A 72,089-nucleotide genomic window follows, 5' to 3' on the forward strand; every position below is an offset into this window, starting at 1 on the left:
GTGCACAAATAAAATTGACATGAGTGATTATCACACTAGTTAGGTTACCTCCACCTTCACAATTCATGAACAATGCATATCAATTCATTGTCTCAGAATCAGGATTGGCACTGAAAATTTGAAAGCCGACATCAACTCTGTTTCTTTTCCTCCATCTTCTGATGGTACTGTTTGAGAGTGAACCAGGGAGCAATCTTTAATAACTCGTAATTGTAGTTCATTCCTAAGTAACAATACAGCTCTAGACGATCATTTAATCTTTTGAGGATTAATGCATGAAATTTCTTTACCCAGAAAACATCTTTCTCAAATAAAATTGATAACAAATTTGTGGCGGGCTCATTGAACATTATTTATTTAAGTACCAGAAAATCTAACTGATTGATATTGTGATTTTCTTCCTTGAACTGTGTAGTAACTGGTTATTTGAGTTTGGCATTGTGTGTGTACCTTTTATGTTCATTTAACCCAGTGAGGTCTGGCAATAGCAGAGATATGTTGATTTTACTAGAATTTATGGATAATATACTTACTTGTAGGTGCTTTCTGCCAGCCTTCTTGATCCCTTGGTCTGTTATTGTGTTGCTCACATTTTTCTTCCACCCAATACAGCATGCAGCATGGGGCAATACATCAGCTCACATCAGCCATATGGCCCAGAATTGCCTAAGTCTCCCTCCTGGACCACAAATCCACCTACCCCAACACATCCCATTACTCCCCACACTGGCAGGCAAAAAGTCACACATCTTTGTGTTAGCAGTTGTAAACTCTGGGCTGTATTTCTTTTAAAACATACAACATTTTGCAATAAAGACCACACATCATTCCCAATATTTATACGCAGTAACCCTTAATATTTACGGCTTTATTTACATATGTTGATGACTAGCCTTAACAGAGACGGTAGTACATCCCATTTCCTAAAACTAAATATGTCTTGCGTTTCACAATTTATGCCTGCGAGTGACATCATGACTGGACCCCATGGTGTCTCCTGGTCCAGAATCTCCCTTTCCCATCTATTAGACCTGTGGTGAGTCCCTCCCTAGGGGAGGACTCCATCCACATGCATCCCCTCCTGGGATACACCTGTGTAGGGGGCCCACCTGCCCACCAGGATACCTACCTCATGCACCCCCTACACCCATGATTACTCCCCTCAAGGGCCAGTGCTATCTTTGCGCCAATTGCACATACACTGGTGGTTGGCCGGAAGGACCAGATGTCAGCGATCGCTCGCAACGCCCTTGACCCCTTGATCCTCATTCTACTCCCTGCCAGCACCCCTTGGAGGGCCCTCTGATATTGCTGGCATGCTTATGTAAGGAAAGGTATGCTGAATTGTCCCACCAATCATGTCCTCACCCTGCAAAACCACATACAATAGAAATATGCCATAGCAGTCTAGGTAGAAGGGAAATTGGTTGGCAAGACAATTATCAAGGACAAAGACAATCACCCCTAGAAACATCAACAGCATAGATCTCTAAGTGCTATGGTATGGTGGGGGAACAAAGAAAATCAGTTGTTGTCCGCGGGTTAGGGTGCAGGTGGCATCTTCGCAAGTGGAGTAAAAGACCTGCTCACTGCCTCTGGGTGGGGCCTGATGCGCCTGATGCACGTGCTAAGGATGCATGACCCAGAAACACTCTAACTGCCACCAATCACTGACTACTTTACTAGGGTGCTGCGGCAACATGGGGAACATCATTCTTGTCTTTCAAGAAGTAACACATCCACACATAAAGAGAATCCCTTGTGTGCCAGGAACTACTATAGCAATATGTGCTTTCTGTTACAAAAAATTTATATCTTTGCTCCTAGCCATTTTATTTTTAAAATTGATGACATCCTGGTAGCTTTTTCAACCAATAAAGGTTAGTAAAAACCATTACAAAACAAAAACAAAAACATTGGCAAAGCCAAACGGCTGGCAGCCACCTCCAGTCCTACAGGCTTTGCCAATTATTCTTTTTATCTTCCCTTCAGTTTTTCCCGCATCCACCTTGCTGCATGAACATTTCAACATGTATAGGAAATTAGTGAGAATACATACGGTCCTCCGTTTTATTTTTATTTTGTTTACCGTCTATGGATGGTTTCCTCTTGAATACACAGTTGCAGAGACTCCGTCCCAGCATGGAAATTTGTCTTTTTTCATTTCACTTAACATACTTTGTATGATTTTGAAATAATAACATTATTGTTTTTGCGTCAATGAAATAAAAAGATGGGCCATTAAGCACAACTCCCTCCAAAGTTAGATTATTTTTAATAATGTCCAGTGATATAAAATGCTTTTATTTACTTGGAAACTTATGACATTTTCAGGTAAAATTGGTCTTGTGTTTATGATTGTTTTTTTAATTTCCTTTAGATTTTCCCTAGGTAGCTGTCATTTAGACCTAATTGGAACCTCTTTGTTTCAGTTTCCTGCACATTTGATCCTACTGCTTATTTATAGTTTTTTGTAATATTTAAAGTTGATCTCTTTTTTCTAATACGTTGAGAATATGGTGTCTATCAAAGAAACTCTTATATGCTCATGGCACATCTATCCCTGAATGTTTGAGTTGATAAACTGAAACTTTATACATTTGGCTGCATGAAGAACATGCATTATGTCTGAGCGTTTACATGCTTCCTTTGAGAAGAGTGCCTATTTCATTTTTTGCTGTTGGCCGCAATTATGTACTTGTTATACCTTCACAACTATTCTACAATTCCACCACAATATTAAACATATCCCAACACCTTTCAGTTTTTTATTCATCTTACAAATATTAGACAAAGTTATTCCTCCCTCTCTACATTTTTTTATGGTAAAACCTGTCGCCCTCGGAAGTTTAACAGCAATACCTCATAAAACCTCAAATACAAAAAGATATCAGTAAGTGAATAAGTAAGCCAGGAACGTCAATTCACCAAAATGCCAGGGGTAGCGGAAGTGACATCACACGTTCTTTGACCTTCAATTTCATTCACACACACATGCTTACACATCCACACTTACACACACACACACTCTCTCTCACGCACACACTCACCTTCATACACACACACAACATGCATTTAAAAGCATTTTCTACTTACCTCAGCTGCCAGGTATGGCCATAGTCCAGATAATTGTATTTTCTATTACACTAATAGAGAATAATTAAACATTATTTACTATTAGTGTAATAAAAAAAAAACATGAGAGAAAACAACAAGAAAGAAGCCTCAACCGATGTCCGTAAGGACGCACTGCCATTGTGCTCCTGGCACTGTTTTTGCCACCTCTGAAGCCAGGGGGTCGCAAAGACAGTGCCAGGAGTTGCAAATGGCAAGCTGCGATCCCTGGCAAACCCTAAATGACGTCCATGAAGTAAGCAAACACATAAATAAACATAATGGGCTCAAATACCTGAGTTGCCAGAGGGTAAGCAACCAGCTTGAAATAGTAAGTAACACGATTGATCGGTCAATGAGTACAATATTTGAGATTTCTCTGGCTAAATCACACCAAAATGTGGATTGGTAACACACTTAGAAGTGGTAGAACATCTAATCTGGCAATGGATGAAACACCTGATTTGGCAAGGGTATAAATGATTGAGCTAGTGTGTTGTCAATCACTTGAGTAGAAACCTAAACACTTAGCACTGGAATAACAAATGATGTGGCACTGGGCACCTAAGCTGAATGTTAGTGAAACAAGCTTGCTGACACCATGTAAAACAGGTAGACTTCACAAGGTAGTATTTGGCTGGTAGTAATTAAATCACTTGAGCTCTCATTAGTTAGAACATCTGAGCTGGCAACAAGTAAAACAAATAAACAGGCATTGGCTAGAAAGCTTCACATAACAATGGGCAAAGTGACAGAGCTGGGGCAAGTTTTTTCCCAGTGAAACGCCTGGACCGATGCAGGATAAATCGCCTAAAACACCTGAGCGATTAATGTGCAAAATACGTGATCTGGCACTGCATAAAACACCCATTCTGGCTGTAAATGTAATATGCCTAGCCTGGTAGTGGTGATAAAACACTTGAGCTGGCTGTGCTTAAACAATCAAACAGCATGAAGCAGGCTCTTAGTTGAAGCACATCGCAGGCTTTCAGTTGAGTCAAATCCCATTTCCTTAGACAAGGCGAGCATCAGGCACTCAGTTCAAACACACTTTAGAGATTGCAATATTTGTCAAATACATAGTTAGGAGGATTCAATCCGTGCCAGATTTTCAAGACCTACAGGTACAATAAATCTGCACAAAATGTATTTAAATGAAACAAACCTACACAGCCAGTAGGTGTGCTGGAAATATGGTGTGGGTCCTGTCGTCGGAACAGCTCTTAGACAACAAGCCGAGGCATGTGTGTGACTCTCAGCTAAATCATACATGTGGCCCTCAGCCAAGGCATATGTCATCTCCCAAGTGAGGTATATGTGACGCCGTTGGTAGCTCATACACAAGGCTTTCAAATGTGAAACTGCTAGGGTATCTAAAAGAAGCATGTGAGGACCTCCACCAAGGCACATTAAATTCCTTCAGCTAAGGCATATTTCACACCTTTAGCTAAGACATGTCTCAGAATCTGAGCAAGGAAGATAGAAAAGACATACAGGTGACACCAAAGCCACAGGAAAAATGAGAGGAGAAATCCCTTTCCCGAGGTTTTCCCCCTCTCCCTTGAGGAGAACGCCAGACAAAGGGAGCCAACAACACAATTCCAGACAGCCTCAGCGTGCAGAGGACCCTGCTGGTTTTAGTCCGCTGCCCTCCACGCTCCAGGAGGAGTGTGGCTTTCGCCTGTATGTGCAACAGAAAGATTATCAAATATCTCAAAAACCTTGCTGGTGATGATGTGAAAGAAGTTGTAAAAAAAATGCCTAGAACTGAGAAGAAGTCACATACTGCCAGATTAAGAATGCGTTGAATCTCAAATTCAATCCAGCACCAAACGTTGATTATGAATGATATGTTTTCAGTCAAGAACATCAAAGAGTTGGTGAAACAATCAATGAATTTGTGGAAAGGCTCAACACAATCATCAAACACTGTGAGTTCAATGAATGTAATGATGAAGAAGACATGAGGCTTAGAGTGATCAATGGATGGTTGCCTGATTAATTCAGACAATGAATGCTGAGAGAAACTCTTGGTCTGGAGCTAGTGTTGATGGCTGCCAGAGCTGAGGAATATGCTGAGAGACAAACTGCTGACATGGAGGCCCGAGATGTCCAGAGTGAGTCAGTCATGAGTGTGAAAAGTAATTCAAAACAAAAGAATGAAGGACACAAAGTGATGTCTACACACAAAAAGAAGTTATGTTTCAGATGTGGATTTGTGTTTCCAAATGAAGGACAGTGACCCACAATTTGTCAGATATGCAAAGGCTGTTGTAAAGAGAATCATTTTGTGATGATGTGTAGAGTGAAGGACGAAGTAAGTACGTCATGACTCGAAGACAAAATAGCCACCAGAACGTTCCAGAAGCAACTTTCAACGCACCTCCACAAAGCCAAGCGGCGACATCAGTTGAGGCAAATAGATACTAAACTAAGTTGATCACCTAAATCATCTTCAAACAGTTCTTCAGCCTCAAAATAGGGGAAGGTGAAGAAAGCAATTGTGACATGTCAGTGCTTACCTCAGAAAAGGGTTCACATGTCAGACTAGTTGCCTGTGAGGAGAAAAGTCAGTCAAAGAAAAGTCGGCATGTCAAAATAATGAAATCATACAAACACTGTCAAAAATTACATTGAAAATAAATGGATGAATCATACCTTTCATCATCCACAGTTGTGCTTCAATAAATATAATGCCTGAAGAAAAGTACAATTAACTGTCTTTGTTATTGCGGCTCATGCCGTCAAAGTCCAAAGTATACAATTGGACTGTATCAACACCAATTAAAAGTAAAAGTTCACATAGCGACAATGCAACATAAAAAAACAAAAGTCCAAGCACTGATTAATGTAGTTCAATGTACGTTAGCACGTGCCTGTTTGCTCAGTTTCAACATGGTTGCTGACATGGGACTGTGTTCAATGATTTATACTATGAATGCTCTTCACAAGGTAGTAAGTCAATTCCCTTAATTGTTTCATAGTTTGGGAAAATTAAAGACTATGAAATTAAAACTGCATATTAATGAGGATCTCCGTCCTGTTGCTCAGAGACACAGACAAGTTGCTTTTCATTTACATGAAGTTGTTGAAAAAGAACTTGATTAATGCTAATGCATGACATTACAGAATGTTCAACTGGTCCAGCCCCATGGGTTTCTCCCATAGTAGTAGTGCTTAAAAAGAACCATGAAGGAGCTGTGCGCATATAAGTTGACATGCGCCACGTGAACAAAGCAATTGAACAAGAGCAACATTCAGGGCCGCACATTGCAGATATGATTGCACAATTAAATGGCGGAAAAATCTTTTCTCAACTTGATTTTAAAAAAGGTTATCATCAGTTAGAATTAGAAGAAAATTGCCACTATATTACAACTTTTGCTACCCATGTTAGCTTGTTTAGATACAAGAAACATAGTTTTGGTGTGCCATGGGCTGTAGCACTTTTCCAAGATTTAATTCTATGCATCAAATAGCCTATTGTGAATGCATTTACCAACAGGGATGACATATTGGTTTTTGGAACTACACAGAAGGAGCACGATAGAGCCCTCACACAAGTATGTCAATTACTCAGTGATGCAGGTTTGACTTTAAATGCTGACAAGTGTGAGTTCAATAAAACAAAATTTAAATTTTGTGGCCATATATTTTCTGATGGGGACATGATGCCTGATCCTGCAAAAGTACAAGCTTTAACAAATGCTGTACCCCCGCAAGATGTTTTAATGATACATTAGTTTCTTGGAAAGATCAGCTTCTTTTCACGCTACATTAAGGACTTTGACACTGTCAGTGCTCCATTACGAGAGTTAACAAAGAAAAATGTTTCTTTTAAATGGTCAAGAGAAAGTGAAAATAGCTTAAAGAGAATCAAATATGTAATAGAAAATGCCACAGAAATGGCATACTTCAATCCAAAGCTCCACACCGAGATTGTAGTTGACTATAGTCAATCAATCAATCAATACTTGTAGAGTGCGGCTTATCACCCGTAGGACCTCAAGTCGCTGAGGTGGGCATGCTGATCATTCGAACAGCCAGATCTTGAGATTCTTCCTGAATTGCTTCAGTGATGCGGCCAGTCTTAATTTGAGAGGGAGTGTGTTCCATGTCTGGGCTGCGAGGTAGGAGAAGGATCTGCCTCCAGCTGTGCTTTTCTTGATTCTGGAGATGGCGGCGAGGGTGAAATGAGAGGATCAAAGTTGCCTGGCCAGAGTGTAGAAGGTCAGGCGGTGGTTAAGGTAGTCTGTCCGATGTTGTGAAGCGCCTTATAGGTATGAGTCAGTAGCTTGAAGGTAATGCATTTGTTGACCGGGAGCCAGTGGAGGTCTCTGAGGTGGGCAGAGATATGATTGTGGCGGGGGATGTACAGGATGAGTTTGGCTGCTGCGTTCCGGCTTCTCTGTAGTCATGATTGTAGCTTCTTTGTGATGCCCGTGTAGAGTGTGTTGCCGTAGTCCAATTTTCTGCTGACCAGGGCGTGGGTGACCGTCATTCAAGGCTCTGTGGGGATTCACTTGCAGATCGTTCGAAGGAGCCTCAAGGTGTGGAAGCAGGCTGAAAAGATGGTGTTGACCTGATGGGTCATGGAAAACGTTGGGTCCAGGATGATGCCCAGGTTGCATGCGTGGTCTGTGGGGGCGTTTCCCCTGGCGGCTGGCCACCAGGAGTCGTCCCAGGCAGAGCGGGTGGAGCCAAGTACGAGGATCTCTATCTTGTCCGAGTAGAGCCTAAGGCAACTGGCTTCCATCCAGGCGGCTGCTGCTCTCATGCCTTTGTGAACTGTCTCTTGGCTATTAATGGGTCATTGGTCAGGGAGAGTATGAGCTGGGTGTCATCGGCATAGGAGACTGTCAGGAATAAGGCTGTGTGCGGTCCAGGTCCCGCCCGAAACTCCGCTGCGTGTATTTGCGGCGCTTCATGTGCACCACTTGTAATTAATCCCCTCCTGTTCTAGAAGTGGTTATCAGCGTCGCTGGCCCTGTGGTAAAGCTCATGTAGCTGCAGGGTCAGGACATTGGTGGAAAAGATGCTCTTATCAGTGCTATTCTATGAATGGACCACAATTCCCAGGTTTCTAGAGGCAGTGGCCAACTTGGGGTGTGGCAGGCCTCTAAAACCCAGCCACACCCAAGCACATTGCTCACTATTTTGAAGACTTCGATGCAGTCAGACCTCGTGGGGGTTTCTCTGAAGAAAAGCAGATTTCCTGCATGGCAGATTGACAGCAAATCGGAGTATCCTTGTTTCCATGATGAATTCAGATATGAGTAGGTTGTGCTCGTAGCGGTAAGGTTTTGATGAGCCCAATCTTGAAGGGAGTCGTTACTTCCAAAAGCAAAGCGCCCTTTAGCACAACGAGCAAAGCGCTTTCAGTCCAAAGAATAAAGCGCTCCTGGCACGACGATAAAAGCGCTTCAGGCCAAACAAGTAAATCTGCCTTGGTGCGACGATCAAAGCACTTTGGACCACATGAGTAAGGCGCCCCTTAGCACAATGAGCAAAGCGCTTCAGGCCATACATGTAAAGCGCCCTTGGCACGACAATCAAAAGCGTTTCATGCCACAAGTGTAAAGCAACCTTGGCATGACGGTCAAAGCGTTTCATGCCACATGAGTAAAGCGCCCCCTTAGCACAACGAGCAAAGCGCTTCAGGTCACAAGAGTAAAGCACCCGTGGCACAACAATCAAAGCGGTTCAGACCACATGAGTAGAGCAATCTTGGCACGAGGATCAAAACGCTTCAGGCCACTTGAGTAAAGTGCCACCTTAGCACAACGAGCGTAGCGCTTCAGATAAAACAAGTAAAAGCGCTCTTTGGCATAATGAACAACGCGCTTCATGTATGATGATCAAGGCGCTTCATGAACAACAAACAAGGCGCTTCTGCCCAACGAACAAAGCGCTTCAAGTTCAATGAGTAAAACTTTCAGGCTTTAGTAGTAAACGTGAAAACATTTTGGAGATAAGCAAATTATAGTTTCATTGTTTTTTGGGAAGCATAATATGTGAGATACATATTTAAGTCTTTGAGAATTTCTAGGCTGAGATCAAACGTTTATGTTATGAATGCATAATTGTTACATGATTGATATTCAGAGTATGACCATAGTCCAAAGCTCTTGCCATCTCTAGGTTCAGAGGTTGCAGTTTGTTCTTGTTCCATGATTCAAAGAAGGGGCTACACCCCATTCACAAAGGGCCTCAATCTGATACCACAGAGGCGCCTTTATTCAAGAGTCTATTGGTGAGTTTATACTGTTATGAATGAGCATATGCATATTTGTTCTAACCGTTTCTTTTCAGATCTCTCTCCCTGCAGTTCCCTACCCTAATTCCCTTCCCCCGCCTGGCTTCATCATAACTCTGTGCTCAGATAGCTTTCTGAGTTCGTGACGCTGGGAGGTGGGCTTTTTGTTCAGCAGCATGCAGATCTCGAGGAAAGGGCACTGTGACAGAGACGATGTTTAGTCCATGCTGTCTGATGATCATAGTGAGCGGGATCATGTAGATGTAGAAGAGGGTCAGACTTAGTGAGGATACCTGGAGTACTCTGCAGCAGGTTTCTTTGGGCACTGAAATGTACGGTGGAAGTCTAGCACTCTGAGTTCTTTAGTTTAGGAATGATCATATCCATCCCAGTGCTTTGCCATGGATGCCAGCGTTGTGGAGTCTGGTGCATTCTCTGTGTCGAATGCGGCGGAGAGGTCGAGGAGGATGAGGGCGGCCTTGTCTCCGTGGTCCAGTATGGCGTGGATGTCGTTAGTGGCTGTGAGGATGGCTGTCTCGGTGCTGTGTTTGCTCCTGAATCCAGACTGTGAGGGGACCAGAATGTGATTTGATTCAAGAAACTCTGTCAGTTGCATGTTGATGGCCTTTTCTGTTACTTGGCTGGGAAGGGGAGCATTGAGATGGGTTTGTAGTTTTTTTTCTCCCCTGAGTCAGCAGAGGGTTTCTTCTGGAACGGGTTGATCTCTGCGTGTTTCCAGTCGGATGGGAAGGTGGCGGTGGCGGTGGCGGTGGCGCTAGTCCTTTTGGGCTAAGCTCATTACTTGCAAAGCATACTGAACCCCCAAATGTGAGACAACATATTGTGGCCTATGCTAGTTGAAGTTTCTCAAACAGAATGTGCTTACTCACAGCCTGAAAAGGAAAGTTTGGCTGTAGTATGGGCTTGTGAACATTTCCATCTATTACTTTACTGAAAGCTTTTTATGCTGGTGACTGATTATCAAGCCCTGATGACCAACTTTGGCAATGTAAAGGCCAAGATGTCACCAAGAATTGAACGAGGGCGACTATGATTGTAAGAGTACAATTATACAATTGTGCATCGACCAGGAAAGGATCAGAATCCTGCAGACTATTTTTCCGAAGTGCCCATTCAAGGTCATGGCACTCCTTCCTAAACAGCTGAGGCCCACATCAACTCCATTGTCAACTCAAGTACACCGGCTGCTGTATCATTCGCCCAGATTGTCACTACTAAGAGTCATGATAGTGACATGTTAAAGTTAAAAGGCATAATTAGACATCAGTCGTGGAAGAAACATAATCAACCTCTAAGCAATGATGGTGAATATCAAAAGTACAAGAATGTCAATGATGAATTGTCCATAACTCAGAAAGGAGTTATTCTGTGAGGATTGAGGATCTTGGTTAAAGAGAGTCTGTGACAAAATGTGATAGAAGTGGCTCTCGAAGGACATTGTGGTGTTGTTACTACAAAGAAAGCTCTTTGAGATCGAGTTTGGTTTCCATACCTGGATGAACGAGTTGAAAAGGAGCTCAAAACCAGCCAGATATGCACTTGCCTGTCAACTATAGTCAATCAACATAGGTCAGAACTCCCCAAACATGCCTAAGAGAAAGTAGCCATCAATTTCTTTGGTCTGCTTGACAATGGACATTATTTAATGGTGGTAATAGATGAATATTCATGTTCTTTATTGTTCAAAGATCTCTCATTTATGACACAAGTGCGTAATTGCTTGCAAAACTTGATGACATATTTTCAACATGGGACTTGCCAGCAATTGTGAAGTCTGACAATGGTCCACCCTTCAACAGCAAAGTTAGGGAATTTTTTGAAGTATCTGAATGTAAAGCATGAAAAGATCACACCCTTGTTGTCAGAGGCCAATCGACTTGTTGAGCATTTTATGAGTAGGCTAAAAAAAGGAGTACAGTGTACAACTTTTTAGAAGGTCAGTTTAAAAATAGTACTGAATTCTAGTTTACGAGCTTATTGTTTGAAGCCTCACTCGACCACAAGTAAAAGTTCTGTGACTTTGCTGTTCAGGATAGCAATGGCAACTAACGTGCCCCAATGGACCACATAGAGAAATATGAATGAAAATTTGATTTGTACGTGGTACTTGGTTCAAAAACAGAAAATGAAAATGTATGCAGCCAAAAGACAAAATGCAAAATACCTCTCATTCCAAAAAGGAGATTTGGTGATCGCTCAACAGTTACGAAAAACAAAATCTGATGCTCCCTATGATGCTGAACCTTTTCAAGTAGTGTCTACGAAAGGACACATGGTGACTGCCCACCGACCCGGGAAGTCCCTTACCATAGACTCTTCTCTCTTCAGGTCTGCGTTTCATCGGTCTTCAACTTGAGATGTTGAAAGAAAGACTAATTTTGAAAACTCAGTGTCTGTTACTGATTCCTTACCATCATTGGTAACTTTCGACATTGAAGACACCTGTTTACAACTTCCCGTAATCAGATTAGGTCGACAGATCAAAGTGCCAAGAAGATTAATTGAAGAGACTTAATTGTTCATGTTTCTATATATGGAGACATTTGTGTCTGTCTCATGTTTTTCAAGAAATTAGCAATTTTTCATTTAACAGGGGTAGAGATGTAGTGTCTTGCATGAATCAGAACAGAAGTTTTCTGACTTTCAGAAGACTCTGTATCACTGTATGTCATAGAATAGAATACTTGAAACATTGCTTCAGAACGTTGGCTTTTACAGGTACATACAGAGGAATAAAGATGTGTTATTTACAGTGCCGTGTGTAGTCTAGTCATTCAGTGGGTACCGGGCTGGGAAAGTCAGGTCAAGCGAGGAACCCACAAACAGAGAAAGTCTGCGAGGAAGACAGTAGAGATTGAAAAAGAAGGAAAGACAGGACAAGACTTTAACAGACAATATAGAAAACACAGGAAAAGGAACTAAGTACACAGATCTATAGAAGTATTAATATTGCAAAAAAGAAACTTAGTTGTGTTTTTTTTTCTCTCCAAGGGTACCGGCAGGGAAAATCCGAGAGCACACCTAGAAGAAGGAGAAACGAAACGTGCATGTGGTAATACATTATGTGCATTTGGGTTCACCATTTTCAAACAATCTTTCTTGGGTTATAGATAAAAACTTTTAGTAAGATAAAGAAAGACTTCAAATAACATGAAGATGTTTCACTAATTTTAGGAATAACAGCTTGTCAATCTGTACAAAACAAAAATAGAGGCTATGATTCTATCAGGAGTGCTACTCGGACCCTTGGCTCAGCTCCAGCTCTGCAAATCTTGTTAAATTGTTCGCTTGTGCCCCTCTAGTTTAAAGCATTTCTTTAAAGGTAAACTTTTCTCACCTTCGTTCCTGAGCAGTTGGTTCTTTGGCATTCCTCATCTTTTATCTGAAAGCACCATTCTGACCGCTATCTGCTTCATGTACCTGGCTGTAAAACAGTGCAAAAGTTTCCACTGCGCTTGCGTAAATTTCATAATTTTCACAACTTTGTGGCACGCACCTGAAGCAAAATATCAGGGATTACGCAAGTGAAAAATATCATGCACTATTTTTACTGAAATGGACTGGGTTCTGCAGAAAATGTATTGTTGGAAACAGGATGGAACAGAAAATGTGATGCATGAGACATTTTCTCCTTGAACCAATCTCTAACAGTTTCTTGAATTACTTTTGAATGTGATTAATTTAATTTTACCTTGTTACCCGAAGATGAACTGCATTGCATCTTGTATAATGTTTGATTAATTTTGCATAATTTTCCAATCTTTCCCATCATTTCAGGAAATAAATTACAGTTTTGTGCATTCCTACTTGTGTCTCGTCGCATCATCAGAGAATGGGTCCAAGTCATTTTCACTTAAATTGAAGGTGCGGCACAGCTGTACCTTGCCTACACAGACTCCTATTGCTGTTCTGATTCTCTTTTTGTGAATTTTAGGCTTGTCCACGAAGATGACCTGCTCAAATTCCTCCTTAATTTTGAGAGCTGCTTGGTGATCGAACAATAAGTGGCACCAGGGGTCGGTGGTTGGGCTAGGGGGACTCCATGTTGGTTTGTTGCCAGACTGCCACTTTGTCTCATCTGACATCTTTTGTTTTACTCTGTACACTTCAGGTGGAGAATAACATGGAGCCCACGTTTAGTTCTGACCCTGACCTGCCTTTAGTTCCGACTTAAATGACCCTACAAATGTGCACGGTGCAGCTGCATGAAAAACTCTTTGTGGTTAATGACCAAAGTCTTCTTTAGTGCTTACTGCATCCTCATGAAAAAAAAAGAGAGTAACGAGGAAATGGAACCAGTGGTAATGCCCTGATTACTTATCAGTAATCCTCATTACACCGGCCCTATTCTTCTCTGTCAGTTATACTTCCCTTCCACCTTCCCAGTGGTTCCATGGTGGTTTGATGATTTGTGGTGGTGCTTGGCAGTATGCACATAATTAGCTGTTATAGGGTTCCACGTTCATGCACTCGCCTGGATGCAAAGCAGCTAGAAAAGGCTTGGAAGGAATTTTAGATAAATGGATATTTAAGGAACAATAAGGTGACTGCTTCTGGGTTGAGTCACCCTCCTAAAATGAGGATTTTGACAGAAAAAAAAGGTGGCCAAGTATTTAGGAGATTAAAGTGCTCCATTTCTATAATTCTGTTAGAGGCAAACAAAACATAGAAACATACGAAATACTTGCGGACTACTTGGATAAAGAATAAATAATTCACGGAGACTCAATTATTTACCATGAATGTGGCCAAGTTGAGCACAAGAGGCATTTCACCCAGTAGGACTTAATGTATGCCAACCACAGGGCCTTTTGGAATCTGCACTGGGTACAGCCACCTTCAGGGACCCCTCTTCTACACACCTTTTTTTAAATTTTTTATCACATGGTATAAAACAACACAGACAGGGCGACCTCCAGGCCCATCGAAAGTGAGTGTTTAGAAGCCCCCAGCCCAACTCTGCCTGTCGCCCTCCACCCGCCCTCGCGCAGAACACGCTGAGGGTTTTCGACAGCCTTTGTTGCCGCCTTCTGAAGTGCTGTTCTGACAGTGTCGCTGGGTGAGAGGGGTTAATTTGCGCTACAGAGGTGGGGTGTGCGGATGGCAGGCCTCACAATGGCGCGTGGCGGGCCTTTGTGGCGGGCTCATTGTGTCGCGTGTGAGAACTGAAACCTGCTTCGATTCTTTGGCAGATGCGAACGGCAAGCTCTCTGTCTCTGATAAAAGCTAAAAACACCACGAACACACACGCGTCCACAATCGGAGCGGCGACCTTATTGCAAGAGGTTATTTTAATTATATTCTTTTGGATGACATTTATTTTCTTTAACCCATTCTGAGCTTTCTGCACCAAGGTTATGGGGCGTTTGAATGAAACAAGAAGGCAACTCAACATCTTCACCAGCAGGCAAAATTGTCAGCATCTCCCCTCCACAATTGACTGAGCACGCAGATGGGTGTTGCCTGATTGACGAAACAGGGGCCACAGAATGGGGTCTAAAGGCTGTAGCCCCATTTAATAAATACAAAGATATTCAAAAACGCTTTAAACAAATGATTAATTGGAATTTTAGGCAGGACACACATAAGGTAACATTGTCACAACCACAAGCTTAAAAATAAGCACATTTTCGATGTTAATTCATAAACATTAAGGGGGCGACACTGGTGATAGTGTCCAACCACATCCCCAAAGAGATGAGCAACCCTGGATATTGAATTGTAGTAGCTTATATATTGCGCCCTCAACCCCTAACAAGGTGCAGAAGTGCTTTGAAGAAGGGTATAACACTACATTGTGGAGGCGTGCTTCGTTGGAAAGTTTATGTACCTGCAGGGTAGAGCCTGCCATGAAGCACCCCATGGGCATCCTTTCCTCAAACCACTTTTAAACCCACATCGTTATGGGTAACATATTATTGTTAATTTCCATCTAAAATAAGGCAAATTAAATATGGCATGATTGAGTGGGATTTTTTCACAAGCTTCAAAATCAATGGCCACAGATTTATAAATTGTTTTCCCAGATGATCATACCCACCCACCACAACTACCTGTGCGGCAGTGGTCAAAGCCCATGAAGGGATCCTCTTTCAGCAGGAGGAAAAGTAGACTAAAGATGGTTGTCAGAAAGAACAGGTGATCCTTTTCATGGGCTGGAAATCCTAGCCGCCCCAGAGGCAGGGGCTTGCCCTATTTCTTCCACCATTCTTGACTGCTTTCAATATACACTGTTTCCTTCCTTAGAGCTTGCTCACTAGTGGCGAGTGCTATCAGGCCAGAATGGTGAATCAAAAGCAGCCCTTGTAAAAATACTCAAATCAGCCTCTTCAGGGTACAAGTGCTAAAAAAACAAGTGGGTGGACTAACCAAGTTAGGCAATATGCAAGTGACATCACACATGGTACCACAGAAAGTGACATCACAAGCAATGACTTTACAGAATGTGACATTACAAAAAGTGACAACACACATATGTTTAGATGGGCTATCATGATAACATTTGAATGCACTACGAGTATACACTCCTGAATTAGGCAGAAGACACACACTTTTGTAAACTACACATAAAACAATGTTGCCTTTTGTTAGCATAAAGCTTCCTTTACACAAGTGTAAAGAAATGGCTCCCTGTTGCAGTTACCCCCCACTTTTTGCCTGATACTGATGCTGACTTGACTGAGAAGTGTGCTGGGACCCTGCTAACCAGGCCCCAGCACCAGTGTTCCTTCTCCTAAAATGTACCATTGTATCCACAATTGGCACACCCTGGCATTCAGATAAGTCCCTTGTAACTGGTACTTCTAGTACCAAGGGCCCTGATGCCAAGGAAGGTCTCTAAGGGCTGCAGCATGTCTTATGCCACCCTAGAGACCCCTCACTCAGCACAGACACACTGCTTACAAGCCTGTGTGTGCTAGTGAGAACAAGATGAGTAAGTCGACATGGCACTCCCCTCAGGGTGCCATGCCAGCCTCTCACTGCCTATGCAGTATAGGTAAGACACCCCTCTAGCAGGCCTTACAGCCCTAAGGCAGGGTGCACTATACCATAGGTGAGGGTACCAGTGCATGAGCACTGTGCCCCTACAGTGTCTAAACAAAACCTTAGACATTGTAAGTGCAGGGTAGCCATAAGAGTATATGGTCTGGGAGTCTGTTTTACACGAACTCCACAGCACCATAATGGCTACACTGAAAACTGGGAAGTTTGGTATCAAACTTCTCAGCACAATAAATGCACACTGATGCCAGTGTACATTTTATTGTAAAATACACCACAGAGGGCACCTTAGAGGTGCCCCCTGAAACTTAACCAACTATCTGTGTAGGCTGACTGGTTCCAGCAGCCTGCCACACTAGAGACATGTTGCTGGCCCCATGGGGAGAGTGCCTTTGTCACTCTGAGGCCAGTAACAAAGCCTGCACTGGGTGGAGATGCTAACACCTCCCCCAGGCAGGAGCTGTAACACCTGGCGGTGAGCCTCAAAGGCTCACCCCTTTGTCACAGCCCAGCAGGGCACTCCAGCTTAGTGGAGTTGCCCGCCCCCTCCGGCCACGGCCCCCACTTTTGGCGGCAAGGCTGGAGGGAACAAAGAAAGCAACAAGGAGGAGTCACTGACCAGTCAGGACAGCCCCTAAGGTGTCCTGAGCTGAGGTGACTCTGACTTTTAGAAATCCTCCATCTTGCAGATGGAGGATTCCCCCAATAGGGTTAGGATTGTGACCCCCTCCCCTTGGGAGGAGGCACAAAGAGGGTGTACCCACCCTCAGGGCTAGTAGCCATTGGCTACTAACCCCCCAGACCTAAACACGCCCTTAAATTTAGTATTTAAGGGCTACCCTGAACCCTAGAAAATCAGATTCCTGCAACTACAAGAAGAAGGACTGCCTAGCTGAAAACCCCTGCAGCGGAAGACCAGAAGACGACAACTGCCTTGGCTCCAGAAACTCACCGGCCTGTCTCCTGCCTTCCAAAGATCCTGCTCCAGCGACGCCTTCCAAAGGGACCAGCGACCTCGACATCCTCTGAGGACTGCCCCTGCTTCGAAAAGACAAGAAACTCCCGAGGACAGCGGACCTGCTCCAAGAAAGGCTGCAACTTTGTTTCCAGCAGCCTTGAAAGAACCCTGCAAGCTCCCCGCAAGAAGCGTGAGACTTGCAACACTGCACCCGGCGACCCCGACTCGGCTGGTGGAGATCCGACACCTCAGGAGGGACCCCAGGACTACTCTGATACTGTGAGTACCAAAACCTGTCCCCCCTGAGCCCCCACAGCGCCGCCTGCAGAGGGAATCCCGAGGCTTCCCCTGACCGCGACTCTTTGAACCTAAAGTCCCGACGCCTGGGAGAGACCCTGCACCCGCAGCCCCCAGGACCTGAAGGACCGGACTTTCACTGGAGAAGTGACCCCCAGGAGTCCCTCTCCCTTGCCCAAGTGGAGGTTTCCCCGAGGAACCCCCCCCTTGCCTGCCTGCAGCGCTGAAGAGATCCCGAGATCTCTCATAGACTAACATTGCGAACCCGACGCTTGTTTCTACACTGCACCCGGCCGCCCCCACGCCGCTGAGGGTGAAATTTCTGTGTGGGCTTGTGTCCCCCCCCGGTGCCCTACAAAACCCCCCTGGTCTGCCCTCCGAAGACGCGGGTACTTACCTGCAAGCAGCCCGGAACCGGGGCACCCCCTTCTCTCCATTCTAGCCTATGTGTTTTGGGCACCACTTTGAACTCTGCACCTGACCGGCCCTGAGCTGCTGGTGTGGTGACTTTGGGGTTGCTCTGAACCCCCAACGGTGGGCTACCTTGGACCAAGAACTGAGCCCTGTAAGTGTCTTACTTACCTGGTTAACCTAACAAATACTTACCTCCCCTAGGAACTGTGAAAATTGCACTGTGTCCACTTTTAAAACAGCTATTTGTGAATAACTTGAAAAGTATACATGCAATTTTGATGATTTGAAGTTCCTAAAGTACTTACCTGCAATACCTTTCGAATGAGATATTACATGTAGAATTTGAACCTGTGGTTCTTAAAATAAACTAAGAAAAGATATTTTTCTATATAAAAACCTATTGGCTGGATTTGTCTCTGAGTGTGTGTACCTCATTTATTGTCTATGTGTATGTACAACAAATGCTTAACACTACTCCTTGGATAAGCCTACTGCTCGACCACACTACCACAAAATAGAGCATTAATATTATCTCTTTTTGCCACTATCTTACCTCTAAGGGGAACCCTTGGACTCTGTGCATGCTATTCCTTACTTTGAAATAGCACATACAGAGCCAACTTCCTACAACAAGGATTGAACAAACTAACTGCGCCACCAGCCTAATCCACCAAGCATAATTTTCCATATGCCACATATTTCCATGTAGATGTGATTGCTTTAGCTGCCTGAGTTCTTCAAAGGTGAGACCGATCTTGTATGCGAAGTCTGCTTACTAAGCTCTACCCATCACTTAATGTGTTTGTAGTGGACACCTGCACTCATTTTAGGAGATTGGGGCTCATTTGTCACCAACAGACCATGACCCAAAGTAAGATAGGAAGACAGAAAGGAAAGAAAGGAAAAAGAGAGATAGGAAAACAGCGATGAAGGCTGAAAGGGGTTGAACCTGCAAGAGTAAACAAGTGTAGAGTAGTGAAAGAAAAATGTTATGGCAACCATAACATTCAGCAGTAGAACCCTAAGAAAAAGTTTGGCACTCTGCCTTTATGTTTTTACAAATTACATGCTGCCCCCAAAAAGGTCTTCTCCACATTTAGCAGCAAACATCTCTCATGTTCTTATATTTGGCATAACTATAGCTAAGCCACCCTCGCAATTACCAATGCAACCTGACAGCTCACCCTCAGATTAGTACAACCAGAGTACCCACGCAAAGGACCATACATTTCAAAGTAAGAGGTATCAGCTTCACATTAAAATAAGTGTAAACCACCCAGTATCCAAAGATGTGAAGGAAATGGTGACAAAGGTAACTCACCAGAAAAAGACACATACAGTTCCAGTCCCAACTAGCACTTTCAAGAAAATATTGGCCTTCAGGAGAAAATATCGCTAGTTTGCATAGAAAAACTACCCAAGTGGGGAGATGTAGGAACAGCGGGAGACACCCGAAACTATGGCCAGTAATCAGAATTTACCCTAGATGAAGCTCACTTATAAGAAATTTGCATATCCTAGACATGTTACACTGTCAAATTCGTGCACTGGAGATAGTCTGCTTGGCCTACTTGTTTACAGACTTGTGGGCTTGTCTATTTACTGTAACAGAAGGAGCCAGCCCTACGTAAGAACACAATCTTTCATTTCACTCGTAGCATAACTGAAATAGATCAGTCTCTCAGACCTAAGAGCATCATAACAACAAAACCACCTTTGGTTATTGTGTTATAGTGCAGTACATCACAAACTTTGCCACATCGCTGCAGGAGGCAGGTGTGAGAAGGGCAAAAAACAATACCACCTGTACCCCAGGAGGGAAACAACTTGGCAAAATGTAATGAAAATCTTTAAGGCTGAGAACTGTTATGGAATATCTTGCAGCACTCCAAGTCTTCATTAACATGGGTGCTCCCCTCCCTGGGTTTACCGTTCAGAAAAACCCAAATATCACAGGACTAATATACAAAAATATGGGATAGGCACTCCATAAATGTGCGCAACTCTCAAGTTTTCCAAGAAGAAGATAAATGTTTCATATGTGAAGCCCAAGGCAATTTATCAATACTTCAAACAGACAGATTCTCATTTGCCGTCAAAGTGATATTCTTTATTTTCTTCTGGTAATTAAGATGCCAATAATGTGAATGACAAACACAGCCAACCTGTTTCATCCCAAAGACAAATGGGACTTCTTCAGGGCTGATGAAAAACATAAAGTACAATAAAAAAAAAGCAAAATCCCATTCACTGCAATTGTATTGAAACACATAACAGATTTTTTTAATGTATTTCTAAAAACAATTGTACCTATACAGTATATCAATTAAAATTAAGAAACACATAACAGATTTTTTTAATGTATTTCTAAAAACAATTGTACCTATACAGTATATCAATTAAAAATAATCAAAGTATCTTAGGGCACATAACCACACATGGGGTGGACCCTAATTAGAAGTAAGACATGCGCTGTATGTATGTACATGTAAAAAAATGATCACCCAATCTAAAGTTGGCACTTAAGTAACATCTGCACCCTTTTCACCAACATCATAATTAACATGTTAGTTAAATGTCAATACTAATTAGGGTGATAAATTCATTACAATTATTATTTAAGATGATTATTATAAGAAAGAATGTCACTTTGACTATGAATGAGTACCTGTCTATTTGAAGTACTGATTAATTTGCTTGAACTTCACATATGAAATATTTAGCTTCTTCTTGGACAATTTGAGAGCTGTGCTATTCTTTACAGAATGCCTCTCCCATATTTTTCACAAAACTGAACACAGCCATATCCAGTGCTCTCGCATTTACAGAGCTACAAAAAAGCAACTTTTATTCCTTTCATGAAAAACAGCTCTTCAACGTTTGGTGATTGGAATTGGTGAATAAAGCACATAATTTCAAATGTCTGAAATCGTTTTTTGTTGAGGTGTGAAGGATTTAGATGCTTATGGACAAAAGTGAAATATATGAGTCACGGAGGAGCAATCACAAGTATGCAAGGCAGTCCTTAGTTGAAGTGAAAAATGTACAGTTGCGGCATCTGCCTGCCACCTACGCTCCAACCTCACGTACCACAAATTAAAGACACCTTTGATATAAAACAGGAGAAATAAGAGAAATAAAGAGGTGTCCATCTAATGGCTGAAAATAACAATGTGAAACCAGAAAACCTGGGATCAATCGGGCTTCCCAGCTTGACCAAATTGTGTGATTCTAGGCAAATCTCTCTCTTGTGTTTCATTTAATAGGCTGTAATGCTGCACCATGTGTATTAGGAATCTAGGCCACTTACAGGATGCACATGACACTTAAGTTTCAAGTGGCAACTGCCTGTCAGACTCACTCTACCCTCATGCACCAAGAATTAAAGACAATTCATTAACCTTTGATGTGAACAAGGAGAAATAAAGAGATGTCCATTTAGTGGATGAATTGCATGGAGTGAATGCAGAAATCATGTGTGCAGCCCATGATCTATGTATGCCAGTTAGAGGCCGCAGTGATTGAGGGCTGTTGCCCTGGTGCATTGCTCCAAACAGAAAAGGGCTGGCGCCCTGTGCAGTGCTGGACCTGAAGCGGCCAAATGTCTGTTTGCTCTGTTATGAACTCCATATGCCAGGAGGGGGCAGTGGTGGAGTGAGATTGTTGTCGCCCTGAAGCAGCATGCAGCTGTGAAGGAGAAGCATGCCATTACCCCCAGAAGAGCAATGATTCAACTACCCAACAATGCAGGAGGACCCAAGACTTGCCACTGGATTCACTGAGACTTACTGCATAGGTGGCAGAGTGCCTCTACTGTGGCATCCAGACTTCTGCTCACTGCTGGGCCCCAGACACATCCAGGGCACTCTGAACCTCTACTCTAGCGAGAGAAGGTGAGACTGAATACTGGGCTGCCAGGCCTGGGGGCAACTTGATCTGACTGACACGCTACAGCACGGAGGCACTTTAACTTTCCCAATTCCATCATGGAACTTCTGAGACTTGAACTCAAATAGAGGGGCCCAGCTGGAATGTCGCCTCACATAAATGGGGAGTAACCAAGATCCTTTGACAGGGAAGCTGACCCAGGGAAAGGTATTGTGCCTGCCTTAGGAAGACTGTAAATATTATTTGTAGACAAAATACATGGAAGGTTGTACAGGAACACCCAAGAACTACCCATGTAGTTGTTACCTTATGCACTGTAACATAAGGCAGCACAATGTGTTAGGTTTCTTTTTATATAAAGACACACAAAAACTATCCTAGAGGCTATTTCCTCTTTGTGTGTGTGCTGCTGAATGCAGCATACATGCAAAGAGGAAATAAGGAAAAATAAACATATTTCTTCTTGTTACATCAGCCTCAGTAGACTCACCAGTTCAGTGCAAACTTATGCTTCCAAGTCTTTGTAAATATGAGTTTGCATCAAAATACATGGGTGGTTTGAATGGAATGCCCATGCACCAGCCATGCACTGCTTACCTGACACAAGGTAATTCAAGGCAGGTCAATGTAATGCATGTGTTAGTCTTTTTTTTTCTTTACAAATCCACACAAACAGTTTTTCATGTGGTACTGTAAATCCCAAAATAGATTTTTTTTTTATCAGAGTTGTACCAGAAAAGTGACACAGCCTAAACAAAATCTGGGCCACAACTTATACATTTATTTTTTTAAAACTCTTCCACAAAAAATAGGCATCAAGGAGAAACGTGACAGTAAACCTTTTCTGCTTAGTTGATTGCAAAGTTTGAATTTTAAAATATCTTATGGGGTTAAGGCACCTGCTTCAGAGGTCTTAGTGCTCCCAGTAGATCTGAGGGAATAATAATAATGGTAATATAACTCTAATAGTTAATGCATTTGCTGGAAAGATCTGTGCTTTGTCTAGTCCCAGTTTTGACTCAAAGTAGCATAGAGGGTTAATGCCTCTCCTGCAAAGCATCATGTTAAATGCTGATGAAAGATGTTGGTAGGTGAGTGAGTAGGTAGGTAAAATTAGGTAAGTGGGTATGGTAGGTAAAATGCAGATGAAAGATGTAGGTAAGTGTGTTACTGTCTCTAGCATGGAGATCCTTTTGTTACTTGCAGTTGCATTGCAATCCTTCAAATACAGCACAGCGAGCTATGAACAACCCTCACACCTTATGTAACATATCCTGTACATTGATTTACAAAGTTGTATGATTTGTTGTTAATGTAGTGTGTATGTGTGATATAAAGTGCTCTGACTCCCTGCATTGGGATGAATAGCGCTATAAAAGAAATAAAAAATAGTGTTATTTAAATTGTTCTTTTGTGTATATACTGGGACAGAACAACATACCTGGCATTCTTACAGTGCATGCATATCTCTTACATACAGGGACTGAACAAAGTGAGTCATGCCGCTCTTAAGTAAGTGTGAAGTGCTGACAAGCTGTATGCTTTGTTTTCCTTCCACTGCATATACATACAGGTGTTATGATCCAGTTAGCTCCCAGACCAGGATACTTTAGCAAAAGGAGGCCTGATGAACCCTTAAATTCAGCCTTTTTTATAGGCCCAGCTAGAGTTTATAATAGGACAGGATCGTCCTTGCCTACACGTTGTTGCTCCGATCGAAAGCAGAGAGCATGCAGGAGCTGCTGAATGTGTCCTGGTGTTTGAAAACTACACTGGGATAAGTTCAGCATATTTTAAAGTGCGGCTGAACTTCTTGGCAGGGTGGACAGTGTCCACCCTGTGAAAATAGTGGGTGGATGCAGCTCACCCGTGTGTGTCCCTGACTTGTGCCCTGAGCACTTCTTCCTTCATCTTTTCACATTGTTAGTCTCTTTCCATCCATTAACTTTCTCTCTCCTCTATCCTCTCCCTCTCTGAACACTTTGGGCCACATGTATGAACCTGTGGAAGTGCGATTTCATAATTGCAATTCCATGCAAATTTCAATTAGGAAATTGCAATTCCAAATGTACGAAACTCCACTGAGTTTCTTTTGCGATTCCCAGTGGGTCATCAATAGACCTACCTCATTAATATTAATGAAGTAGGCCGCTATTTTATGACCCACTGTGAATCGTAAAAATCACAGGAATGGTGGCCTGCTGAAGTCAGCAGACCACCATGTCTGTGTTTGCTTTTAAATAAAGCAATCTTTTTTTTTAAACACAGCCTGTGTTCCTTAAAGGAAAATGGGATACTTTTAAAAAGCAAAAAATGAAATGTTTCAGTTAAATTTTTTCAGATTAGGCAGTGGCCAGTGGGACCACTGCCTGCTCTTAAAAAAATGTTTTTGCTATCATTCACAAAGGTGAAGGGGTCCCCTAGGGAACCCTTCCTGTTTGCGCATGGGTTAATACCAATTTTAAATTGTGTTAACTGTGATTGTTTTGCAGATTGTTTTTCAATCGCATTCACGGTCAGAAAACAATCACACATAGCACTGCGACTCGCAATTAGGGGGGGACACCCTTGGCATGCTACTTTCTAATTGTGACTCTCAAACCTATTTTGCGATTCGGTAAATAAATTGCCAAGTCGCAAAATAGCATGTGTGAATACAAAAATGCTTTTTTCTGTGCGCAAACGGACTGATTCTGCGAATTGGGCCGTTTGCACACAGAAAAAAGCTTTGTACATATGTTCTTTCTCTCTATCTTCACTCTCTCATTACTCTCTCTCTTGAAGCCTACCTGTTCTTGCTAAAATTAACCTCAGGAGCCTAGTGAAAGTGACGGAGGCAGCAGTAGCGGAACTGGGCTTTCAAAAGTGACCTTCAAGGGCTCCATGCCACTGGGGCCTTTTTGGTCCTGAGCACTTTTAAGAGCAGGACAGCCACCGAAAGCTTAATCCACGCCTGAACCAAAGGCCTGGCCCTAGCTCTGCTGGAGGTTCTCTTGGATCCATGAACCGAAAGAGGCCTGAACTTTCAAGTGGTTCCTGCCTGCTACCCACGCACCAACTACATGTGCCAAGAATGAAAACCTAGTATAAAAGTTTGTTGCAAAACAGGAGAGAGAAAGAAGTACTAATCTAATAGCTGAATTGCATGTTATGAAACCAGAAAACCTGGGATCAATCCCATTTTCCCTGCTTGAATACATTTTTTGATCCTAGGCAAATATTTTATTTCATTGTGCCACCTTTTTTCTTCGCTTTCACACATATGAGACCTTAAAATCCTTCAGCCTCTCCTATGTTTCATTTAAAAGACAATGATGTTGCTCTATGTATAACAAGGACATGACAACTGACTTGCACATTATTTCACTAATGGCATTGTGGTCAGCATTGGTGCAGGGCAAGAATGTTTTGAAGTTCATGTTTGAAAACTTCTAATAAATGCTTCCCAATGCAGTGATATAATCTGATGTTGTAGGTGAAATGATTTCTCATGTCAAAGAAATACACTTTTTTGAGTTCTGAGAAAACGTTATAATATTATTAACATAATGTTTGTTGCACGATTCACACGTCAAATATTTTCATGGCTCAGGTCATGCACTGGCTCTTAGAGCCAAGCCAGACCATTGGCTCAGCCCCCTGTTAATTTGTTGGCTCTTCCCACATCTACAGTCTTACTCCAAATTATACCGCTCCCTCTCCACAGGTAGCACTCCTGCATCTTCTGCAACAGAGGCCAAAAGATTCAACTTTTGTATTGCCCATCACTACGACCCACTTGCCAGTAACTGCTGCTCCTGCTCCACTTCTTACAGAACCCAAAAGGCCTGTGCTCGTAATCCACTCTCCACAGTCAGCACAGAGGGACTTAAAGGTAAATCCGCTTGGTCCACTTGGAGGGGGAGGTCACAAAGGCTTGGGGACCATGACAGCACAGCTAGTAGGTTGGTATGGGGGCCAGGAAGACTGGGTGCAGTGCAGATTGGTCAGCCGGGCATTGTGCCTCTTGGATTCCTCGCCATCAGGGGCAGGCAGACTTGAGGGTGGACTGCAGGCCAGCAGGACAACTCAGGGGGTGGATCTCAAGTATCCTGAAGTCCCTTGACTGGTGCTTTCTCCTGTGATTTTGGGAGTTTAGAGTGGACTCTGCTTCTGGGTGACCAATGTTGGGGGTCTGGTACCCTGGGTACTGGTAGGCCACAGCCCCAGAAAGCCTTAGTGCCACCAAACTTGGCATGGTGGCAGGTCCAGTGCTCTGGAGCTGTTGTACAGTTTTTGGCTGGGCTGCTGGGTCCGAGTTGTTGGTCAGCAGCAGGTAAGTAAACTGGACTTCATGGGTTCATTACGTGCAGAGTGCAGGAGGTAATTTTTAAAGGCTGGAGGTGCGACACCCAGCGACGATTGTCGAGTCCTTGGAGCAGCAGGCAGGTTTGGGCGCTTTTTCTTCTGCGTCAGGGCTTCAGTTCTCGTACCTTGGTCTTCTTTGTCCCTGGTCTTCTTGTGTCCATTGAATCTGTGATCTCGGTCAGGGGATGGCCTATAAATACTACATTTAGGGAGCATTAGGGGGAATACCTGGTAAAGGCCAGTACGCCACCTACCTTATGGTGGCTACACCCACTAAGTGACCACTTGCTGTGGGAAGGAGACAGATCCCTGACACTGATTGGCTATGTTTCTTACCATCTAAGATGGAGGAAAATGAAATGGAGTGGTCACCTTGCCTGCCACACCTGAGGGGTGATGCAGGCTGAGGGTGGCCACTCCCCCTGTTCTTGCTACTTTTTCCACTGGTTTTCCTGCCTAAAGTGGGGTTAGAACCATTGGGCTCCCTTCTGCTGCTAGCGGTAGAGGTGGGGGTCAGATTTCATAGGCCCCAAGGCATTTGAAGCTGACCGCTGGAGCAGGATGCCTGCCTGGGGGAGGAGGTGTGACACCTCCAGCCAGGAAAGGCTTTGTCTTCTGGCTCCTGAGAGCAAAAGGTCTCACCCCAGGAGTCTAGTATCATGTCTGGTGGTGGGAGGCTGGTTGAGACCGGTCAGCAGCCATGCCAAGGCTGTTAGGTTTTGCAGAGGGCACCTCTAATGTGCCCTTTGGGTACATTTTATAATAAATCCCACGCTGGCATCAGTGGGTTTTTATTGTTCTGAGTTGTTTGATAACAAACAACCCAGGGTACAGAGAGGCCATCATGTAGCTGGGGAACTCATATTGACCAGTGTCCAGCACATGCATTTGCTATGGCTTCCCTATACACTTACTATGTCTAAGAATTGACAAAGGCACAGTAGGGGCATATCTGCTCATGCACATATGTCCAAACATGCATTAAAGTGCACCCTGCCTTAGGGCTATAAGGCCTTCCAGAAGTGTGACTTACCTATATTGCATGCAGTGTTAGTGGACATGGTACCCATGGGGAGTGCCATGTCGAGTTTGCAACTTTGGATACACCTTGTCGTGCACTTGCAATGGCAGTTTGCATGAGGCTGGTGTGGGACCCCTCAGAATGGTACAGTTGGTGCTGCAGCTTTGGGGGCCCTTCTTCAGTACCCATGCTCTAGGTACAGGGGGTACCATTTACTAGCAACTTACAAGTGACCCCTGACCCGATTTTAGGTCGGGTTTCACTCTTCACGCCGCACAGCTCCTCCTGTCTGCCTCCGTGCCCCCAACCCCGCCCTCGCTGTGAGTTCAAAGCCCTCCACCAGCCGCAGGCACCCACCTGCGCCTCATCCCTGGTGTCTAGTGGTTGCCGTAAGTATTGTGTGTCTATCCTGTAATCTTTCTTTTGTCTTTTTCGTGCCGTTTTTCCTCTATTGTGCCTTTATTTGCTCTCTGCCTCTTCTCCCCTGTTTCTGTGCCTTTTTCTTCGTTTATTGCCTTCTTTGCCTATTTCTCTCGTATTCTGCTTTTTTGCGCTTCCCCTTTCCTGCCGCTGTGTCCCCTGTGGCCCTGCCCCCTTGCCCCCCCCATTTGCCCACCGCTCCTGCCTCTTGCCTCCCAGCTGCTCCTCCCCCCTACCTCCCCTTCTTAATGGAAGCTGCTGCGCAGGCGCACCAGAGGCAAGCCTGTCCGCGCCTGGACCGTGCCCAGCGCCAGACCCCCTGGCCCACATGCTCCCCACACCTCCACACTCCATTACAACACCGAAGATCTCCACGCTCTCAACCCTGGTCGCCCCACCGCCTGCATCCAGGACTCCCTGAGGCACACCCTTGGACCCTTCTCCTGCCAGATGTGCAACTTCACCTGCACCTAAGCTACCAAGCACCACAACAGCTCCACCCACAACCACCTCAGCTGCATCCTCCTCAACACCTGCTCTGTCCACAAGCACGCCGTCGAAACCTGGGACCGTCTCACCTCGACCTCCCCAGACATCGTCTTCCTCACCAAAACCTGGATGAACCCCTCCTCGGAACCCGACATCGCCATAGCCATCCCTGAAAGCTACAAGATCACCCACAGAGACCGCACCAACAAACCAGGGGGAGGAATCGCCATAGTCCACAGAAGCACCATCAGGATCTCAACCAACACCCATGACACCATTGATGCCGCTGAACACTTGCACTTCCAGATTCACGTCAACGCCAACACCACCCTCAGAGGTACCCCTGTCTAGAGACTCCCAGGCCCCCGACCACAGTTCTGCCACACCATCGCTGACACAATCAGTGCCCACGCCCTCGCCTCTTCGGACTACATGCTCCTCGGCGACCTGAAATTTCACCTAGAGAACACCAATGACAGCAACTCCTCAGCCTTGATCGACAACCTCGCCAATCTCGGTTTCAAACAACTCATCACAATGCCCACCCACTCAGCCGGCCACACACTCGGTCCCATCTTTTCGCCAGCAGCCACATCACCTTCACCCATACCACCGAACTCCACTGGACCGACCACCGCTGTGTCCACTTCACCTTCCTGAAACCCACCGCTCACCACCACCCGCAGCAGACCCCTCGCCGTTGCAGGAACAAGATCTCGAAGGACCAGCTGATCTCCACCCTAGCCCATGCCCCGCCACCCAACACCAGTGACCCCAACGCTGCCACCTTCAACCTCAAACAATGGTTAGACAACTGCGCTAACACCCTCGCTCCTCTTAGGAAACCACCCAATACCAGCACCATCTCGAAAGCACCCTGGATCATCACCGACCTTCAGGCCTCCAAGCGGGAGTGCCGGAAAATCAAGAAGATTTGGTGGCACTAACAAACAGAGAGCAACCACGCCGCCCTCAAGACAGCCATCCGCAAGCATCACCAGGTCATCTGGACTACCAAAAGATCATTCTACAAAGACCGAATCAACAACAACGCGCACGACAGCAAAGACCTCTTCAGCATCATCAAAGAACTCGCCAACCCCAAGTCCTGCTCCATCAACCCCCCTCGCAAGACCTCTGCGACTCCCTTGCCACCTATTTTTACCGCAAGATCATGGATATCCACGGCAGCTTCACCTCCCCGATCCCCACGACACCGCGGCCAACACCAACCCCAACGCACCCAACCACACCAATCTCCTGAGCGCCTGGACCCACACCAACGACGAGGACACCACCAAGACCATGAGCACCATCCACTCCGGATCACCCGCCGACCCCTGCCCTCACCATGTCTTCATCAAAGCCAGCCAAATCATCGCCCCCCCAACTCCGTTCTATCATCAACAGTTCCTTCGATACCGCTGACCTTCCCGGAGAGCTGAAAACATGCCGAAGTCAACGTCCTGCTCAAAAAACCCAAGGCAGACCCCGAAGAGCTCAAGAAGTACCAGCCCATCTCCCTCCTTCCCTTCCCAGCGAAGATCATCGAGAAGATAGTCAACAGCCAACTATCACACTTCCTGGAGGACAACAGCTTGCTCGACATCTCCCAATCCGTCCTCCGCAAGAACCACAGCACCGAGACCGCTCTCATCGCTGCAACCGACGACATCAGGATCATGCTCGACAAAGGTGAAACCGTGGCCCTCATCCTCCTTGACCTCTCCGCAACCTTCGATACCGTCTGTCATCACACACTCCGCAAATGCCTCCACAACGTCGGAATCCGCCACAAGGCCCTGGACTGGATCACATCCTTCCTCTCCGGTAGAACTCAGAGAGTCCTCCCTCCGTTCCTGTCGAAAGCCACCAAGACCATCTGCGGAGTCCCCCAAGGATCCTCTCTCAGCCCAACCCTTTTTAACATCTACATGGCGCCACTCACCAACATCATCCGATCCCACGGCCTCAACATCGTCTCCTACGCAGACGACACCCAACTGATCCTCTCACTCACTAAGGACACCGCCAAGACCAATCTCCACAACAGACTTCATGCCTTCGCCAACTGGATAGAGATAAGCTGCCTCAAGCTGAACTCAGATAAGATGAAGGTCCTCATCCTCGGCTCCAACCGATCAGCACGGGACGACTCCTGGTGGCCTGCCACACTAGGAGCTGCACAAACTCCCACCACCCATGCACGCAACCTCGGCTTCATACTGGACTCAGCGCTCATCATGACCCAGCAAGTCAACGCCATCTCATCGTCATGTTTCAACACCCCCTGCATGCTTCGTAAGACCTTCAGATGGATCTCCATCGAAACCAGAAGAACGGTCACCCATGCCCTTGTCAGCAGCAGACTGGACTACGGCAATGCACTCTACGCGGGAACAACGGCCAAGCTCCAGAGGAAACTTCAGCGAATTCAGAACGCCTCCGCACACCTCATCCTCAACCTCCCACGCTACGAACACATCTCAGCCCACCTCAAAGACCTTCACTGGCTCCCCGTCAACAAAAGGATTATCTTCAAACTCCTGATCCACGCACACAAGGCTCTCCACGATGCAGGCCCTGCCTACCTCAATGAGCACCTCAGCTTCCACGTTCCCACCCACCAGCTCTGCTCTGCAAACCTCGCCCTCGCAATCATCCCCCGTATCCACCGTACAACAACCTGCGGCAGATCCTTCTCACACCTCACCGCCAAAACCTGGAACTCCCTCCTCATCAACCTACGTCTGAACCAGGACCTCCTGACCTTCAGGAAACATCTCAAGACCTGGATATTCGAGCAGTAGCAACCCCCCTCCTCCTAGCACCATTAGACCATAACGGGTGAGTAGCGCGCTTAACAAATGATTGATTGATTGATCGATTGAAGGCTGGCTGAAGTATCAATCGCAGCACAGTTTTTGGGGAAAGAGATCTGGCCCAGGGAACCTGCTTAGTGGGAATCCAGGGCACTTACAGTTCAAAATCACATTGTTACAGGCAAAAAGTGGGAGGTTAGCCATGACTAAAGAGGCACTTTCTCACAGTGGAGCCTCACTATAGAAATATATTAACGGGTTCGTTGGCATACCTGCATCATTCCAGACAGCACTTTCACCTCATACAAATTCTACAGCACCCTCCCTGACAGCACTCCTGCTACACATGATATAGCTCGCAACAGCTGGAAGACTGGACCATTCTTTTAAGGTCCCCAACAGCTGGGGCTCCTGAATTGTTCTCCACAGCCTTCCACCTGCCTAGAAAGTACACTTCTGCACTTCTGTCTGCAGCCTCCCGCCTGCCTAGAAATTACACTCCTGAACTATAATCCACAGCCTCATGGCTGCGTAGGCCGTACACTACTGCAATGTTGTCTACAGCATCGTTCCTGCCTAGAACCTACAGTTTCTGGATTACCCAGAGCATACACTCTTGCACTTTTCGCTAAATCTTTCCAACTAACCAGAACTTGCTTTTCTGTCTGTTCTGTACATTCCCTTTTGACCCAGAGCCTACACTCTTGCATTATTCTTTAGTGTCCATTTAGACAGTGGCCGGCCCTCATACACCCTTCTCTGCAGCCTCTCTGATCTCCTTCGACCTTGCACTCTTGCAATATTCATTACAGTCCTCAGTCTACCCAGAGCCTACGTTCTTTCACTATTCTCACAGATACTGCACTCCTCAACTATTCTCCTAGCACTCACACTCTTGCACTATTCTCTGCAGCCTCCTGTCTCTATAGACCTTGCGTTTGCACTATTTTTTACAGTCTTTGGTCTGTTCAGCGTATGCGTTCCTACACTATTTCCACAGATCCTGCAATTTTGAGCTATTCTCCCAAAATTTGCAGTCTTGAAGTATTCACTATAACCTGTGGTCTTCCTAGAACCTGCCCCTTAAACTATTCTCTACAGTCACTGGTCTACCCAGAGCCCGCCTGCATTCTTGCACTAGTCTCACAGACACTGCATTCTTGGACCATTTCCCCAGAACTTGCCCACCTACACTGTTCTCTACAGTGTCCGGTCTAGCCAGAACCTACACTCGTACACTATTCTTTACATCTGTCCAGCACTTGTACTTTTGTTCTTTCCTCCACAGCAGTTCTACAATTCTGTGCAACGCCCGACAGCAAGTGCTGATGATTGTTTCGTACAAGTACCCACAGCTAGACCCACTGCACTGTCTTGTCTGGGTCAGAAAGGACGTGATATAAAAGATTAGCAACCTCTTATGTAGAGTCACATTATTGGTATTTCTATTCCAGCTCAGCGCCTTATTCTGTGGTAGAAACATATGAAAAAGGGAAACATGCTATTTCTTTCCCTTTTCCGTCGCTGTTACCCATACAGACCCTCACATTCCTAGAACTGTCATTTTAATGTTGGAGGGTCTCGGTGTGCACACTTACCATGGGTGCCTTGAAAAATGTGTCAAACTTTGCAGTTCTCACAATGTTTCTACTTCTAGATCCAACACAATAGACATTCCTGGGTCCAATAAAAAGTGTGCCACTTTATGCCCAAGAGAAGAGTCCTTTAGTCGAAAATCTCGGATTCTTTGCAGACTAGGAAAGGTTGGAGTTGGAAAAGGCTCTCACCACTGTGTCCCAGCTATCTGTTCAGGGTGGTGTGCCATAATAATAGGCAACTGTGTGCTATATAAGTGACAAATAACAATACTTTCACATGGAAAGAATAGTCTGGAATCCTAGTGCCGACACAGTGGTCCTCCTCTCTTGTGAGTTATCAATGGCTCACCAGCAGATTACAATGAAATTTACTAAACTCAGAGCGGCTGTACCCCTAGTGGCTGGGACTATGCATCCAAGTACTGTTTTTCTTCCATTAGACTCGGTCCACTCATAACCAGTGACAAAATTGTAGGAAACTACATTTGTCTTGCAGCATCCAGTGGAGATCGCAATGTTGTACTTCATAAAGCACAACAAACGCTGGGCTGTAACCTCTTCCTGGGCTCAAGACTACTGGACAGTAAAGGTGGCAATTACGTTGAGTGTATAAAATGGCTGACCATATACTCCAGTTACCTCAAGTCCCAAAGCCACCACCAATACAATCTGAATCCCCTATTTTTAAAAGTAAGACTAGAACTAAATAGATGTATGATTCAACTCTGTTAGACTGCTGAATCACCGCACAAATAGCTACATTTGTTGCTTGGGCAGGTCTGTCAGCAGCTCCATTACAGCATAGCGAAGGGGCAGACCAAATGTCTGGATAAGTATATTGTACAGATTTGGCCTGCCTTATTTCATCCCACTACCTCCAGACTATCTGTTCATTGCCACCGAAATGGAACATGAGAAACAGTTGTTGCACAGTTGTCACTTCTGACCCCTAAACCTGTCCTTTGCAAAATGTTATGTAACAAAAGTAAAGTCCTTTTGTTTTGTAACAGTTCTTGTGTAAAGTATTCCAACACCCATAGGATCTACTGAGTGTTGCATAAAACTATAAATGAATACATACGTTCAGGGAGCCACCCTTTTGCCAATCATCCCCTAATTCTGGGACAGGTCAATTCATGCCACAATTTCCACATTCCTCCTGAAGGCCACTGTCTATGAGTAGACACATTCTTGTTGAAGGCTGTCTTGGTTTCTTCCAGTGCCACTTAGGTTTTTTTCTTTTTAGACTATTAGGTGAGACCTTGTCATCCTGATTTCAAATTCACTTTGTTATAAAGATCGTGCCTGTCAAGAAGCGTTGGTTGCCAGAAGGGGAGGTTGATGCTTTATTAAGAATCTTTTTACATGAAAAACAACCCAGCCATCCTCCTCAGGGGCAGCCATGGGTCACTCTGTTCAAACCTAATCATTCCATCAGAATCTCAGTATGATAATTCTGGAACGGGTACTGGCCCATGTGCCACCCGTGCCGGCCCTAGTTACCACACACCTCCCTCACATATTATAACAAATAATAAAACAACCCTAAAATATAGCAATGCCCCCAAACAGACAACTTAACAAGAGATACTGCTTCTATTTATAAAGATTAAAACATATTACAATAAAACATAAATACATGTACAGATCCATGCAAAAATATTCAGTCAAACCACATAGATTTTCAAATATGCAGCCCTTTGTACCATTCTAGTGAAGTTCCTTGATATGGTTACTTTCTGTGAGTTAACTTTATCATTGTGCATAGTTATCCGATAATGCAGGCCTTTGTACCTTTCTTATGGACTTCCTTGATGTGGTTACTTTCTCTGAATTAACCTTATCATTGCTTTTAACTCCCCCCTCACATTTATCATTGTCATCCCTTTCCTTCTGAGATTACTCCTCTAAATCCTCCAAATGTTTTCCTTTATATGCCACCACTCTGTTGAGATTCCACACCAGGTGGTCCTCAGTCCTAATGTCATTGGTGAACACTGTTATGACCTTTATAGGCTTTAACAACTTGGCTCCAGCAACATTCTGTCCTGTTTTTTTTATCATGTCCAAGTCACCTACAACAAATGTTGTTGGTTTACCTGAGTGTTTTTCATCAAACTGTGTTTTGCTGTTTTCAATTTTCATGTCTTTCTTCATCTTCCCCTCTTCTGACACACTATTCCTCCTCTTTGCACACAGAAATGTGTTCATCCAGGATGGTTCTAGAATGGTATTAGGGCGCCTTCCACGAAACAAAATAAAAGGCAATTCTCCAGTGGCAGTGTGGGGCGTGAATCTGTATACTCAAACCCTCTTAGATACCTTATCTTTCCAATTACAGTGATTGCTCTTTGGTAGAGCGATAGCAATATATGATTGAACTTCTATACCATCCCGTTGGATTCGGGATGATAGAGAGCACATTTCTTATGTACAATGCCACACTCTTGAAGAAAACTCTTAATCTCCCTGGATACCAATTGCACCCTATTGTCTGTTAGCAAGTATGGGGAAGACCCTCCCTTGCAATAAGGTATTTCAAGAAACTGTTGACCTAATGTGTCTCAATACCCCTAGAGAAACATACCGCTGGCCATCAGGAAAACAAATCCATTACAACAATAACATAGCTGTCATGACCCTCCCTATGGATTGGCCCCAAAACATCCAGTACAATGTCTTTCCATGGACCACCAGGGTGATTCCTAATCGCTATCTCTTGAAAACTGGGCTTCATACTTTATTTTCTTAAAGCACACTGCATGCATTCCCTCATCAGACATTCAACATGAAGATCCATTTCAAGCCACCAGTATGTTGAGTGTAGCCTTTTGTTGGTTTTTGAGATACCTATGTGACTTTTTTGTTCTTGATTCAGCAATTCTTCTCGTAATTTGACAGGAGGAACCAACCTGATCCCTCTCAACAACAGATCATTGCTAGAAGACAATTGTTTTTTACACACCAGAAGTCTTTACAATCCACTGCACCCTGTTCTTCATGTTTCAATCCCATACAAATTAAATTTATCACCTTTTGTAATTCATCCTTCTTCACTACCTCACACCATCTTTCCTCAGAAATAATTTCATGATCAGCTTCACAATAAACTTCTGTGGTATTATTTGTGGTTAAATCAGCATCATGTTCCATCCTTGTCTCAAGCACTAACCTGGACAAAGTATCCGCCATCACATTTTCTGCCCCTCATTTTCTATCTCACATTAAAATCACATTCTGGTAAACTCTCCACCCACTTTGAGATTCTATCAGAAATTGTGTCATTTCCTTTAGATCTGAAGACTTCACATAAAGGCTTGTGATTGGTCCATTGTGAATACTAAATACCTCTGCATCATGTCTGTCTTCCAGTGTCAAGAAAATTGCACTGTGCTACTTTGTAGCAAGACCAGCAACTGTTTCTATCACATATTCATGCATTTGGTACTATGCATGTGCATTAAATACAGATACATTTTACTCCCCAGTATTTGTGTACACACTGGTCACTTTCCTTTTCCCCCATGGGTGGGGATCGTAAACAGCTTTTGTGGTGATCATCAAAATCCTACCATAGACGCAGCTGTTGTTTTTTCCACAATCTTTTGTTGTGTTTTTTTCATGCACTGTTCTCCCAGCATTCCCTCTAGATTGGTTTAGCATCCATGCAGATGGACAGTAAACTGATTTCACACAACATACTGGATTTCATCACCAAGGAAAAGGGTTCAAGAAGTGAGCATATTGATTCAGATAAACACTTCTACTTAATGAGGGAGTCAGACACAATGTAAACTTACAACCAAGATCCTCACATGGCCCACACAACTACTGCAAGTAATCCTGAGGAGGTATTTTACCTTGACCATCTTCTCCCAGGACCAAGTAACGCCCTGATGCATTCTGTCACAGTCCCAGTTTGATAAGGACCATCTGTCGACTCATTCTTGAGTCCTGAGGTTTGGACTAGTTTCCGCTTTGTGCAGAAGTTTTTGAGAAAGTGAAGGCTGACATGTCTGCTAGTAAAGGGTTTTGTTTCAAGAGACAGAGAAAGAGATGTGGTTCTCCCAGTGCTGAGGTGTGATCCCAGAGTCTCCACAACACAACAGCCACACAAAAAAAGAAATACAAGCAATGAGATTCGGCCCCGTTTGAGCCTATCTCGTCATTTGACAACCCGGAAAATCTTTAATAAATTTCACCTTCAACTCCTGAGCAAGTGTGCCTAGGCCGTATGGTATCACCCACCTCACTTTCGCACAAGCTTTTGGATGAACAGGAATTCACAATGGAGTGCTAATAGAGTCAATAGTTTTGGACTTTTTGAGGTCACATTTGGTACCAGAGGTCTATCTCTTCAGACTCCATAGCTTAAGAGCACCCATTGGTTGTCCCCTTCCTCTATTTTGTAAGATGTATTTCATGGGATGCAGATCAGATACCCTTGATGTGATGGATCAGAATAGTATTGGCTACAAACATCCCTCCTGAGTTCAGACATATTTTCAATCACCTGACTGCCAATTTGAGTCCACAAAAGTTGCTCTGGCTCTTTCAGTACAGCTGCACCACAGACCGTGTTGATACTGCTGCATCGTCCAATACCAGGAGCCCTGTTCCTACCAGTGTTCCTAGACCCACTGCTAGACTTAGTGATTGGCTCAACCCTCACACCACTGAAGGCAAGGATCATCAAGCACCATGACCTCAAGCATGGTTGAGAGGCCTAGAAGGTCTATGGATAAGCAATATTGGATACTCAAAGACAGGTTTGTTTATGCCTCAGAAGCCCACTGCTCTGTCTGATTTTGTGTTGACAAAAGAATAAGGCAATTTCCATGAAAAATGGCAACTCTTTCAACATTCTTCTAGTCAACCACTAGTAGTACACATTTTCTGTCTTAAAATAATAACCTACCTTTTTACCTTCAAGCTCTTTATTCCACATCATTTCCCTACCACCACACTGGCATGTCACCAGATAAATGCAGACCACTCATTAAACTGCTCAGACTAGTTTTCAAGGCAGGACATGGTGTCTCGCCTATTTATCTATCCGTGAATTTCTCGTACTGATCCTCAGCATGAGCACTGTGCTTTCCGTTACTCATACCCCTTTCCATCTCTTAGCCATCCTAGGTCATATCTAAGTTTATATCCCTTGAATTACTGGGGAACTTCACTGAGACATCTTACCTGACAAGCTTTTATCTGATGTATCATAAACCACATTCAAGGCCACCTTCAAAACGTACCCCGCTGAGACATTTTAATTATCTCCATTGGTAACAACACCCACCTCAGGATGTTGGGCCCACATTTCAGCCACTTGTACACTATACTGTATCCAACATACCAGTAATTGATTATGTGTATGTACTGCATGTTTACTGTTCTTTTCCTCGCAATTTAGCTCCACTACTGACCTATGTGACTGCTCTTCCTATTAGCTTATGCACAGCATTGCTACCATGTTTAGAGTTTTCGGTGAAAAGGCATAATTTGCAAATACATAACTAGTTGTCAGAGAACCCCAGATTGTAATTCTCCCCTACACCACAAGTCATCAGTTTTTATTTTTGGTGGTTAATTAGGTTATGTTGTTGATCCTCTCTTATGCCTCATTTGGCTGAGAATCCAACTCTTTAGCTTCAGCTTTACGGGCTCTCTCTCTAGTAATTCTTTCAGCAGAGCTGTTTGGGTGTTTGTGCAAACTTGTCCCCGAGATTAGCTATATATTTGATTTTTATTCGTTTAAATCTCTTACCATTCTTTGCCTGGTTGAGCATCCACATGAACTGTCTTTTTCTTGCAATGTATTGGTTCAATTCCTGTTGTGTTTTTCAAACATACAAACATAGATTCCAGAACTTAAGTCATGGAAATATTGTCCTAAATATCCATCCTAAGTCTGTCAACACTAAATATGTGTAGGCTTTGATAGGGTTCATAGTTTTCCCAGACACTAGCTTAATATAGCACAATAAACTATGTTAGACCTAATGGTTTTGGTGCACTGGCCAACTGATGTTAGATTTCAACCATAAATTCAAATAAAAATGTTTTAGGAATACAACGTATTTGTTGATTGCATATATCCTAAAGAGTCTCTTCTTGAGTGGTAGTTTGGCAGGTGGTTAAACTTGATATACTGCAGTTTCTCATGACATTGTGAAAAGAAAGATAGAATTCCTTTTATAGTTTCCAGACTCTGAAACATGCCAATAGGATAAGAAGACTTATATAGTTACTCGAGTAGGTCTCTTGAGTGCTGGAAAACCAAGCAGGCACAGGTTTCCACTGTGTTTAGTGTGCAGTCACGGATTAGACGTAAAGAAGGTCTCTTTAGTTTCCTTCTTGATTGCCCGGCGAAAGAGAGACTCTCCAAGTAGACACAGTACCACCTTGCATTTTAAAAAACAAGTGAAAGGAGCTAAATGGCCCTTAAGTGGGTCCTTGTTAGGAGGAAATAGCCACAAGAACAAAGCAAAAAAACAACCTTGACAATCTTGATGGTTTTTGGCTGTAGTGAGAAACAAGACGAAGTTTCATAAGCAAGGCACCAAAATCACCCTGAGCTGGGTTGAAGAACAGCCCAGCATAAGTGTTCCTTAAGACCAAATCAATGAGAAAGCAAAAATCAGTGACAGAAAGAATTGAAATAGGTGATGAAAAATATAGAACACCAGGGACCAAAATCACTGCAATGCATCCTTATCAATCTTGAGATTGCTTATACGTGCTTATAAGAGGAAATTATATCACAGCAAAAGAGGTAAAGGCCTTCTTTGTTTGGAATCCTCAAACAGCTAACACTGGAGAGCCTACAAAGGTGGCCATTTTGGATAGGCTAGAGGTTAGATTGATCTGTTCTGCCAGGAAAATTGTACTTCCGAATATTGGCTTGCAAAACTGAAGAAGCCAATGATTACCATCTATCATGTCTCTGCAGCTTATATCCATTTCCTGCATTCAGTGCTCCGTTTAGCCTGCAAAACTGCCCCCACTGTAGAGAAAGTGATGAAGGCATCAGGGAGTGAAACCAAGCCCTGTAGCCAAGAGCCTATGAAGAAAACTGCCTTTTTCAAATTTTTGCAATATTCATGAACTGTGACATTTATCTTCAACCTCCTTTATGCAAAAATATGTCTGTGGGGAAGACTGAGGCCATCATTATGAGTTTGGCGGTCCGAGGACCATCACGGTGGCCATGGCATGAAGGCTGCCATATTATGACCATGGCAGTATTCCAAACGGCAGACGGCGGTAGGCATCTCCAGGCCGGCAGGGAGCATGTTTCCACCGACCATATTACAAGGTTGCACACCGCCAGGATTTCTGCCGCAGTTGCACCACCACGAAAAGCCTGGCAGAAACAAACTACATAAAAGGGGACACTCACCTTCAGGAACACAGGCACATCCACAGCCACCATGGAACCAGAACTGGAAGTCTTCCCACTGCTCCTGCTGGCCATACAACTCCAGTACCAGTGACGCTGGCCAAGACAACAAGTGTAAGTACACCCACCTAGCACACACTGGAGGGAAGGACATAAGTACACACCCACACACAACACACAACCCTGCCACGGCTAGCCACGCGCACACACACACACAAACAAACACCCGTACCAATACACACACATACACACACTCACACACAAACCACACACACACAATCACACAAATACAACACATACATGTTGAAGGAAAGTCAGGAAAAGTTTGGTACCCTTGACACCAACAGGTCACTGGTCCAGATATATTAAATAGAAAATAAATAGAAATTCTGAACTATGTACAATATAGGCCTTCTAGCCAGTTCAAATGAACATGGTGCCTCAGTCACACAGGGCAATATCCATGGCCCTAAATTGACTCCTGACTACAAAGTGGCCTCCGCATAGCAGGAGCATCAATGGGGCATGCAGGCATCTCACTCAGGGGTGATGGGGGGCTGAGGTGGTGGTTTGGGATGAGGTTCATTAGGTTTGGGTTTGGAGGGGGGATCCTTTGGTTTGGGTTGGGGGGGTTAGGTTTGGACTTTACTTTTGGGGAAGGGGGCTTGGGTTTTGAAGGGGTAACCATGTGCTTTGTGGGGGTAGAAGTCTTAGGTGTGGGAGGGGCATGGCTTGTACCAGGGGGACCATTGGAGGGCTGGGAGGTGGAAGGCAGGGGTATGGAGAGGGTGAAAGGGTGCTTGGGGGAACAGGGACAGGGACAGTGGGAGGGAACAGGCAACATTCCTGCAGTAAACATTTTTTAAGGACACAAGGTTGGTCATGGGAAAAACGTTTGGGAGTGAAGTGAGAGGGAGTGTTCAAGAGGTGTGTACGTGTAAGTGCTTTGGGTGCAGGTGCGAGCGTGGATGCCTGTGTGTGCTGTGTGACTGTTGGGTGGGTGAGTGTGGGTGTTTAGCTGTAGTGGGAAGAGGGGGGAGGAGATGCAGGGAGATGGCAGGGTAGATGTGTATGTAGTGGTGGTGTCTGCAGGTAGGGTGGATGTGCTACATGTGGGGGTATTGATGGTTGTGCTGAGAGTGCATGTGGTATGTGCGGTGCATATATGAGGGTCAGCTATTGTGGTGACGGTGTGAATGAGGACACTTGTGGCAGGATCTGGGAGTGATGATGTGACCACAGGTTTGAGTGGTGTAGTGTCTGTGAGGGGAGAGGTGGTGGGGGAGTCTGTATAGGGAGTGGATGTTGTGTCTGCATGTGTCTGTTATGTGTGTGCATGGCGGTGGTGGCTTTTGTGGTGCTTGTGTTTGTCCTTGTGGACCATGTCTGTTGATGTGGATGCATTTGTGACTGAATGTGTGCCTTGGATGGGTGTGGGGAGAGGGGTGTGGGATTGAGAAAAGGTAGCTGGAGGGGGGACGGAAGAAGAAGGGACACTGGCTGCCATCAATGAGGAGGCCAGAGCCTGATAGGGTCTCTGCAGGGCATCTAGGGCACCGTGAATGCCTTCCAAGTGTCATTGGACTACTGCATCTGTGATGCCAGTCCGTGGATGTCATTCACAATGATTGACACAGAGATAGAACTCAGGAGGTCAATAGCCTCCTCATTGAGGGTAGCAGGGCTGACTGGGGCAGGGGCAGAGGTGCCTGCGACGAAGGAGATCCCCACCCTCCTTGCTGAGCGGGCAAGGGCAACTGGGTGGGGAGCTACAGAGAGGGCAGTGCTAGTAAGAGGGGTGGCAGACAAGGATGGGGCTGGGATGGTCCCAGATGGGTCCGCCACTGCCAGGGAGCATCCATCTGAGGAGGAATCTGAAGACGTCACCGATCCTGTCTCCCCCGTGGCACTCCCCTCACCCACTGTCCCACTGAACCCCTCGGCTCTGCTGGTATCAGCCTCCTGGATCCTGTGGGCTGTAGCTTCCCCACTCGCCGGTGCCCCTTCTCCTTTGCCTGATGATGCTGATGCACATAAAGGTAGAGGAGGGGAGGGAGGGTGGCAGAGAAAGACAGGGTGCAATGGGTCAATACCAACAGAACATTTACACAGAGTAACAGCATCTGCTGCTATGCGAGGGCAGGCCATGCCTTCACATATACATGCAACAACATTAGAAAACCATGGGGAAAACTACAGCAATACTGATGTAAACTGTTGATGTGGGAAAATTTGCACTCATGTACTTGTTGAGGGTCATACTAATCACACTTGCCCAGGGCTTGGCACATTCTCATGGTCATTTATATATACATATCCTGTACTCCTTACTCAACAGTATCCTGCATGGGTAGGTAGCATGGCCACTGATCCATTAACAAATTGCAAAGTAACATCTGGGCCCAATGTGCATATCTACACATACAGTACAAGGCAGCTAGTTGAGGGCTCACTAATTACCTCCGTCACAGCGGTAAAGTGATACGGATGGCAATGCCCTGACACCTCAGGTATACTGATGCTGCCACAGGAGCTGGGCTCTCAAACTTTGTTAAGGGTGACCACACAAATCCCAAATTAGAAGTAAATGCCCTCATAAGTGACTCTCTGCATGGTATAGGCACACAGCTTTGATACCAATCCTTCCAGGGTGGCTGATACCCATTGTCGACGTGCATCTAACAATGATTTACGCTACATCTCCCCACTAGCAGGTAACCCAAAGCCATACACACATTACATTATTGAGATGTGAGTGTGGACTTAACCCCTTGTGGTTGCTGTGCTGCCCTCAAGAGCCCATCCACCGCAGGGTAGGCCACTGCCAAAATGCAGGCCATTGGGGGGGGGGTCAGGGTTTGACAGTCACCCCTCCCTCATTGGGAGGAGGTCCCCAGCTGGGCCTCTGCAGTCTTACGTGCCCAGCGTTCCAGGTCCTCCCACCACTTTCTGTAGTGGGTGGTCTGCCGGCTATGGACCCCCAGGGTCTGTACTTGCTTGGCGATGGCATGCCAAATCTCCTTCTTCTGATGGGCGCTGACCTGCATGGGTGACACAGACAGAAGAACAAATCATGTAGGGTGGATTCACAGGGATAGCAGTGAACATCACACATCAGACACATCTCATGGCCACACCAACTTGTCTTCATGCGACTAACGCTCCGACTCCCCACCCATCTCCACGAATCCACTCCATCTGCCCCATCCCACACCTTTCAACCTTACAAACATCACTATCAAACAGGACAGTGACATAAGACTCACCTGCTGCTCTGGTGCCCCATACAACTGTCCATATCCCTGGTAGCACCCCGTCCACAAGCTTCTCAAGCTCCTCCTGGGTGAAGGCTGGGGCCCTGTCTCCTGCAGAACGTGGCAATATGGCTCTTGTAAAGAGTACACAGCAGCTCACTCAGTGGAGGTCTTGCTTGCACGAGTGTCAGGAGTCAAGTGAGCCATGTTACAGAAAATTGCGGTTACGGCAGCTGCTTACATGACCATCACCGCCGGCGGTGATCACCATTGGCCCCAGTCTCCCATAGGCAACAATCTTATCCAATGAGGAGTTTTACGGCAGTTGAGACCGCCTACCGCTATGACGACTAATGCAGGTGGTATGATGTCACTTCCATCTGTCCTGTGCATGCAGGACAGGTGGCTGCCATTTTACATGTAGTCAATGAATTGTAGGTGAATTTTAGGTGCAGCATAGATGAAATATGGTGACTACTTAATTGATTGACTATGTACACACATTCAAGACATTGGCGGTCATTCTGACCGCGGCGGGCGGCGGTCGCCGCCCGCCATGCGGTTACCGCCGACTGACCGCTCTGCGGTCAGGAGACCGCGGCGGCCATTCTGGCTTTCCTGCTGGGCCGGCGGGCGACCGCCAAAAGGCCGCCCGCCGGCCCAGCGGGAAAGCCCCTGCAACGAGGAAGCCGGCTCCGAATGGAGCCGGCGGAGTTGCAGGGGTGCGACGGGTGCAGTGGCACCCGTCGCGATTTTCACTGTCTGCAGAGCAGACAGTGAAAATCTGTATGGGGCCCTGTTAGGGGGCCCCTGCACTGCCCATGCCAGTGGCATGGGCAGTGCAGGGGCCCCCAGGGGCCCCACGACACCCGCTCCCGCCATCCTGGTTCTGGCGGTGAAAACCGCCAGAAACAGGCTGGCGGGAAGGGGGTCGGAATCCCCATGGCGGCGCTGCAAGCAGCGCCGCCATGGAGGATTCCCTGGGCCAGGGGAAAACCGGCGGGAAACCGCCGGTTCCCCTTTTCTGACCGCGGCTTTACCGCCGCGGTCAGAATAGCCCTGGAAGCACCGCCAGCCTGTTGGCGGTGCTTCCGCTGCCCTCCGCCCTGGCGGTCAGAGACCGCCAGGGTTGGAATGAGGGCCATTAACTTTAGGCTTATCCTCTCTCTTATTCCCAGATAACGTGCAATGATGAGAATGAGACATGCCTGCTGCTCTGGTGCCCCATACAACTGTCCATATCCCTGGTAGCACCCCGTCCACAAGCTTCTCAAGCTCCTCCTGGGTGAAGGCTGGGGCCCTGTCTCCTGCAGAACGTGGCAATATGGCTCTTGTAAAGAGTACACAGCAGCTCACTCAGTGGAGGTCTTGCTTGCACGAGTGTCAGGAGTCAAGTGAGCCATGTTACAGAAAATTGCGGTTACGGCAGCTGCTTACATGACCATCACCGCCGGCGGTGATCACCATTGGCCCCAGTCTCCCATAGGCAACAATCTTATCCAATGAGGAGTTTTACGGCAGTTGAGACCGCCTACCGCTATGACGACTAATGCAGGTGGTATGATGTCACTTCCATCTGTCCTGTGCATGCAGGACAGGTGGCTGCCATTTTACATGTAGTCAATGAATTGTAGGTGAATTTTAGGTGCAGCATAGATGAAATATGGTGACTACTTAATTGATTGACTATGTACACACATTCAAGACATTGGCGGTCATTCTGACCGCGGCGGGCGGCGGTCGCCGCCCGCCATGCGGTTACCGCCGACTGACCGCTCTGCGGTCAGGAGACCGCGGCGGCCATTCTGGCTTTCCCGCTGGGCCGGCGGGCGACCGCCAAAAGGCCGCCCGCCGGCCCAGCGGGAAAGCCCCTGCAACGAGGAAGCCGGCTCCGAATGGAGCCGGCGGAGTTGCAGGGGTGCGACGGGTGCAGTGGCACCCGTCGCGATTTTCACTGTCTGCAGAGCAGACAGTGAAAATCTGCATGGGGCCCTGTTAGGGGGCCCCTGCACTGCCCATGCCAGTGGCATGGGCAGTGCAGGGGCCCCCAGGGGCCCCACGACACCCGCTCCCACCATCCTGGTTCTGGCGGTGAAAACCGCCAGAAACAGGCTGGCGGGAAGGGGGTCGGAATCCCCATGGCGGCGCTGCAAGCAGCGCCGCCATGGAGGATTCCCTGGGCCAGGGGAAAACCGGCGGGAAACCGCCGGTTCCCCTTTTCTGACCGCGGCTTTACCGCCGCGGTCAGAATAGCCCTGGAAGCACCGCCAGCCTGTTGGCGGTGCTTCCGCTGCCCTCCGCCCTGGCGGTCAGAGACCGCCAGGGTTGGAATGAGGGCCATTAACTTTAGGCTTATCCTCTCTCTTATTCCCAGATAACGTGCAATGATGAGAATGAGACATGCCCCTGTGTAGCGGCCCCTAGTCGACCTTACTACTCTGGAATAGAGACATGTCATACATATGTATTACTTTAAGTGTCAGACCATTATGGAGCTGTGTGCCCAGTTGGAGCCGGATCGTTTGCCTGCCATACGTTATCCCCATGCCATCCCTCCCACAGTACAGGTGTTGTCAGAACTCCACTTCTTTGCCTCAGGGTCGTTCCAGGTGACGGTAGGTGTGGCAGCAGGGATGTCACAGCCGATGTTCAGTCATGTGCTGAAGGATGTACAGTGTGCTTTACTCAAACACCTGCCCAGCTACATCAGGTTCCATCAGCGTGCTGATTTAGCCACTGTTAAATCTGACTTTTATGATATGGCACATATCCCTCATGTGATAAGGGCCATAGGTGGTACCCACATTGCCTTGGTTTCTCCCAGGAGAAATGAACAAGTGTACAGGAACTGAAAAAACTTATACTCCATTAATGTCCAGGTGGTGTGTCTCGCTGACCAATATATCTCCCAAGATACTGCCAAGCTCCCTGGTTCTGTGCATGACTCCTACATTCTGAGAAACAGCAACATCCCACACATGAGCGCACAACTACAGAGGGACAGGGCCTGGCTCATCGGTATGTATCCAATAGTATGTGTGCCCCTGTAATCTCACCTCTCTTCACATTCTGCCCTGTGTCTCTGCCGGTATTGAGATGGGTCCATCCTTTGGGCACACAGGTGACTCTGGCTATCCTAACCTTCCCTGGCTGCTGATACCTGTGAGATATCCGACTACAGATGGTGAAAACCATTTCAATGAGGTCCATGGCAGGATGAGGCGTGTCATCGAGAGGAAGTTGGGGCTACTGAAGGCCAGATTCTGCTGCCTACACGTCTCCAGAGGTGCCCTGCTCTACACGCCACTAAATGTCTGCCAGATCGTTGTTGCCTGCTGCATGCTACACAATCTGGCCCTGAGATGTCACATCCCATTACTGGAAGTAGAGGAGGTGGCAGCTAGACCAGGGGCTGATGATGGTAACACAGAAAGTGATGAGGAGGCAGATGATCAGGATGCAGCTGACTCTATCGCTGAGTTGATCCACCAATACTTCCAATGAGAAACAGGTGAATGTAAACGGTTTTGTATGTGACCTGTATTCCTGTCTGCCTTGTGACATAGCGCCTCCTAGTGTGTTTCATCACTGGAGGTGTTGAGTGCAGCTATCCCTCTGGGTGGGTTTGGGGGGGGACATGTTAGCCAGCAGGGCAGGTTTTACTCTTCAATTGTCAGTGCTATTTTCAACATGCTGTTGTATGGCAGCACATCTGCAAAGTAATGTCCATGTTGTATGTTCCCTGTACAGATATGTCAACTGCAATTGAAGTTCACAATGGGAGAATGTGTAACTTAACTTTTACTGACTATGGAATTTGCCTTCAGTTGAGTTTTCTCAGTCGTGAGGGAAGGACCATTGAGTATGGATGTCTAGAAAATGTGGATCTGCCATGGAAATATGGTTTGAAATTTCACTTGCCAAATCACACTAGGGAGCTCAACATGGTACTTCATGTGTGTTGAGTGGCCAACATTGACTCTTATCGTGATGGTTATCCCTGTCTTGATTTATTTGGAGGCTATTTGTGTGGTGCAACTCTAGTTCTTGCCTTGCCTGGTGGCTCCCTTGACACATGTATCCAGAAGATGTCTGCTCTACTATTATCCTTGCTGCATTTTGCCCACCCGTCTGTCAATCTCATAGACTTTTGCAGGACAATAGGTTGACTGTTATGACATGTTGTACAACAGAAAAACATACTTGTTAAAATAAAGACACGTAGGCAGTAGCTGTGCTCAAAGGTTTTTAATGTGATTCAAAAGTGCAATGGGTGATGAGTGGGGTCATGGTGGGTGAAATCATCAGAGTAGTTATCCCAGCTGTAGTTAGTCCCGGTCCAGTATCCAAGGGGCCATGGGAAATTGGAGACATGACAGTGGACAGTCAACAGGGTGTGTCAGTGGCACACAAAGAAGAATGTTCAGAAGAGGGTCACTTCCTGGCAGTGGTTTTGATCTTGGCATCAGGTCCTGCAGGATGTCTGCATGGTCAACCTTGCATGCGTGTGGGTTCCTAAGCTACAGAAGGAGGGGTGCTGGGTCTGCGGGTCCTCTGACAGGGCCTCCATTCCTCTAGTTGCTGCAGAAGTGGAGGCCTTGGTTGGAATGTGGCTAGTGGAAGGGGCCTGGTGGTGGGTGAGGACACATGGAGGATGGTAGTGAGTTCCTTGAGCACAGCTGCAATGGAGGCCATGGTGGCATTGAGGGTCTTCCGCTGCAGCATAGCCTCTTGGTCGTTTTCCCTCTGCAGCCTCTGGCTCTCCTGCAAGGTTGTGAGGATCTGGCCCATCTTGTCCTGGGGTTGCTAGTATGCTTCCAGGACTTGGGAGATGGCCTCCAGGCCAGTCATGTGCTTTGGGTGCTGAATCCTTTGGGCCACAGGTGCCCTCCCACTGCCCCTGGCTGCCTGTGCCTGTGCCCCTGGCACAGTGTGCCCACTCCCAGTTACACAAGGACCGTTATTCTCTTGGGTGTGTGGGATTGACTGGTCCCTGAACTGTGGGGCACACTGCTAATTGAACAGTGCGTGGGACGCAGGTTTGGAGATGAAGGGTTGGCTGTGGTGTTGTAGCCACTGCGGTGGGGGACTACAATGTGTCCGGGGTGGGGCTGGTGGTGGTGGACTGACCAGTTGTCCCAGATGGGCCAGGCAAATTGTCAATGTCCAGACATCCACTGGGGCCTTCATCCTGGGGAATCTGTCTGTCTCTGGTATCCTCTGCAGGGTGGCACTGGCATGGGTACCTGTGGATAGAAAGGGAGAGAGTTACATTGTGGGGATGTACTTATTCGTATATTCATCTGATGCATGTAGTAGCTTGACTTGCTTCCCAGTGATGGCAATGACAGATGCAGCACTGCAGACATTGTTTGTGGATGACGGATTGTGACGTTGTTTCCATGTTCCATTGAGGATAGAGGATGGTGAATGGCATTGCTGTCATTGCCATGTTGTAGAACGCAATCGAAGCATCCAGTTGGTGTTGCATGTGCTATGGTTTTCTATGTAGGTGTTCCACTGTGGAGTGGGACTGTCATCTTTTGATGTGTAGGGAGTGATGCATTGTGGGAGTTCTGGTGATTGGCATTGTGATTGTTATCTGTGCACTAGGGAGAGACTGTGTGGGGATAGTGGGAGTCGGGTGGTGTGGCATGCAGGGGAGGGGGATGTGGTGATTGGGGGGTGCAGAAGTGTGAGATGGGATGGATTGGGGAGTGATACGGTGGTGGGGCACATGCTGTCCAGGAGTGGTTGCCTGGGAAGTGTTGTTGACTTACCAGAATCGAGTCCTCCGATGATTCCAGTCATGCCCTCAGGATGCAGCATGTCCAAGACCTTCTCCTCCCATGATGTGAACTCAGGGGGAGGAGGTAGGGGCCCACCGCCAGCTTTGTAAATGGCAATCTGATGAGGTGATGCCATGGAACGCACCTTCCCCCTAAGGTCTTTCCACCTCTTCCTTAAGTCCTCGCTTGTGCGTGGATGGGTGCCCACTGAGTTAACCCTGTCAACAATCCTCCGCCATAACTCCATTTTCCTGGCAATGGATGTATGCTGAACCTGTGCTCCAAACAGTTGTGGCTCTACCCTGATGATTTCATCAACCATGACCCTCAACTCTTCATCAGTGAAGCGTGGGTGCTTTTGTGGGGACATAGTGGTGGTGTAGTGCTTTGGGGAGGTTTTGTGTGCAAGGGTGTGGTGTTTGGGGATTGATTTTGGGTGTGGGGTGATTATTTAGGTGTGCAGGTGTGTTGTGGTGTTTGTGTGCAGTTGTGATGTGTGTGTTGTGTAATGCGTGAGTTGTGTATGTGTGCCTATAGTGTTGAAATGTTAAATATGTGTATTTCTGTGCTGTCGGTATCTCTGCATGTGGTAGTTGATGCAAAGGATTGTGGGTTGTGTGGGGGTGTTTTATAGTGGTGGGTGTGTGTAGTGTGGGTATGTGTGTCAGGTGTGGGTTATTCATACTGTCCAATATGGTGTTGGGTTCTGGTGGTGGTGATCTTTTGTATGCAGTGGTTCGCACTGCCAATGGTTTTCCGCTGTGCAATGACCGTTGTGCTGATTTGTGGGTCATAATATGGAGGGTGGGGTGTTGTTGGCGTAGCAGGGCCGGTGGTGGGTCCGTCTCTCTACCTCCCTCGGCTGGCTTGGTGGTGTCAGATTTGTGGTTGTTTTTAGGCAGGCTTCAGTTTGTGACTCGTAATACAGCAGTCATGATACCGCCATTCTGGCAGTCTTTTGGCGGCTGCCAGCGCGGCAGTCTTGCCATAAGACTGCCAAACTCGTAATGAGAGCCTGAATGTTTATGATACTCAAATGTGTGGGCCTACTGGATATGCTGAGGTTCACATATCACTGCCTCCATCTATTATTTTTTGAGGCACATTGTTAGCACTATGCCTTAACACGCAGTTTTTATGAAAAGGAGCACAACCACTGAAATGTGTGGCAGTTTTCAGATTCTTCACACATTAAGAACTTTTTTGCAAAGTGACAGAATTAATTAATCCTGGGTGGCTTGCCAGGATCGAGGCTGCACCAAAAATATAGTTTCTGCATGGAATTCTCATGGAGCTGACATTTTCGACTAGGCTCGTAATATAGGATATTATTAGCAAATTAGTTATTTGTTCTCTGGATCTCCTGAAGCATAGGTGCATGAGGAGATTATAGTCTCCGCTTGCTCAAATTCATACTTTGCCCTATCATTCCTTTCCATGCCTATTCTTGCACTGTCATCTATTTCTTTGAAAAACAACACAAGGACCAGAGAGACCAACATGATGACACACAGTATATCTCTTCCTGCCTGTTTGGCAAGCAAGGGACCTTTGCCTAATTAACATTGATAATTTTTCATAGCATTTACCAAAACATTATGGCCCTCTTTACAACCCTGGCGGTCGGTGGTAAAGCGGCAGTAAAACCACCAACAGGCCGGCGATAAAAAAAATGGAATTATGACCATGGCGGAAACCGCCAACAGAGACAGCCACTTTAACACTCCGACTGCCATGGCGGTACAAACAAACAGCTTGGCGGTCACCACCAACAGACAGGCGGAAGACAATGTACCGCCCACACTTTTATGGGGCGGATTCAACGCGAAGAAAAACACGGCGGAAACAGGACTTGGAAGGGGAAACACTCACCTCTACACAACCCACGAGGAACCAGGACGCCATGGAGCCTGAACTCCAAATACTCCTTGCGATAGTCTTCCTGCTCCTCTACCAGGAGCACGACGAGGGCGCCGACGACCACGGTGAGTACTGCACCTACAACACAGAGGAGGGGGGAGGGGGGAGAGAAAAGAGAGTGACACATACACGCAACACCCCCACCCCAACCCTCACCCACTACAACACACACACAAATACATGCTGAAACATTACATTTACACCCCCCAACCCTCCCGGAAGAACGCAAGGACAAAAGGAATTGATTGTAACTGTTGTAATCAATGAACATCCATTAGTCCAAAATTTATATACACTATAAACAAATATGTACACCAAGAATTCAAGTCCAGGTACTACACCTATATAGTCCGTGGACCACTGGGCCCAAAATGCATGGGCGAGGCCCACACAATATACCCGATCGAAACGGAGAGAACACTGCAGGGGGATCAGATCGAAATAAAACAGGCACCTCAGGGGGAAGGGAAGGGGGGCACCTCAGCCGGATGAGTGCACGACGCCAGCTCCACGAGGGGGCTCCATGCCCATTGATGTATCCTGGGGAGTGCAAAGCCACAGTCTCTCAAGTCTCTCCAGTGGGTGGTTTTCCCACTACTTTATCCTGGGGAGTGCAAAGCCACAGTCTCTCAAGTCTCTCCAGTGGGTGGTTTGCCCACTGCTTTATCCTGGGGAGTGCAAAGCCACAGTCTCTCAAGTCTCTCCAGTGAGTGGTTTGCTCACTGCTTTATCCTGGGGAGTGCAAAGCCACAGTCTCTCAAGTCTCTCCAGTGGGTGGGTTGCCCACTGCTTCCTCCTGGGGAGTGCAGAGCCACAGTCTCTCAAGTGGATAACAGTCTCCACTGGTTCTGGAGGGGGCTTTGTGCCCAGAGTGCTTCATCCTGCCAAGGACTGAGGTAGTGGATGAGATTCTCCACTGGTTCTGGAGGGGGCTTTGTGCCCAGAGTGATTCAACCTGCCAAGGACTGAGGTAGTGGATGTATCTCTCCACTGGTTCTGGAGGGGGCTTTGTGCCCAGAGTGCTTCATCCTGCCAAGGACTGAGGTAGTGGATGTGACGGTCCACTGACGGTGGGGCAACATGGAAGCTGCCCAGGCCCCTGGAACTGACCACCAGCCACATACGGATGACCACTGGGGATGGCAGCCCTGTCTGCGGTGGTGCCACTGGCTCAGGTTGTCGCGGGTCCGCTGGCGGCGGTGTCATTAGCGGCGGTGCTTGCGGCGGTCATTGTTGCGTCGGTGCTGGTGGCGGCCTCACTGACTGCGGTGCTGGTGGCTGGCTCACTGACTGCCGTGCTGGTGGCTGGCTCACTGACTGCCGTGCTGGTGGCTTGCTCACTGACAGCCGTGCTGGTGGCTGGCTCACTGACCGTGGTGCTGGCGGCGGTGTCAGTAGTGGGCTCACTGACCGCGGTGCTGGCGGCGGTGTCAGTAGCGGCAGTGCTGGTGAAGGGCACAGTGTCCGCGGTGCTGGTGAAGGGCTCAGTATGTGGGCTGCTGGCGGAGGTGTCCGTGGCGGCGGTGCATGTGGCGGTGCCGGTGGCGGTCTTGTCCGCCGTGCAGGTTGGCGGCGACGCTGACTTGCCTTTATTCTTCAGGCCCTACCCCCACCTTGGATGGTGGCGCAGCTGTCTTGCCACTCCCGACAATTGTCTTGCCTGAGCCCTTGGTGGCAGGTGTTTTGGCCTTCTCCCTCTGGGATGTGGGCAACTTTTTCTGTTTTGGAGGTTGGGGAATGTCCTTGGCCTCGCTCCTTGGGACACTGGCAGCCCTGTTGCTTGGCCCACTCCAAAATCCGGGTATTGCTGGCACCAATGTACCCGGTGATGAGGTGGCTGAGGTGCTGGGTTGGGACCTGGAAAGGCGGGCCCTAGGGGAGGGACGGGGGGAGGTGTAGGGAAGAGGTCAACATTTAGGAGGAAAAGATTTTTAGACACACTGGGACGGGTAGATGAAGGGGGGTTGGGAGTGGAGGAAGAGGTAGTGGTTGTAGAAGGTGTTCGTTTTCTGACTTTGGGTAAAGGTGCATGGGCTGGAGGCTGTCGTGAGGTGGATGGCTGTTGGGTGGGTGTGTGACTGCGTTTGTGTACTTTGGGAGAAGGGCTCACAGACATACTGGTAGAGGACACAGAGGATGTGTGAATGGTAGTGGGGGTGGTGAGGGCACGTGAGCGGTGTGTGGTGAAGGGCGCTGGTGATGAAGGTAGTGGCTGAAGATGTAGTGCATGCAGGTGTGAGTGGAGACGTGACAGGGTGGGAGGAGGGAGACGTGGAGGAGTGGTCACAGTGGAGGCAGTGGATGTTGGTATGTGTGCATGGGTATGATGCTTGTGTGAGTGCTTGTTGGATGTGTGGTGCTTATGTTTGCCAGAGCCACCCTTGTGTGTTGAGGTGTGTGCCTGCTGGTCTGAAGGTGTGATTGGGATAGGCTGAGGTACTGGGGATTGGGTCTGGGTGGAGGAAGTTGGAGGGGGGAGGCTGTACACAGGGACAATGGCTGCCATCAGTGCAGAGGCCAGAGTCTGAAATGCTCGCTGTTGGGCTGCCTGGCCAGAATGAATGCCCTCCAGGTATGCATTTGTCTGTTGCAACTGCCTCTCTACACCCTGGATGGCATTCAGAATGGTAGACTGCCCAACAGTGAGGGATCTCAGGAGGTCAATAGCCTCCTCACTGAGAGCATTAGGGCTGACTGGGGCAGGTCCTGAGGTGCCTGGGGCGAAGGAGATGCCCACCCTCCTCGGTGAGAAGCCACAGGACACACGCTGAGGGGCTGCTGGGAGGGCGGTGCTGGTAGGGGTGGTGGCGGCTGTACCTGTAGATGCGGTGGGCATAGAGGGGCCCGCCACCGCAAGGGAGCTCCCTTCAGAGGAGGAGTCGGTGTCGCTGGTCTCTGCTCCTGTCCCCACCGTGGAGCTCCCCTCGCCCTCCGTCCCACTGGTGAATTCAGACTCCGTTGTCTGGCCCTCCAGGGCCATGTGGGATGCAGCTCCCTCCTGCTCCTGTGGCACAACTCCTCTGCCTGATGATGCTAATGCACACAAGAACAGGGAGACCACAAAAAGGCGGGGGAAGAAAGACATGTTCAGTGCATACAATACTGCTACCGTTGGCGGACACTACAGACACAGCAGCCCTCTGCACTACACCATGCACTAAGACTTCATTAATTAATCACAGGGACATGGGGTACATGGCCTATGCCCGATTGCTGCAAACATGGAAGACTAGGTGTAGATGGCTCTTACCACTGGTGGGGATGGGGTGCCACTTAGCCTGCCTCACAAAGGGTCCTTGCCTACAAAGCTCGCCCTAGCCTAGGGGAACCCACTGCCCACCTCCCCCACCCAGACACCTCCAATGCACGCAGAGTCAGCTGAATGAGAGTGTACTCACCCCCTTGGGGCTGCTGTGATGCCCTCAAGCGCCCATCCAACTTCAGATACGCCACCGCCAGGATCCGGAACATCAGGGGAGTCATGGTGCGACGGGCACCCCTCCCATGTTGGGAGGCCATCCCCAGCTGGGCCTCCGCCATCTTCTTGCTCCAGCGGCGAAGGTCCTCCAGTCTTTTTCGGCAGTGGGTGCTCCGTCTGTGGTGGACCCCCAGGGTCCGGACGTCCTTGGCGATGGCACGCCAAATATCCTTCTTCTGGTGGGCGCTGACCTAGAGGAATAGTACAGGGGAAAATGTAAAACTTTTACCGTCCGGACCGTCACAGTCATTGTCCCACGTTCCCACCCTTGCCCTGACACACATACACTCACCGTCCAATCATGCAGGCCTCATCTCCCTCCTCCTGTATCTTCCATCCACACCACTCCAAACAGGCATTGCCCATACAGCATGCTCACAGTGTACTCACCTGTTTGTCTGGAGGACCGTAGATTAGAGTGTACTGGGGGAGGACCCCATCCACTAGTTTCTCCAACTCCACCGATGTGAAGGCAGGGGCCCTTTCCCCAGACACATGAGCCATTGTCGCTTCCAGACTGAGGTCACAGCAGCACTTGCAGTGTAGGTCCTCTCCTGTCGAAGATCAGGTATCAAGTGAGTGAACAGAGAGAAAATGGCGGTCACGTCCGCAGTGGTGCGTACTGTCGCTGCCGGCATACATTGTCATTGGCTCCTGGAACCCATAGGGCCCAATGTTAACCAATGCTGAATTGCGCCGCAGTCTTCGACCACCTACCGCGACGGTGTACAACGCCAGCGCAGTTACCTCATATCCCCTTGTCCCACATTACAGGTCAGGCAGCCGCTATTTCAGGGGGCCACATGGCATAAATTTTTAATGCGTCACACATATATAGGCCTTGCATATACAGTACACAGAGACAGGCACATAGCGTATTGACAAATGTGTGCAATAAAATTATTGTCTTACTACCTCAGTGTTGGCTGACTCTGTGCTCGCTGTTCTCCTCCATAGGGCACGTCCGCCGGGGCAGGTGAGGAGATGGCGGCATCCTCCGGTGTACAGACCGCTGGTGGATCTGTCGACAATGGAAGAGAGACATTTAATAGTCACCTACAGACTTGATTGTGCCACAATCCATGAACTGTGTGCCCAGTTGGAGCCAGACCTGATGTCAGCTATCCGCCATCCCACAGGAATCCCCCCTCTAGTGCAGGTCCTTTCTGTACTCCATTTCCTAGCAAGTGGGTCTTTTCAAACAACAGTGGCCATTGCATCAGGGATGTCCCAGCCTATGTTTTCTAACGTGTTGTCCAGAGTGTTGTCTGCCCTGCTGAAACACATGCACAGCTACATCGTGTTCCCTCAGGTGGAGGATTTGCCTACAGTGAAAGGTGACTTCTATGCCCTAGGACATATCCCCAACATCATAGGTGCCATTGATGGGACACATGTGGCCTTGGTAACCCCCCCCCACCGCAGGAGTGAACAGGTGTACAGAAACAGGAAGAGCTACCATTCAATGAATGTGCAGATGGTGTGTTTGGCTGACCAGTACATCTCCCATGTGAACGCCAAGTTTCCAGGCTCAGTGTATGACGCTTACATTTTGAGGAATAGCAGCATCCCTTATGTGATGGGGCAACTCCAGAGGCACCGTGTGTGGCTAATAGGTGAGGACAAGGACCCTATACCCTGTGAATATTTGTCTGGGTCTGGGGTTGTCCCTAAGGGTTAGTGTGTGTCTAACAGTTGTCCCTCGACATTTGCAGGTGACTCTGGGTACCCCAACCTGTCATGGCTACTGACCCCAGTGAGAAATCCCTGGACAAGGGCAGAGGAACGCTACAATGAGGCACATGGGCGAACTAGGAGGATTGTTGAAAGGCCAGGTTCCGGTGCCTCCATATGACAGGTGGTTCTCTGTACTACTCACCAAAGAAGGTGTGCCAGATCATCGTGGCCTGCTGTATGCTGCACAACTTGGCTTTGCGACGCCAGGTGCCTTTTCTGCAGGAGGATGGTCCAGAAGGAGGTCTTGTGGCAGCTGTGGAGCCTGTGGACAGTGAAGAAGAGGAGGCAGAAGAAGAGGATATAGACAACAGAAACAACGTGATCCAGCAATACTTCCAGTGAGACACAGGTAAGAAGACATCACTGCCTCCTACATCTGATAAAATAGTTGAACCTATCATCTGTCTGTCACTTTCACTCAATGTATGGACCCTGAATTGTCACTTTGCCTTTCCATTTCACAGATGTGGGTCCCACTATGTGACCTCTGCTATGTTACCTCATGGACTAGAGCTGTGTGACATAGGTATGTTGACAATAGAATGGACATTGCTATTTTCCTCAGTTATTGCAAAAATACACATTTGTGAAAGCACAGACTGACTCCAGATTGTTTTGTGATTCAAGGGTGTTTATTTAAGTGTTAAATAGTGGAGGGGGTTGTAAAATGGTCAGGGGTGATGGTGGAGGAATGTCCATGGCAGAGTCCAGTTATTAGTCTCACAGGTACATTGTCCAAAGAGGCATAGGAAGTGGAGCTAGGGCAGTTTAAGGATGGACAGGGTGACAAAGTGGGACAGAAGGATGACATTCAGGGTGGTCTCATTTCTTGGTGGGGGTCTTGTCATTGTTCTCTGTCTTTGTCCTGGATCTAAGGGACCGCTTGTGGGGTGGTTCTCCATCTGCAGGGGTGGGGTGCTGGTGTCGTGGTCCTGTGGCGGTGCCTCCTGTCCACTAGCGCCGGTGGAGGTGGTGGGCAATTCATCATCCAGGCTAGTGTCAGGGGCTCCTTGTTGTGCCACAGTGTCCCTCCTGGTGTTCACAAGGTCCTTCAGCACCCCTACAATGGTGCCCAGGGTAGTATTGATGGACTTCAGTTCCTCCCTGAACCCCAAATACAATTCCTCCTGCAGCCGCTGGGTCTCCTGAAACTTGGCCAGTACCATTGCCATCGTCTCCTGGGAATGATGGTACGCTCCCATGATGTTGGAGAGGGCCTCGTGGAGAGTGGGTTCCCTGGGCCTGTCCTCCACCTGTCGCACAGCAGACCTCCCAGTTCCCGGATTTTCCTGGGCCTCTGTCCCCTGAACCGTGTGCCCACTGCCGCTGCCCCCAGGTCCCTGCTGTTCTTGGGTTTGTGGGTTTGCCTGAGTTCCCTGTAGTGGTGAACACACTGCTGCTTGACGTGTCCTAGGGCAGAGGTATGGGCCCACTGGGTGGGTGCTGTGCTGGTGTTTCCTGAGGGGGGAGGCTCTGTGGTGGCCTGTGACTGTGTCAGGGGAACCGACTGTCCCAGATGGGCCGGGCTGGTCATCTAGATCCAGTTGGATAGAGCTGCTGGGATCACTGTGGGCCTCTTCTGTGGGGGGGGGGTGGACATGTCTGGAACCTCCTGTCCGGTGACGTTGGGTAGGGGTCCTGCAGGGGTGTAAAGGCATGATTATTGCATCTGTGTGTGCCATGGTGTGCAATGGGTGGGTGACGCTGTACCCCAGTGCTTACATTCTTGGGTAGGACCTTGTGTGATAATTGTTTTGGGGTCTGTGTGGGTATGTGTAGTGGACATGCTTTGGTGATGGGTGTCCATGCTTTGGTGTTGCATGCAGGGCTTGGTGTTAGGATGGGTGGTTTGTGATAATAGGACATATGTGAGGAGTTGGAGTGATGGGGGTGTGGGCGAGGGTGGGGTATGTGATAGCATACAGGTAGGGTGGGGGACGTAATAGTTAAGATTTGACTTACCAGACTCCATTTCTCCTGCTACTCCTGCGAGGCCCTCAGGATGCAGTATACCCAAGACCTGCTCCTCCCATGTTGTTAGTTGTGGGGGAGGAGGTGGGGGTCCGCCGCCAGTCCTCTGCACTGCAATGTGGTGTCTTGATACCACGGAACGCACCTTCCCCGTAGGTCGTTCCACCGCTTCCTGATGTCATCTCTTGCTCTTGGATGCTGTCCCACTGCGTTGACCCTGTCCATGATTCTGCGCCATAGCTCCATCTTCCTAGCTATGGAGGTATGCTGCACCTGTGATCTGAATAGCTGTGGCTCTACCCGGATGATTTCTTCCACCATGACCCTGAGCTCCTCCTCAGAAAACCTGGGGTGTCTTTGCGGTGCCATGGGGTGGTGTGGGTGATGTGTGAGGTGGTGTCTGTTGTGACGTGTGTGGTGATGTTTTGGGGTGTGTGGTGTTTTAAGCATGGATGTGTATGAGTGATGGTGTTGTGTGCCTCTGTATGCTGGTGTGGTCTTTGCTTTTCTGTCTCTCTGCTTCTTCCAAATTTTTCATTGTAAGGGTTTGTGGGTAATGTGGGTGTGTGTTTTATATTGTATTGGGTGTGTGGGAGTGGTGTGTGTATGTGTATCAGGTGTGTGTATTTTGAATTGTCCAATGTGGTTGTGTTTTGTAAATGTGGGTGTATTTTGAGCGCAGCAGTGTGTACCGCCAATGGTTTACCGCGGTTGAAAGACCGCCGCATGGATTCATGGGTCGTGATAGTGTGGGCGTATTCCTGTTGGTGTGACGGTGGAGGTTTTGTGATCGCCAGTTTATCACTGACCTTTGGTGTGGCGGAATTGTGTGGGTGTCTGGATTTTGGCGGATTCCGAGCTGTGGGTCGTAATAGCTGTAACGGATTTCCGCGGCTGCGGCGGTGTGTTGGCGGTCTTCTGCACGGCAGTAAGCGGGATTTACCGCCAATGTTGTAATGAGGGCCTATATTTCTTGTCTGTCTTTCTCACATTAATTTAGGGTAATGAAAAAGTTATATGCAGGCATACACTTTGTGTAGAGATATCGGGTTCTGGCCTACACTTGACTATATTTATTGCCTCCACCTAGGTTCATCTGACTTAACCACACATAGTTCTGCAAGACCCTTCTTAACAATTCTTCAAAATATACATACAATGGACTTTGACTCCACCCAGAGGAATGTCACTGTCCCACCTCATGCTATTGGCTGCTCGGTGGATCTTTCTATCTTATGAGGAGTGATTGAATTGTAATGCAAGAGAGACTATTTTACATTCAAAAGTATATTTCTTTTTTATTTGATCTCAAATTGAGAATTCCTTTTTAAATCTTTGACTGTTACTCTCCAACATACTATAGCATTATGCCTATGTTTTATTGATTCTTATAAATTCTACTGTTTGTATTTTGGAAATTGGTTCTCAGTACCATTCTAACTATGAATTCAAATATTTAAGTTAATAAAAGTACATTGAATTATATAATACATTCATTTTCTTGTCTCAGAAAAGCATTGTATACAGAAGGCAATAGTTTGTTAACGTTTTTACTCCAACAAGATTTTTTAAATACTTTAGTTAAGACTCAAAATGCGAGTCACTTTTGTCATCTTTGTAAATATTTGTATTTCTGTGGACGCTATTACCATTACTACAACATGGGGTGTTTCACCCAGAGTGAAAACTCCCAATGAAAAACCCTTCTGTCTGGTAGTCCTTGGAAATATTGGGTCTGAAAACTCTGGACATGATTATTCTGGGCCCGAAGACCCCAGGCCTGTCACTAATGCTGCAGGGTATGGCTGGGGGTAGCAGCGCTGCCCAGCTTCTGCCCACCTGTCATCTGCAGCAGTCCAGTGGGCGCATGCAGGGTACCAGCACTGCCTGTCTCCTGTTGTAGGGTGCAGACAATGGTCATCCCCCATCACCCTGCAAGTGTGCCCTGGACCCCTTGCCCAACATCACACCCCCCATCAGCTTTTTTGTCGGCACTTTCCGGCTGCTCAGAGCATATGTTTTGCTGATATCAGGAAAAACTGCCCACTAAAGCATACAATAACTCCAAGTCTGAGCACGTATTCCTCATGTTGGGTAAAAACAACTCGTAATGGCCAGACTCTGGTGTGGACAGAACATCCAGGATTTTAAATTACAGCCTCTCAGTATCTTCGTATCAAAGTTCAATCAACTCCTAGTGAGGGCCATGGTAGGGATGAGCCTTAATATTTCATGATCTACTGTGTAGGTCTCAGACCCTTTTTCGTGGGGAAATATAACAGTAACGTTTGTTTACTGATTCTACCCAACCTAAAAATTCTATTGACGTGTGAGCTGCCTCAATGTCTCTGATTGAAAGGGCAGATGACAATGCTGGAAAAGCAGTATCTGCTTTTGCTTTGCAGTTTCCATAAAGCTCAAGTAGAGAGATCTTTCTTTACACCCCACTGGAGTTGTCCAAAGGAACCAAGCTAAGGCATACACAGAAACAGTGCTTCATTTGTGAAAAAAGTAAGTGCCAGGGCCCTTCTCAGGTATCCACAGCAGCTTGCACCACTTATTGCCTCTGCCAGCCGCTCAATGACAATATCAACACAACTACTAATCATCACAGTCCTACAGGTGTGACAATTCAGATTATTCCAGGACACTCAAGGCTATACGAATTGCATGGGCAGCAGATGTTATTCATTCTAAATGTATGTTGAATTATTAAACACTGGTTGTGCTCATCTCAAAATTAGACAAACGCGAGCACTGGAATCCACTGGCTTAAATTAAGCACTGCTTAGAAAATGTCCAATGGAATACCCGCAGAGGGCATAGATCATATATAGGTGGGATACAGAATTCTATACACAGACACTCATGGGCCATTATCCCAATGGCCAGGAGACGCAGAGGAATACATCTGATTGTGCACCTTCCATGCATTTTTGTGATAGAGCTGTAGAAAAGAAGTGTTACCCGTGTATGTTTTCTGCAAAATTTTGTCAAAAGATAGGATTTCTCTTCTGCACGTCTATCGCACATACATAACACTAGAGGAGCAGTGTTCCCGGGGGTCTTCAAACTGTGGGAAAACCTAACATGCTTAGCTGTGATTATGCCACCTAATATTTCTGTGAACACTTAGTAGACTTTATTGATCCACGTGAAATATTTCTTTGCAAACGTACCCACATAATTAGAAGCAGGGGTATGATCGCCAGCAACTGCTGAGTATATTATACAGCAGTCATGATGTATTAATTGAACATATTGGAAATTGGTCATGTTATCATGACTGTACATTATGCGATAGGCTATGATGTTTGAAAATAATTTAAAACAGTCTGGTCACATCAGAATGTGCTAATTGGGTATCACGTCAACTGGCCATAATATGATAACGGAGGAACTCATGATTATATGCAAATTGGGCATACTGGAAACTCGTCATAATGTGTTAACTAGTTTGCAAGAACCTGACTGAGTTAAGTGGGTAAAATGGCACATGGTTATTGCCTGCTAGTTGAATTTAATGGAGATAAAACTTTAAATGCTCCCTGGGCATGAGAGAACTTGGTAGTGATGCTCTGTTCATATTGATAACGTTCTCGGTTCCATGTAATTATACAGAAATAATAATGGAGACGTGCCATTATATGTTTAATGGTCCTAATAAAAGGTTGCCATGATGTACTAAATGGCTATAATGCAAACTGTTTACCATTTGCTAACTGGGCATAATAGGAGTGTATATTGATGAGCTACTGGGCATAAACAAAAATATCTGTGATATGTTAGGTATTTTAACAACGAATCTTTAAGCGCTAGCTGGGTATAATGGCAATAGGATTTGGTGGGCTGACGCAGCATAATTGAAACTGATCATGATGTGTACATTGACTACAATAGATAGCATGTGACAACTGTGTATGATGCAAAATTGGCATGGCATACTATGCTAAGTGACTGTAACAGAAAAGGCATATGGCCTATAAAACAGCAAGGCTAGGCCAATCAAACTACACGAAGAGCCAACACTTTAATTGACTTGGAAAAAATATTATTTACAATGAGAAGGCAAACCCAATTACCTCTCCCTAATATTATTACATGACATTTATCCAGAACAATTGTAATTGAATAACATTTATCACACACAGAACAACAAATACAAAAGCGAGCAATTACCTCATATAAAAAAGGTTTTGGGCACTGCACACACTTTACATACATCAAAAACATATGACAATGTACAAATTGAAAAACATAAACTAACAAACAAAATCAACCTAAAATTCAGGTTCTGCACCAATTTGAAAGATAGGGAAATCAGAGCCTAACTCATTCGCTACATTTTTAAGGCTCCTCCTTAAGGAGCAGAAAGGCGCAGAGGTAATTGCTCCAAATCAATTACAGTGTTGGCTCTTGTTTCTTTTGTATACTATGCTAATTGGGCATATTAGAAATTACGTAGAACACGCAAAATTGGCATAGTGCAAAGTATTATATTACCTGCATGATGCCACCTTTGTGTGCAAAATTGCTGCAACTGAAACGGCATACTTTGCCAAGTTGTACTTACTGGAATCACGATTAGTACATTTATATCGAGAACTGTGTATACATACTTATTCACTGGTAGAGCCAGTAGTGAGAACTAGAAGAACAAAACTGATTCAAAGGCGAGGAGGGAAGATTCTTGCTGGACATTATCGCGGAGAGCTGTCAGGGTGCATGGGACATGCCTCCCTCTGCACGCCAGTCTCGTTCTGAATCTCCTCAACATGCGATCTTCAGTAGCAGAAGAGGATGGCACTTTGCAGAGAGAGAAACCACCGCCTGGAAAGATGCTTTGCGTCTCAGACAGGCACACTACTCGAAACACTTGAGTGAAGGCAAGAAGGACTACAGGTCTTGTGCCACCACAGGACTGTCACAAGATTTGCAAATGGTGGTGGCCATCTTGAATGTTTAGAGCAAAAGTTACTCATGGTTCATAGCATGGCAGCTGTGCAGTCGTGATACAAGGTTGCTACAGCTTGGAGTTGCTGATTAGGATTGTTGAATGCTCGTAACCTGTTGTACTTGCAAGTCTACAAAGGGCATCTCGGGAATCAGAGAACTATTCTAGCGTAACACTGATACATGGATAAAGACTTGCATATGAATATTGTGTCATTCTTCATGAAATATTTTTAGCTCTTTTATTGTTTTTTTCATAGGGAGTCATCCAGTAAGAATGCGAACTCTTATTTTGCACTTTTGTCAGTGTCCACAAACCATTAGTCATTAGGGTAACATACCGTTATACTGCAGTTTCATTATTTCTACAAGAGGAGTCGCTGAAATCATGTCTTCTGCAGATTTCATATTGTTATTAGAACACATACAGTAGTAAGGTATTAATTTGAAAGAGTATCTGATTGCTGGCTATATAGACAAACTATATGTGAATTTTGAGAATTGGGGAAGAACAAATCACTCCGTTCCGGATTGTAAGGGTAGTGAATCTTGAAAGATTGTTTAGTCCATGCTATCATTCTATGGTTACCAGTAGAAGTAGGGATAGTAATCTAGGGGTTCTACATCACCTTAGACAGGCCTGGAAGTTATATCCTAATGATGTAACCTATAGTTGGGTTAAACCCCTGAAAGGCCACAATACAATGATGAACAGTAACCTAGGATATAGGTTAGTCGTAAGGAGTATTTAAATCTGATTGTTAAATTCCAATTTAGTTATGCTGAATTAAAAAGTCCATAAATTATCATATTGTGGTAAACTGTTATATTAATCTTACAGTTCTTGGTGATCTTCAAATATTGTTATATTGCATAACAAGATTTTGAAGATAGGGACCAGCCAATATGTGTTTCGCCCCATGCGGTGCACAGGCCTGAGGCTTTTTTAAGGCAATAGGATCAAAAGTACCTATGGATTAAAACAATCAGAAACCGGACTTAATGAAAAAAATAATTTGGTTTGTCCAAGTATAGTAATATGTAGAAGGGGTAATGTCTGAGAGTCTGGAAAAAAGGTCTGTGATTGCTGCGGTCCTAGTCAGGGATATAGTGCACCCCAACTATCATTCATTCTAACCTGAGTGATTGATACTAGTGCTGATAAATCTCAAATTTTAGATATGGTAACCAATTCACAACAGCAGATCAGTTTAGTAAAGTCTGAATATAAGCTTTAACAGTCAGAGTTAAAGTCAGTTGAACAAGAAAGTGGTGCCATGCAATGAGAGTTTAAGTTTCAATCACATATGCATTCACTAGCAACTTCCATTATACCTATAACATCTTCTGAGAGATTTGCTGGAGCTAAAGTGGCTTTTTTCATCTTGTTAAATGGGAATTATGTCAATTGGAGTATTTCATTAATGAAATGTTATGAGATATTAGATTTGCAACTAGGTCATCAAGAACTAGTAAGTTACATAACTACCTTTAATCATTTAGTAGTTCGGAGACTGGATGGCCTAAAGAGAAAAGATATTAGTTTTCTATAAGGGCTTATGAAGTGAATTTAAAGATATATTTGCAAAGGTGGTCAATCCTCATGCTAAGTGTGCTGACCTTATATATTTGGTGGTGCAGTTAGATCATCAATGCCACTCAGTGAAAAATAAGATGACAAGGTGATGTAAGGAATGCCAGAATTATTCGCAAACACTGGTGATCACCCAGGGTGACATTCGAGACCACAGTTTTTTCACCAACTTTGCCATTCTAGGTGGAGGCAAATCAGTCTTGGTTCTGCTCCAATAGGAAAATTTTAGCCTAAACTCCCAGGCTAGTCCCTCGCTAAGTGGGAACACAAGCAACCCCAGATCGGGCTCAACCTATTTAGAATGACTAATCAGAGATGTCTAGATTGAATCCTGTAGCACAGGGAGCACAGGATCCATGTCTGGCAATACCTGTCGCACTTAGGGCGTCTACCACAAAAACTACAAAGTGACAGAAGGAATGCTTGAATTAATTTCAGCCACTGCCGATAGCTCTGGGATGCGTTCTTCTGTCTAGAGTGGCATGGTGGATGAAAAATGATAGACTGGAATGTTGCCAGAGTGATTGCTGTGACTGAGATTAATTCAAGCATTCCATCCATCACGTTGTTGTTGCAAAATTAGAAGAGAATGAAGATTTAGACACTCTGAAATTATACTTCTGGGCAATGTTGAAGAACTAATTTCAAAGGAAGACAGAGAAAGAAAACATACACAGAAATTGTGTGCGCACTGCAGAAGGTGAGGTCATTATGTGAAAGACTATCAAAGTAAACCTCTGTTATTTAAGAGGTAAATATTGGTAACAACACTCATAAAAGCAGCAGCTGGTGGGAAAATGTGACTCCTCAGCAATGGAAGGAGCTGCCATGTTTAATGTAAGATTTAAGTCAGTTTTGAAGGGGTAATGAATACTATACAGTCTTCAGTTGGTCAGATGGTAGTTCCTCTAAAAAAGACATTTCCAGAGAGAGAATCGAAGAAAGACCTGGAAACTTATATGCTTGCCACACAAGATTCAGATATCTCAGCGGCCATTTTGGTTGGCATAGTATAAAAGGCCATGCAGTGTGCCTTGCCCTTGCTCAACAACTTGAAAGCCACAGAAGAGACTTGAGCTCCGGAGATCCTACTTTCTTGAAAAGAAATGGTTGCTGGATGTCAAGGGGGTTCGAACCATCTTCCGTCCATCACGGCTGCTGCAGTCTGCAGTCCCAACAAACCTGAAAGAAAAGAAAGTGATAAGTAAACATTTGTATGCAGCGCAAGCAAACACCTGCCCAAACAGACACATGAGGTGCACTAAGTAAAGATCTAAGAGTAGGCACCTGGACAACTAGCCTGCCACTTGCCTGTGGCTTCCAGTTCCTGCTTGTTCCAGACTGATCCAGTGACACCGCAGTTGCCTGTTTGTTCCGCCAGAGGTTTCCTGACTGGGTTTTCCCACTCATCGTTCTTACCACCAATAGAGGTCCCGCCCACCCCAGGACCTCCTTAATGCATGCTGTAGTGCAACCATGCAGCAGTTGTGCACAGCAGATGTGCCACTGGCATGCCAAAGGCAAGCCCATCTGCAACCATCCACGTCTGGACCATGGCCAGCACCATGCAGCTCTACACCCTCAACCCTGGATGCCGCAACAAACACTGCCACTGCACCGACTCATGCTACAAATTAGGGCCTTTCACCTGCATCCACTGCCACTTCACCTGCCACAGCACACACACCAGCTCATCGACCAGCCCCATCCGAACACACCACAGACACTACCTGAAGAAAAACACCAACTGCCATGTGCCCTTCTCAACACATGCTCACTATGTAAGCACTCCACAACATTATGGGACCCCATCCCCACCCTCGCACCCGACATCGTCTTCCTTACCAAGACCTTGTTCAACCCCACATCTGCCCCAGACATTGCCACTGCAATTCCCAACAGATATAAAACCACTCACCAGGACCGCACCAACAAGCTGGGAGGAGAAACAGCCATCATCCACAAAGAGATCATACAGTGCACCACCACCACCGGCAACACCACCACCCTCATTGAACATCTCAACTTCAAGCTCTACATGGATGACAAAACAACCATCATAGGCCCCCTTGCATACCAACCCCCATGCTCCAGCTTCTGCAACACTTTTGCAGACTTCATTGCACCCCTATCCTTAGACTCCAAGGACTACATCTTCCTCTTATAATAAAACAGCTGATGTTCTGAGAAAATGTCCCTACATGGGGATGTGTATGTTTCAATGAATACTAGAGACAAAGCGTTACCACATTTACCGGCAACCTATCTCACTGTAGCCTTGAAAGAAGCACAGAGTGAAAGAAATGTCTTGTTTAAGAATGCAGTGCTGGCCTAGGCAAAGAACAGCTAGACAGAGAGAAATAAAACAGGACCACAAATGTGGCTATTGTTAAAATAATAAACAAAGCTGAATAAAATATATCTAGGTTAAAGTGCACAGCGGCAGGCCTAGTGTGCTAAAATAACATGCATGGAGCTATAACTAAAATGGCTACACAACACCATGGTCTCAACATAATTTCCTATACAGGCGACACCCAACTCATTCTTTTACTCAGTGATGACTCCTCTACTACCAGAATTAACTTCAACAGATGCTTGACAAGTGCTGCTGGCAAGATGAAGAACAATTACCTGCAGCCGAACACAGACGAGACGGAAGTACTGATCTTTAGCAATAGCAGCAACACTTGGAACGACTCCTAGTTGCCATTAGACCTAGGACCCACACTCACTCCCTTCAACCATGCTAGAAACCTCGGAATCATCATTGACAACAAACTCACTGTGAAGTCACAGATCAACGCCATCTCCTCCACCTGCTTCCTCACTTTGCCCATGGTATGTAAGATCTTCAAGTGGCTACCCCTACACATGAGACGCAGAGGCCTTCATCACAAGCTGACTGGACTACGACAACACCCTCTATGTAGGAATCAACACACACTCCTACAGAGACTTCAGACCATACAGAACGCTGCAGCCAGACTCATCCTCGGCCTTCCCTGATGAATCTACATCATATCCCATCTCAGGCAACTCCTGTGGTTCCCTGTATAGAAGAGATGCCAATTCAAGCTGCGAACCCATGCACAAAAGACTCTACACAACCGAGGACCTACGTACATTAACCACTGCCCGAACTTCCAACAATGGTCAAGAAGACTACACTCTGCCTCCCTTTCACTTACCCATATTCCCTGCATCTACCGAAGCACAAGTGGAGGATGTTCCTTCTTCCACATCACATTAAAAACCTTAAACAGCCTCCCCACACACCTCTGGATCATCACCTCATTTCTAGAATTCTGAATGGCCCTCAGGACCTAGCTATTTGAATAAGCCTCCAGGCCCTGCAAGTGCCTCGATACCCTATAGGGTGATTAGCTGCACTTTATAAATCCTGATTGATTGATTTATAGATTGAAGTGTGAAGCATGCATGATCCATGAAAGACAAGCAAAGGCAAAGAGTAAGTGTATAGGAAATAAACAAATCCATACACACTTGCACGCTCACAAAATTCTGTAGTACTGAGAAGTGATTCTAGCACTCACACAAAACTGTGTAATACAGTAAGCGCTTACCACAGTTCAACCCAGTTAAAGACATCAATAAGCAACCCATGTACCACGAGAGGAATTATTACAGAAGGGGACGGTAGTAACAATGCCGATGATTTGTCCACTAAGATGTCACCCTTCTTTTGCATTTACAGAAATCAGTCTAGAAAATCATCACAGGATTTATCCTGTTCTGTGGCAGTCCCTTCAGAACAAGAACATTTAAATAAACTCCAAGAAATTCAGAAGTTACCACACAAAGCATTAGAAATATGATACCTACCTTTAGAAATGAATCCCAGTTATCCCTAAGAATTTACATTTCAAACAGTGGCTAATCCTAACCCAAATGTATTGGTCTATTTACCATTGAACATATTGTGAAGCATGCAACTGAAGCCAAATGAAACCAATTTAGGTGATCATTATGTCTTATAAATATACTTGAGTGGCTGATTGGCTGATTAAATGATAAACTTGAATCCAGTCCATGAAAACCCCTTCAGTGTTTCATGTATCCTATTCCGCAAAACATGTCTTACTCCAAACCCTGCCCAGCCCAGCTTAATGCTGAAAAAGAATATGAACTGCAGAAGAGTTTAGGTGCACAAATTGTACAGCACCTTCCAATCAGCACACGTCAGATTTAAAACCCCTGTATCTCCAGTCGTCTTTATTAACTTGAGTGCCGAGAGCAGCCACATGTATGAGAGTTCACCACATAATGTCTGCAGCTAGATAAGCCCATCTTGAATTCCTCACTTTCTCTTCTTTTTGGGTGCATGCATTCATCAGTTCAAGCCCCATAACCCAAGTGAATTTTGAACAGTAATTTCTGCTACACATAAGCACAATCAGTCTAAATAAGCACCCCCATTCCATTTCACAAATTGAATAGGATAATTTCACCATTTAAAAGACTGTAGTATAAAATAATGATTTTAATTGCATAAATAATTAGAGACTTATGCCTTAGCCCTGTGCAATGTTTTTACTACATTGAAACCTTGAAAAGTGGTTTACATTGCTTAGTAACATTGTTAATTTGTGTCCCTACTTAGACCAGGCACCATATTTCTGATTACATGGCTTTTCCAGTAAATCTACTACCTTTTTTCAAATATTTTCTTCATTTTTTCCATGCTCCCTACCTACCTCATGACAGGTTCAATTAAGTAGAAACAGGCTGTAAAGTGGATAGTTTTATGGGCAAATTTAGGTTTTGAAGAAATCCATAGATCAAGCGGCAACTGATGCAAATCTCAAGGGAAATAACAATAAAAAAATGAATAATAATAATAATTAAAAAATGTACCTGTCCTAATGCTGCCGTCTGCCTCCCACTCCTCTTCTGATGATGTGCCAGCATTCCCTGGCACACCAGCACAGGCTCCCCATGCAATCCTAGTGCTGCTCTTGTTGTGTAGCCATTTTAGTTATAGCTCCGTACACGTTATTTTAGCATACTAGGCCTGCCGTTGGCACTTTTACCTAGATATATTTTATTCAGCTTCGCTTTATTATTGGTACAGTAGCCACTTTTACGGTCTTGTTTTATTTTCTCTCTATCTAGCTGTTTTTGCCTAGGCCAGCACTGTGTTCTCAAACAAGACATTCTTCCTCACTCTGTGCTTCTTCCAAGGCCGCAGTAAGATAGGTTGCCGGTGAACGTGGTATAAATATTTGTCTCTGACATTCATAAAAAATACACATCCTTACATAGGGTCATTTTCTCAGAACATCAGCTGTTTTATTATAAAAACACTTTCCTGTCCCTTATATGTTAGAGGGAGATTCCAGCCAGAGAACCACAACTGTGTGCTAATTGTTGAATGCTTCACTACAGCTGCTTTTACAGATTCCAGGCCTTTGCTCAGGTATGGGGGATGATGTCTTCCCAGGGGAACCTGAAGGGCAGAATTAGAGTTTAACACGCTGTGCTCTATTATAACCTAGGTGGGAATTAGTCTATAGACTCTAGTGACAATATGGTAGCGTTATTTCTATGCTTTACTCTTCTTGTCACAATTTTAATATTGTCATGCTGTATCGTCCTGGTTATTGCAGCCCACGCTTTGCAGTCGCTTTATTAAAAGCATTACTGAAACATATACTGCCTCTGTTTGTCATTGTGTGTATGAGACTAATGTAACTGAGAGAAACAGATGTGATAGAGTGACCACGGCTTCCCGAAGGAACCAGTTATGTCATGCGCTCGGCTGCCCAATCACCCCTGCCCTTGGGTAGAGGTGAAGTAATGCTAGTTAGCCGGAGAAAAACCCGGATTGGAGTGACAGGTGTCACCTGTAGTGGGTCAGACTCAGTCTCCCGCACCACAGGCAAATCTGCCACTCAAAATCCAGTAGTCTCATTAGAATAATGAGAGCCTATGCGACACTCTCTTGCTATACCTAGTATGAGAGCAGTGCCAGGATTAGTATGAGTGGCCTGGTCTGCCACCCACTACATTGAAGTCTGTGCAGTTTCACCAACCCAGCTGTGCAACACAGCCGGGTTGGAAAAACCTAATTGTGCATGTCAGTTTGGCCGACCTAAGATGGCCATCCTGCGCACTTAGTGCACTCACTCCACTCCTCCTACCCCCTCCCATGGCCCAGCCCCTTCCTTCACACACTGTCTAAGCTGAGCCGGCAGCTGAAAAATAAAATGAAATATCTTATTTTTCAGCTGCTGGCTCTTAGCCAGTGGAGCGACGCTCCTTCGCCATTGCAAAGAAGCCGCCCCTGCATAGATCCCTCAGGGACTTTGAATATTGACTGAAATATGTTGATTGGAGTATTGGTGGGAAAAGGGGAGTGATAGCTACCACAGTATCCAATAGCAATTTTAGTCTTACCATAGGAGACAAGAATTAACGTATTTTCATCAACCATAATGTTTTAAATGTTTTACGATTCCTGCACCTTCACAACTACAACTATTGTAGAAATAGGGATAGTATCTCACCATTGTGAGGACAAATCTACTAAAAAAGCTCATTTGTAAAAGCCCACACAAACATAACAAATTTCTGTATCCAAGTGAGCAGCAGACCTAATGACGCACCATGCCACTACAGTGGAGGGGAGTCTTGTGTCTTTTACACAGAAATGTGGGTGAGTTAACCCTTCCTAGCTAATTAAATCTTTAACTGATTTCTCTTTTCTAGGTCACACATAAATGAGCGCTATCGTGATGTTCTGTATAGCTAATGACAAAAGTTCATGAAATAGCTTAGCATACTGAAAACTGACAGTACTTTTTAAGTGGAAAAAAATGTCAACTGGAACTGATTTACTAAGTGTAATGTTAAGTTGCTGTAGTGTGCTACTTGGAACAATGAACATGGCATTCTAAATAGTCGTTGTGAAAATTGGCCATAAAAGGTGAAAAAGGGTTAATGCATAGTGGCTATGATAGACTAACTGAGAAAAATTGCAACTGAGGATGACATGCTATCTGGATAAAGGCTACTCTTCATGATGTGGTAAATGGGCATAATCGGAACTTGACACATTATACCCAGTTAGGCATAATTTTACTGAGCATGTTATGCTGGGTGTGACACGCTTTTTTGTGTAACGTAGACCTAACAAGGGCAGTGGCGTGCTACTGAACCTAATAGAAACTGGGAAACTGGGAATTGTATTGTAACTGGGATTAATGCATCTGATTAAGATATGCCAAATGTCATGATAGCAACTGTTTTATGGTGTGCTCAGGGACAATAATGAACAGGCCATAATGTATTGACTATACTTCCAGCCTCGCATGAGGTAAA

This window comes from Pleurodeles waltl, chromosome 11 (genome assembly GCF_031143425.1).
Source record: "Pleurodeles waltl isolate 20211129_DDA chromosome 11, aPleWal1.hap1.20221129, whole genome shotgun sequence".
NCBI classification, from domain to species: domain Eukaryota; kingdom Metazoa; phylum Chordata; class Amphibia; order Caudata; family Salamandridae; genus Pleurodeles; species Pleurodeles waltl.